Source organism: Dipodomys spectabilis, unplaced genomic scaffold, assembly GCF_019054845.1.
Source record: "Dipodomys spectabilis isolate Male_0828 unplaced genomic scaffold, ASM1905484v1 ptg000127l, whole genome shotgun sequence".
In the NCBI taxonomy this organism is placed as follows: domain Eukaryota; kingdom Metazoa; phylum Chordata; class Mammalia; order Rodentia; family Heteromyidae; genus Dipodomys; species Dipodomys spectabilis.
The window spans coordinates 2,170,646-2,234,465 of record NW_024870804.1 but is presented as its reverse complement, the minus strand read 5'-3'; the positions used below and the strand labels follow the sequence as shown (position 1 = coordinate 2,234,465).

The window sequence follows — 63,820 nt, the reverse complement described above, 5'->3', positions numbered from 1 at the left end:
GCCTTGAATGAAAAAGCTCGGGGACAGCGCCCAGGTCCTGGGTTCAAGCCCCGGGACACCAGGACCGCCTCCTCACCCCCCCCCCCCACTAATCTTTTTAGTGCTGAGCTGTAAAAGACATAGGGGTCAGAGGGGATAGACGATGGGGATACTCAGATGGTCTTGCGAAGAGTGCATGAAGGCCGCTGGTCTGAGCATCATGGTTTTGAGCATCTTGGTTGGAAGCCAGCCTGAGCAAGAAAGCCTGAGAGACTCTTACCTCCAAGTAACCAGCAAAAAAGCTGGAAGTGGAGCTGTGGCTCAAGTGGTGGAGCACTAGCTTTGAGCAAAAAAAAAAAAAAGCTAAGGCATAGAGCCCAGATCCTGAGTTCAAACCTCAGTATTTGCACAAAAAGAAGAAGAAGAAAGGCTGATGAAGAGCTGGTGCGACATTACCCCCAGACACTGGAAACAGCAAGTGCAGAGGCCATTAGGACAGGATGCAATGAAGAGATGAGTACATTCTAAGAACTACAATGGCTGGTTGCTGGTAGCTCAAGTCTGTAATCCTGACTACTCAGGAAGCTGAGATCTGAGAGTTGCTTTTCGAAGCCTAGGCAGGAAAGTCTGTGAGACTCTTAATCACAGAAAAAGCCGAAGTGGTACTGTGGCTCAAGTGGTAGAGTGCTATTCAAGAGCAAAAGGAGCTCAGGGACTGGGCCTAGGCCCAGAGTTCAAGCCCTAGGGACCAGGAAGGAGGTTGAGAGAGAGAGAGAGATAGAACCAGTGGGGCTAGATAGTGAAATGAGAAGAGACAGGCCTAGATCAGCTTCAGGGCCTTAAGAGCTATGCTAAGCCTTTGGCAAGGTTTTGTTCCTAGGGCCAGAACTAAAAAGTCATAAACAAGGTAGTGATGATTTTATTCAGTCTGTAAAAGCCCATAGTATAGATCAGAGCAGGAAGCAGTAAAAATGAACAGTTAAGAGGCTAAGTTGTCCATGACAAAGAATTGTGGAGAAAAAGAGTTGTGTGTACTCAGCAATGACTTATGTGTTAGGGCTTGAACAATACTGAGGCAGGGTGGATCAGAGAAAATGAGGCAGGAGAAAGAGCAGCCAGGAACTGAGAGACAAACACTGTATTAGTGAGTAGCTCTATTAGAAACACAGAAGCACTGATATTTGCTTTAAGCCTTATATTTCTCATAATACATGTTCATTTTAAAAAGAGAGATTTTTCCCTTTGACCTTGGTTGCTTGCCTAAAATAATTAGTGTGTTCTGGAAACTGAACAAGGATATCTTAAAGACAATCTGGACAAATTAACACTTAGGAAATTTATCTACTTGGCACAAAGTGTGCTTAAAAGTTTTACTCTTGGGGCTGGGAAGGTGGCTCAATGGTAGAGTGCTTCCCTTGCATGCATGAGGTCCTGGGTTTGATTTCTCAGCACCACATAAGCAGAAAAAAGCCAGAAGTGGCACTGTGGCTCAAGTGGTAGAGTGCTAGCCTTGAACTGAAGGACAGCACCCAGAGTTCACGCCCCAGGACTAGCAAAAAAAAAAAAAAAATACAAGTAAAGCAGCAAGAGTAAATGAACCTGGAGTGTGACCAAGAAGACATGGGTTGTGTAGTATTTTTTTTTTTTTGGGGGGGGGGGGAGGGTCCAGTCATGGGCCTGAACTCTGGGCCTGGGTGCTGTCCCTCAGCTCTTCAGCTCAAGGTTACCGCTCTACCACTTGAGCCACAGTGTAACTTCCGGCTTTTTTCTTTTTGCTTATGTGGAGCTGAGGAATCGAACCCAGGGCCTCAAGCATGCAAGGCAAGCGCTCTACCACTAAGCCACCTTCCCAGCCCCTATCTTTTTAAATTATGTGTGTGTGTGTGTGTGTGCGCGCGCGCGCGCGCACGCGTGTGCTGGTCCTGAGGCTTGAACTCAGGGCCTGTCCTCTGTCCTGAGCTTTTATTGCTCAAGGATATTGCCCTACCACTTTGAGCCACAGCACCATTTCTGATTTTCTGGGTGTTAATTGAAGATAAGAGTGTCAAGAACTTCCCTACCCAGGCTAGCTTTGAACCCTGATCCTCAGATCTCAACCTTCTGAGTAGCTGGCATTACAGGCGTGAGTCACCAGTGGACAGCTAGCTATCTTTCTTTTCTTTGCTTTACTAATGAAACTTTCCTGGTGTGTCTTCACATTCTTTTTTTTTTTTTGGGGGGGGGGTCCGGTTGTGGGGCCTGAACTCTGGGCCTGGGCACTGTCCCTCAGCTCTTCAGCTCAAGGCTAACGCTCTACCACTTGAGCCACAGCGCCACTTCCGGCTTTTTTCTTTTTGCTTATGTGGTGCTGAGGAATTGAACCCAGGGCCTCAAGTATGCAAGGCAAGTGCTCTACTACTGAGCCAGCTTCCCAGCCCCAGATTCTTTTATATGACATCAAGAACAAGAACTTGGTATTCAAGGACCAGGCAGAGACCTCTTCCTCTCCAGAGCATCACCAGTCACTTATCTGGTGACAGTACTATTCACTGAGTTAGGATGTATGGAGAGTGTTAGGGTGGAAGGATGAACAGGAGGAAATAAGGCACTTGCATAATTCCTTAGCAGTACAGATGATGCAGCCATCTACAATTTCACTATCTAGTGGAGACTTTCTTTTTTCCCCCCATAGCTTATGGACTAAGTCACCATTGATCTAACTTTAGATTCATTGCTCTTTTTCCTGAGTTAGTGTTCCATGCAGCAGATGGGAGATGAAATACTCATTTTCTCCATAAGTGCCATCCGATTCATCTCTAGAAAGACCTAAAAAGGTGACATCTGTCACTATTTTTGGGATTTCTTCATGTCTACAAAACTCAGCAGGTTTCAAATTCCACCAAATCCAACATCCTTGCAGAAATATAGAGGTATCTGTGGCATAGCATAGATGTGAGGAAAGATTTGATTGCTGGTCTAAAGATTTTTCTGTCCAAACATTGATCTCTTGGGAAAAGGATTTTTTTAATTATGTAATTTATTATTCCTCTACTACAGAAATTGACACAGGATAATACCAAGGACCCAAATGTATATTATGCTGCTGGCCTAGGGCCCAGCTCCTTTTAGCTAGCCCCAGGACAAGTACACATTTGCAAGTGCTTGCTGGCCTGGGGGCCAAACATGGGCTGGTTCACCCAGTGTGAGCTAGCCTGGGCCAAGCACAGGCCACACCCAGGCCACCACCTGTCAGGCGTGAGCAGGCTAAGCTTGGGCCATGGCTCTGACGATCCTTGAACCCAAATGGGTAAATCATGATGAAAGATTACAAGATTCATGAACAGTCAAGACAACAAATCCAAAGGTCTACAACAATTTAGGGAAGGACCCAGTGAGAGTGAAGAAGAGATGGGGACAAAAGCAACATTAAATGACAGAATTGGCCAATGAAATAAAAGGGCAGATGCAAAAACAATCTCAAGAGACAAAGGAATGACAAAGATGATCCAGGACTTCCAAAAAGATATGGAGAGGGGCTGGGAAGGTGGCTCAGTGGTAGAGCGCTTGTCTTGCATGCTTGAGGCCTTGGGTTCGATTCCTCAGCACCACATAAACAAGAAAAAAAAATGCCGGAAGTGGTGCTATGGCTCAAATGGTAGAGTGCTAGCCTTGAGCTGAAGAGCTGAGGGACAGCGCCCAGGCCCAGAGTTCAAGCCCCACGACCGACAAAAAAAAAAAAAAAAAGAAGGTAGGAGTAGCCATATTGATATCTAATAAAAGAGACTTTTCTTTAAAATCAGTAGGAAGAGCAAGGAAGGTCATTACATAATAATAAAGGGAATGATCCATGAACAGGAAATCACAGTTATCAATATCTATGTACCAAACAATGGAGCACCTAAATAAGTTAAACACTTTTGGACTTACAGAACAAGGTAAACCCAAACACAATAATAGTGGGAGATTTTAATACCCTGCTCTCACCAAAGGACAGGTCAACTAAACAAAAGATAAGCAAAGAAGCCTCTGAACTAAATGACACCATAACCTAAATGGACTAGCTGACCTCTACAGAGTATTCTACCCAACAATGACCCAATTCACATTCTTCTCAGCAGCCCCTGGAGCATTCTCCAAAATAGATCATATCACAGTACACACAAAGAACCTAAGCAAATACAAGAGGAGTGGCATAATTCCTTGCATCCTATCTGACCACAGTGAAATCAAACTAGTTCTCAACAACAAAACATACGCAGAAATAAAAAGGCTGAATTACACCTGGGTCACAGAAGAAATTAAGGAAGAAATTAGAAAGTTCTTACAATTCAGTGAAAATCAAAACATCACAACAGGAACCTCTGGGATATAACAAAAGCAGTGCAGAGGGGAAAGTTTGTCGCTCTAAGTGCACACAAAGAAAATAGAAACTGACCAAATGCATACTATATTGCAGCACTAGTCTTCACGTTTTCTTTTGAAAAGGACAAGTTTGATGGTTTCCTATGGGGGGAGGGGATGCACACCCATGAGCACTTGAAATCAGAGCCTAGGTACTGTCTCTTTTTGGCAAAGACTGGCACTCTACCATTTGACATATAGCTCCAACTTTTGGCTTTTTTGCTGGTTAATTAGAAATAAGAGTCTCACTTTCTTGCCAGAGCTGGCTTCAAACTTTAATCCTCAGATTTCAGCTTTCTGAGTAGCTAGGATTACTGGTATGAACCACTAGCACCCAGCTCTATTTTTGTCTTTTTGTCTGTTGTGTTGATTGTCCACAATAGAAGAAACTCCCAACTCTATAAAACTAAATTCCTGAAAAATATCTACTGATGTTCAGTACTGGCCATCTGGTGAAAATCCTGGGGTCAAATGTTAAAACAGTTCGGAATTCTACTGTTTCCAACTAAGTGGAATGGTGAGGACTTGATTCTTGTGTTTAAAAATTACAAGTACAGCTGGGCCCTGATGGCTCATGCCTATAATCCTAGCTACTCAGGAGGCTGAGATCTGAGGATCACAGTTCGAAGCCAGCCCAGGTAGGAAAGTCCGTGAGATTCTTATCTCCAATTATTCATCAGAGAACCGGAAGTGGTGATGTGGCTCAAGTGGTAGAGGGCTTGCCTTGAGCTGAAGAGCTCAGGGACAGCACCCAGGCCCATAGTTCAAGTCCCACAACCGACCAAAACAAAATTACAAATACAGGGCTGAGAATGAGGCTTAGTGATAGAGTGCTTGCCTAGCAGGCATGAAGCCCTGGGTTTGAGTCCTTAGTACCACATAAACAGGAAAGCTGAAAGTGGCACTGTGGCTCAAATGGTAGAGTGCTAGCCCTGAGCAAAAGAAGCTCAGACACAGTGCCCAGGCCCTGAGTTTGAGCCCCAGGACTGGCAAAAAAAAAATAATAAGAATAAGAATAATAAAATAAAAATTACAAGTACAAGCCAGGCGCTGGTGGCTCAGGCCTGTAATCCTAGCTAATCAGGAGACTGAGATCTGAGGATTGCAGGTTGAAGCCAGCTGGAGCAGGAAAGTCCATGCGATTCTTGTTTCCAGTTGATCACAGAAAAAGCTGGAAATGGGACTGTGGCTCAAGTGGTAAAGTGCTAGCCTTGAGCAAAAAAACAAAAGGAGCTCAGGGCAGCACCCTGGCCCAGAGTTCAAGCCCCATGACTGGCCAAAAGAAAAAAAAAATTACAGATAAAATTCTTTAAACTGTAGCAGCACTTGCCAGAGCCTCTCCTTCATCTGTCCCTCTATAATAGTTTGTAGATCTCATATTAAAGCACAGTAGGGGGGAGGGGGGGAAGGATTGGGTGGGGGGGAAGGGGGAGGCTGGGAAGGGAGGTGAAGGATAAACAAAGGAGGAGGCTGCAATGCTTGATAAGAAATGTACGCATTATCCTGCCCATGTAATTGTAACCCCTCTGTACAGTATGTTCTCAAATAAAATAAAATTAAAAAAAAAAATTAAAGCACAGTATAATCCTAGCTGCTCGGGAAGCTGAGATCTCAGGATTCAGGTTTGGATCTAGCCAGGACAGACAAATTCAGGAGACTTATCTCCAGTTAACCAGCCAAAAGCCAAAGCTGGAGATGTGGCTCCAGTGGTAGAATGCAAGCTATGAAGGAAATAAGGCAACTGAGTGTATGAGGCCCTGAGTTCAAGCCCCAGTGTTGACAAGAAAGAACAAAACAACTAGTACTGAGTTAAAAGAAGTTAAGACATTTTTAAAAATCAGCTTAATCGATTCGCATCATTATCAATAGTAGTTACTTCTTCTCTTTGTACCAATGGGTAGTGGGTAGAGTTAGTAGGAGCCTGGTCACTGTTAACAGATTTCCCCCAATTCCTGTTAGCCCTTCACATGGTATTCTTGCCTTCCAGTAGAACCGGTGATTCAGAGTCTCAAGCCTCTAAGATCCACAGGATGACGCTATTTTCCATTCTATCTCAGTCTAGATTTTAGTAGAGGGAAACCTCAGGGATTTAGGAGAGAAATATAGTGTAACAAAAAGGATATCGAATTCTGTTCTCTGGTCCTAACCCTGCTGTTGACTTGAACTTCAGAAAATTCAATTGGACACTGTAAGCCTAGCTACTCAGGAGACTGAGATCTGAGGATTGCTGTTCAAATCCAGACTCAGCAGACAAATCCAAAAGACTCATCTCCAAGTAACCAAAAACAAAAAACAAAAAAACCCCAAAAAACCTAGAAGTGGAGGTATAGTTCAAGTAATTGAGTGCCAGACTTGAGCAGAAAAGTCAAGTGATGGAAGCCATACTCCCCCCATCTCTCTCTCTCTCTCTCTCTCTCTCTCTCTCTCCCCCCCCCCCTCATCCTCCCCCCACAAATTCTTGTCAGGTGCTGGTGGTTCATGCTTGTAATCCCAACTACTCAGAAGACTGAGATCTACGGATTGTGCTTCAAAGCCAGCCTGGGCAGGAGAGTCCTTGAGACTCTTTTATCAAATACCATAAAACTGGAAGCAGACCTGTGTGTCTCAAATGGTAGAGCTGCAGACCTGTGTGTCTCAAATGGTAGAGCTCTTGATTTGAGCAGGAAAGCTTAGTGATGGTATCCAGGCCCCAGTTCAAGCACCAGAACAACACAAAAAAAAAAAAGAAAAAAGAAAATCACTATCATTTTCTGGGTCTCTTTCCCCAGCTGAGCAAATGGCCTCCCAGAGTCACTGGATCTTAAGTGACAAAAGCATCTCATCCCTTTACTCAAAGAAAACATCTGGAACTTTTCTGTCTAGAGATAAGCCACAAGACTCCTTACACAGAAAGTCCTGGGGGACCCAGGAGGGCGCTAGGCTGGCAGCCTGAAGACATAAATAGCCATACTGTGGCTGGTGGCGCGCCATAAGTACAGCGGGCTTTATTGTGATGGATTGCTAGGCCTTAGCCCAAACCAGATGGGTCCTCAGGGAAGGCTGTGGAAGGAGCTGCACCACTTTTCACTTAGACTATCTTTGTCTTGATAAGATCAAGAACACACTTCCTCTCTGGAGGCCAAGAATGTAGCAGATGCACCTGTGTGTACTTGGGGGTTCTAGAGAAGACAAAAGAGGTAGCCAGGCACCTGGTGGCTCACACCTGTAATGCTAGCTACTCAGGAGGCTGAGATCTGAGGATCATGGTTCAATTCAGCCTGGGAAGGGAAGTCCTTGAGACTCTCATCTCCAATTAACCACCAAAATGCTAAAAGTGGAAGTATGGCTCAAGAGGTAGTGTCAGCCTTGAGCAAAAAAGGGACAATGCCCAGGCCCTGAGTTCAAGCTCCAGTACTGATACATGAACAACAAAAAGAAGTAAATGGTTTGTACTCAAGGCTCCAGTCATGGTGTGTCCTATAGGTTATTGTCTGCAGCGGACTTGGAGATAAGAGCATATTGGTGAGCCTGCAGGAAGGGTCTCAGGGCTGCTCTGTGTGGGGAAGGGGAAGGAAGCATTGGGCAGAGGAAAAACTTCAGGAGCAGTCAAAGGCAACTCTGGAAGACTTGGAGGGAGCTTCCAACTCTCAAGCTGGGATGGCCAGTTTGAGTTATTCTGAATTGAGGTAAATTTGGGGCCAAGCCTTCACATTCCCAGCATGCGATGCTAGCTACCCCAGGAATGGGGTGTGCCTTGGGGGAGCGGGGGAGGTGTGAGGCAGTTCTGACAGCTGAGATCTGTGAACCTACAAAGCTCCCAGGAGCCAGGGGGCAGCCTTAAGCCCAGAAAGAGATCTAGGCTACAGTGCAGCATTTGTCATAGCACCCTGGGGAAAATAAGCCCTATTTATCCAGTGATTTGAATTACCTGTAACTTTACCCATACATAACCCATGGCCCACCCAGATCTGAAAAGCACTGGCCTACTCCAATGAAAAGCATATCGAAGGTTGGTATAGTGGGACATGCCTGTAATCCCAGCATTCAGGAGGCTGAGGCAGGAGAATTGAAACATCAAGTCCATTCTGTGCTACATAGTGAAAACCTGTATCAAAAAACCAAACCAGCTATGTGCTGATTGTTCATGCTTATAATCCTAGATACTCAGGAGACTGAGATCTGAGGATTGAGGCTCAAAGCCAGCCCAGGCAGAAAAGTTTGTGAGACTTATCCCCAGTTAAACACCAAAAAGCCAGAAGTGGTGCTGTGGCTCAAGTGGTAGAGTGCCAGCCTTTACCGGAAAAACTCAAGAGACATAACCCAGACCCTGAATTCAAGCTCCAGCACATACGCGTGCGTGTGACACACACACACACACACACACACACCCCTTAACAACAACAACATAAAAACAGAAGAGCATATCATCTTTAACTCTCTAGTTCTCAGTTTATATTTTTGTGTGTATTCAAGCCCTGGGGCTTGAACTCAGTGCTCTTGCTTAGCTTTTTTTGCTAATGCTATTGCAGTTCAAAGCCAGCCTCGGAAAAAAAAAAAAAAAAAAAGTCCATGAGCCCCTAGTCTCCAATTAACCAGCAAAAATCAGGAAGTGGAGGTGTGGTCCAAGTGGTAGAGTGCCAGCCTTGAACAAAAAAAGATAAGGAATGGTGCCCTGTCCCTGAGTTCAAGCCCCAGCAGCAACATAAAAAAACAGAAGTGCTGTTTATGTTAGGTTTTTAAAAAGAGGTAGCCGGGCCAGGCAGGTGTACAGGCCGGCATCACCCACCTGGGAGACAGAGCGGAGTGAGCAGCCCCTCCCCCTACCCCCTCCCAACCTGGTTTCCTTACCAGGTCAGGATTCGCACTCAAGACCCACAGAGGGGAGGAGAGTTCTCAAGATGGCGACGGGGCAGTAGGGAAACGCCACAGCTCTCTCCAACCAAAAAGAGAGTTCGAGTTCCAACCTTTAATCTCCCCAAGAGACCGACAACAACAAAAAGACGAACACTCAGAGAAAAACCAGAGGTGGAAAATAACAAAAAAAGAAAGAGAGGAAAAGAAGAATTTCAGAACAGAGAAGAGCGAAGACCCCTCCCCCAACCTTTACTGGCCGCGCGGCAGTGCGCCAAGCCGCCGGCCAGCCGGCCCGGCAGGGGCTGCCGGAGCCACAGAGACACAGGGGGCTGCTTGCAGATCACCAGGTACCGGATTGCAGAACAGCGGATCGCCAGGAACAGAGAAACCTACCAGCCGGGAGTCTCCAGGAGGATCCCACCCCACCCATCACTCTCCACCGGAGCGGAGAGGCTCCATCCCGCCAAAGCCGCCCGGCACCAGCAGCGCCACAAAGGGACCTGTCCGCAGACCACCCGCCCAATCGCGATCGCAACGACCCGGCGGGGGGCCACCCAACCCAGCCCGCAACCACCCCAACTGAACTCGGATTGCAACAACAACTGACGGACTGCAACAACAACTGACGACCTACAGGGTGAGTACCCATCAGGGGACAGGGAATCCATCAAGGGAGACCAGAGCTGGAGGGAATCCCCAGACCCTGACCTAGACTCCCTACCCCAACACCCGGACCACAGGACCCACTAAAACTGGGAACTGTTCGAGAGCCCCACCAGCCGGTGGAGCACACTCTGCTGGCCAGGCCAGAGCAAGAGCGCCCCGGGAAGGGAGCTTAAATGCTCAAGCCAGGAACAGTGCCCCTGGGTCAAGACCACCAACAGTAGAAGAAATTTGAACTGTGTCCTCCAGGCTGCATAACCAAGGTGGTATACACATTAGCACAGGCCTAACGAGCGCGCTCCAGGCTGGGGCCGGAACCAGGCCAGGGGACCGGCGCCTGAACAAAGCAAAAAGGGTCAGAAGTGGGGCTGTGGCTCAAATGGTAGGGTGCCAGCCCTGAGCTGAAGAGCTGAGGGACAGCACCCAAACCTAGAGTTCAAGCCCACAACCAGCCCAAAACAAACAAACAAAAACACATCAGGAGCCCATAGCAGACTCCAGTATTTGGGAGAGTGCATCCAGAGCATCTGATCTTCCCAAGAGCACCCGCAGGAGCAAACACAAGCAGTCTAGGCTGCTCAACCCTTCCAAAGGCGGGAATTGCTACAGCAGAGAGCTGAGAATCCTAAGTGAATAGCAGCTGGAAATAGGCTCCCAACAGAATCCAGATCAGACACAGACTCTCTCTACCAATAGAGAATCAGCAACCAAGCAAAGACAGACACACCAAAACAAGATTGAAGAGCAGTCTCCTGAACCCCCATGCGAAAATCACAGAGAAAAATCACAAGGTTTACCACTACCCAGGACAGCAAGCTCACCTCAAAAGCCAGCAGCCACGCAGGGGAGAGCCCCAGTGGGAGCAAAGCAGGAATGGAAGACAAAAACTACATCCAAGGGTTGCTGGAGGCAATGACTCAAGAAATAAAGCGAGAAATGGATCAGAAATTGAAAGAGCACAAGGATGAACTATCAAAAGATATACAGGATATCAAACAAAAATTGGATGCAAAAATAGAAGCTGCACAAACCTCAGTAAGAAGTGAGATAAACGCCAAATTAGAGGTAATGCATACTGATATCACCTCATTGAGAGGTGAGATCAGTACTCTGAGAACCAACATTGAATCCATAAAGGGATCCATTTCCACCATGCAAACCACAATAGAAGCCACGGTCAACAGAGTGAATGAAATGGAAGGTAGAGTGTCAGATACAGAAGACAGAATACACCAACTGGACCAAAAAGTGACAGATATGGAAAAATCACTCAAATTAAACCAAAGGGAAATTCAAGAGCAAGCAGATAATGCTAAAAAATTTAACCTTCGCATAATCGGAGTGGACGAAGGTGAGGAATTCCAGAGCAAGGGAATGCAACACCTATTTAACAAGATAGTCAATGAAAATTTTCCCCACCTCAAAAACGACCATCTTAACTACATCACAAAAGCTTATCGAACACCCAACAAGCAAGATCCCAGGAGAAACACTTCTAGGCACATAATAGTAACAATGATGGATCTGAATAATAAGGAAACAATCCTGCATGCAGCAAAAATGAAGAAGGAGCTATACTACAACGGGAAAAAAATTAGAATCACTGCAGATCTCTCCACACAAACAATGAATGCAAGAAAAGCCTGGGAAAGCACCATACGAGCCCTGAGAGCCAATAACTGCCAACCCAGACTGATATACCCGGCAAAGCTAGCATTCACATTCGATGGAGAACTGAAAACTTTTAATAGCAAAGAAAAACTAAATGAATACATAAACATTAAGCCAGCATTACAAAGAATTCTAAGAGGGGGGACACAACCTGAAGAAAGCAACCAGGAACTGGGACCTGCCCCAAACAGGCATTACTCAAAGTCTAACTGAGCAAGCACAGGAGGAAAGGAAAGAAGAAAAACTTAGGAAAACGGAATGGCAGGGACAACAATGCATCTCTCTATACTTTCTCTTAATATAAATGGGCTGAATTCGCCAATTAAAAGAAAACGAACTGAGGACTGGATCAGAAAACAAGACCCATCCATCTGTTGCCTTCAGGAGACCCACCTCTCAGCCAAACATACAAACAAACTCAGAGTGAAGGGGTGGAAAAGGATCTACCAATCAAATTCCCCCAATAAGAAAGCAGGTGTAGCTATCCTGATATCTGACAAAATAAACTTTTCATTAAAATCAGTACAGAAAGACAAGGACGGACATTACATATTAATAAAGGGAACAATCCAAGAGGAGGATATAACCATCATCAACTTATATGCCCCAAATATCGGTGCACCCAGATATGTTAAACAAATGCTCTCAAACTTACAGAATAAAATAGATCCCAATACGATAATACTAGGAGACTTTAACACGCCACTCTCACCAAAGGACAGGTCTACCAACCAGAGGATTGGCAAAGAAGCTACCGAATTAAGTGAGGCCATACTTCAAGCGGAATTAACTGACATCTACCGAGTATTTCACCCTAAAACAACACAGTACACATTCTTCTCAGCAGCTCATGGAACTTTCTCCAAAATAGACCATATCATAGTTCATTCAAGGAACTTAAGCAAATACAAAGGGATCGACATAATCCCCTGTATCCTATCTGACCACAGTGGAATCAAGCTAGCTCTCAATAACAAAGCATACCGCAGAAATTTCTCTAATACATGGAAATTGAACAGCACACTCCTTAACAAGGCCTGGGTAACAGAAGAGATCAGAGAAGAAATAAAGCATTTCCTAGAACTCAATGAAAATGAAAACACCTCACAAAGAAACTTGTGGGACACAGCAAAAGCAGTCCTGAGGGGCAAATTTATTGCCCTCAGTGCCCACATCAAGAGAATGGAGACAGACCAAGTAAATAATCTCATGTTGCAACTAAAACAGCTAGAAAAACAAGAAAAAATGGGACCTAAAGCTACTAGACGAAGCCAGATAACCAAATTGAGAGCAGAGATTAACCAATTAGAAAATCAGAAAACCATAACCAAAATAAACCAAACAAAAAGCTGGTTCTTTGAAAAAATAAACAAAATTGATGGCCCGTTGGCAAGATTAATTAAAAAAAGAAGAGAGGAAACCCATATTAATAGGATTAGGGATGCCACGGGAAACATCACAACACGTACCCAAGATATCCAAACAATTCTAACAGACTACTTTCAAAAGCTATACTCTCTAAAGGAAGAAAATCTGGCGGAAATGGATGCATTTTTAGAGAAATACAAGTTACCCAAACTGAGCAAAGAAGAAGTTAACCAATTAAATAAGCCAATATCCTATAATGAGATACAGGAAGCTATCAAAAGTCTTCCAACAAAAAAAAGCCCAGGACCAGATGGATTCACAGCAGAATTCTATAAGACCTTTAAAGAAGAACTAATACCCATACTCCTCAAGCTCTTCAGAGAAACAGAGAAGGAGGGAGCTATCCCAAACTCATTCTACGAAGCCAATATCACACTCATCCCCAAACCAGGCAAAGACCCAACCAAAAAGGAGAATTACAGGCCAATCTCCTTGATGAACACAGATGCAAAGATCCTTAACAAGATTCTAGCTAACAGAATCCAGAAACACATAAAAAAAATAATACACTATGATCAGGTAGGCTTCATCCCAGAGACACAGGGATGGTTTAACATACGTAAGTCAATAAATGTAATCCAGCATATCAACAGAGCCAAGGTCAAGAACCACATGATTATCGCCACAGATGCAGAAAAGGCCTTTGATAAAATTCAACATTCATTCATGCTAAAAGCTCTGGAGAAAATAGGAATAGAAGGAACATTTCTAAAAACAATAAAAGCCATTTATGACAGACCAATAGCCAATATTATACTTAATGGGGAAAAGCTACAACCAATCCTCCTAAAAACAGGAACAAGGCAAGGATGTCCACTGTCTCCACTCCTCTTCAACATAGTCCTAGAACCCTTAGCCAGGGCAATAAGGCAAGAAAAAGACATTAAAGGGATCCGCATAGGGAAAGAAGAAGTGAAACTATCCCTTTTTGCAGACGACATGATACTATACCTCCACGATCCCAAAAACTCCATCCCCAAACTTTTAGAAATCATAAGTCACTTCGGCAAAATAGCAGGATACAAAATAAACCCACAAAAATCAGTTGCCTTCCTATACACTGATAACGCACAGGAAGAGAGGGAAATAAAGGGAGCAACCCCATTCACAATAACCTCCCAAAAAATAAAATATTTAGGAATTAACCTAACCAAAGATGTAAAAGAACTATTTAATGAGAACTATAAAAAGTTAAAGAAAGAAATTGCAGAAGACACTAGGAAATGGAAAGACCTCCCATGCTCCTGGATAGGCCGACTTAATATAGTAAAGATGGTGATACTTCCAAAATTAATATACAAATTCAATGCAATTCCTATTAAAATCCCAATGACGTACATCACTGAAATACAGAAAACAGTCCAAAAATTTATATGGAACAACAAAAGACCTAGAATAGCCAAAACAATTCTAGGGGATAAAGACAATATGGGAGGGCTATCCATGCCGAACTTCAAACTCTACTACAGAGCTATAATCACAAAGACAGCATGGTACTGGCACAAAAACAGACCCGAAGACCAATGGAACAGAATAGAAGATCCAGATATAAATCCACAGGCCTACAGCCAGCTGATATTCGACAAAGGAGCCAAAGACATACAATGGAAGAAACACAGCCTCTTCAACCGCTGGTGCTGGGAAAACTGGGCAGCCACATGCAGAAAACTAAAAGTGGACCCCAGCCTATCACCATGCACCAACATCAACTCAAAATGGATTAAAGACCTTAACATTAAACCTGAATCTCTGAAACTACTGCAGGACAGAGTAGGAGAGACACTTGAACTAATAGGCACAGGAAGGAACTTCCTGAACAGAGTCCCAGGGTCACAACAAGTTGGAGAGAGACTCGACAAATGGGACTACCTTAAAATAAAAAGCTTCTGCACAGCTAAATCTATCGCAACTAAGCTAGAAAGACAACCAACTAATTGGGAAAAAATATTTACCAGCAATATATCAGACAAGGGGTTAACATCCTGTATATACAGGGAACTCAAGAAACTAATCCCTCCCAAACCTAACAAACCAATTACTAAATGGGCAAGGGAACTAAAGAGGGACTTCTCAAATGAAGAAATAAAAATGGCAAAGAAACACATGAGGAAATGTTCATCATCCCTGGTGGTGAAGGAAATGCAAATAAAGACAACCCTGAGATACCACCTTACCCCAGTCAGAATGTCCCACATCCACAAATCAGCCAACGACAAATGCTGGAGGGGATGTGGAGAAAGAGGAACCCTATTACACTGCTGGTGGGAATGTACACTTATACAACCACTTTGGAAAGCAGTCTGGAGGGTCCTTAGAAAGCTAAAGATTGACCTCCCTTACGACCCAGTCATACCACTTCTAGGCATCTACCCTGAACAACAGGAACCAATATACAAGGACACGTGCACCTCCATGTTTATTGCAGCACTGTTCGCAATAGCTAGGATATGGAAACAACCTAGGTGCCCCACCACAGATGAATGGATCCAAAAATTGTGGTATCTATACACAATGGAATATTATGCAGCCATTAGAAATGACAAAATAATGGCATTTGCAGGGAAATGGATGGAGCTAGAAGGAATCATGTTGAGCGAGGTAAGCCAAGAACGAAGAGACAAACGGTACATGGTCTCCCTCATAAGTGGATGCTAAATCCAAAAGGTTAGTGATACGACAAAACTAACAGGACTTAAGAAACAAAGAACTCCCGCTCATCTGGTTGAACCACTACTAAATATCCTCATGCTGCTGATCACAAATATGGTATATAACATGTGAACACTGTTATATATTACAGACTGTGGTAGACAATTTGCTCCAGGGAAGTTAGAATGAACTTGTGACTTTGAAATTATGTAATCATTTAATCACAATCAAAAAAAAAAAAAAAAAAAGAACCTCGGGGAAGGGAGGGAGGGAGGGGATGGTAGGGGGAAAACAATGGAGGGGGTAACAATGTTCAAGAGGAAGTGTACTCATAACCTCACTCATGTAACTGTGACCCTCTGTATAGTAGCTTTACAATAAAAAAATAAAATAAAAAAAAAAAAAAAAAAAATAAAAAGAGGTAGCCGAGTAAGAACAGCACCACACACGTGGTATTCAGGTAAGGGGTAGGTTTATTCATCGTTCTGGCTGGCACCAGGCCATGTTGGCCCTCCACTAGACTGGGAAAGGCCTGGGAAACACCTGAGAAAGACCTAGGAAAGAGGCTGGGAAAGAGGGCGTCTGGGCCTGTGTTAGGCCTTATCTAGGGTATGAGCGGAGAAAGGTGTGGGCACATCAAATTCAGATGTGACCTCAGCAGATGCAGATGTGACCTCTTCCAGGTGTGTCAGTTGCCTAGGTAACGCAGGTACTGGGCGGAGACTTTGCTGTGAGGAGGGTGGAGTCTGCTAGCCATCCAGGAGCGGACCTTACAGGAAGGTGGCTAAATGCTTGCCTTGCATGTGTGAGGCCCTGGGTTCGATTCCTCAGACCACATGAACAGAAAAAAGCGATAAATGGCGCTGTGGCTCAAGTGGTAGAGTGCTCACCTTGAGCTGAAGAGCTCAGGAACAGTGCCCAGGCCCAGAATTCAAGCCCCATGACTGCCCAAAAAAACCCCCCAAAACCAAAAACCAGAAAACAAATGAAGCAGTGGTACTAACTGGACACTATGTTGAAAATGAACTATAAAACTTGAGGGTGCAGGGGGCTGGGAAGGTGGCTCAGTGGTAGAGCGCTTGCCTTGCATGCCTGAGGCCCTGGGTTCAATTCCTCAGCACCACATAAGCAAAAAGAAAAAAGCCGGGAGTGGCGCTGTGGCTCAAGTGGTAGAGCGCTAGCCTTGAGCTGAAGAGCTGAGGGACAGCGCCCAGGCCCAGAGTTCAGGCCCCACGACCGGACCCCCCCCAAAAAATAATAACTCTCTGGATAGTGCCTGATACATTGAATGGGTATTTAGCAACTATGTTGACAGGCTGAATGCCCTTGGACAAGGGATTAACCTTTTTCTGTTTCATCATGGGAATAAATAAGTACATCATTTCCTCTTTCTTCCATAATTTATATTTTCATCTATGTAGTAAATATAAGTTCCAAGAGGATAGAGTCCTGTCTTGTCTACTATCTCCTTCACATTCCCACAAACCACAGAGCAGCTTCCCGTGAATATTTGTTGTATGAGCGAGTCTGTATGGGAGGGAGGATTATTATTTTGGAAAGAAAAAAGAAGATCTAGCAAGAAGGAAGCATTCATTCCTTGCCTAATAGTGACTCATTGTTTTCAGCCAACCCTTGGCCTTTTCTCATTCAAGGTATCCATAAGTAAAGCACAGTGGAAAAGCAGTTGGAGCTGTTGATACAACTGTATTGCAAATACCATCACCAGGAGCTCGGCTTTGTGTGTGTGTGTGTGTGTGTGTGTGTGTGTTTAGGATCTTCTGTGTGTGTGTGTGTGTGAGTGTGTGTGTGTCTAGGATCTTTTAAGTTTGTGTGTGTGTGTGTGTGTGTCTCTAGGATCTTTTAAGTGTGTGTGTGCGTGTGTGTGTGTGTCTAGGATATTCTCTGTGTGTGTATGTGTGTAGGATCTTCTGTGTATGTGTGTGAGTGTGTGCGTCTAGGATCTTCTGTGTGTGTGTGTGTGTGTGTGTGTGTGTGTGTGTGTGTGTGTGTGTGTGTGTCTAGGATCTTCTAAGTATTCTGAGATCTCCTGTGATCTTCTTCTCCCAGTCTCCATTTCAGGGTTTCACCATAAACGAAGAACTCAAGTGTGTGAGCCTTGCACTCCGATTGGTCCAGCAGAAGTTTCCTTGTCACTGAAAGTTTTCACACGTGGCCTTTGCTTGGCAGCTCTGGTGATTTCCCTTGCGGTATACAAAGCAGCCCAAATCCTGGGCTGCGGCCTCGCAGCGCCGCCTGGCGGCCGTCTCAGGACGGCGCCCCAAGTCGGCCCTCTGCCCGCGGTTGGGGCCCCTGGTTGACCGCGGTTGACCGGCGCCGGGCGCGGGCTTCGGGATTCCAAACTGTTGGGAGTTGGAACGACTCCAGCCTCGCCCCCGGGAGGCGATCCCGAGCCGCCCGCCCCCCGGGGTCATGGAGAGGGCCTCCCAGAAAAGCAAAACTGGTAATGGGGGGTAGGGAGAGGGTGGTGATGTGGGTGGCTGGCCTTCTTGCCTCTTGTGCCCCATGCAGAATAGGGTCGGAGGCACCATGGGCTTGGTAGATGACCTCTAGCCAATTGTTATCAAGGTGTAATCTCCAGATGGTAAGGACCTTGCTTCTTAGTGGACAGATCTATGAGCTTTGACTCACGTAGACCCACGTTGAACCATCACCACGACAGTCAAGGTCAGGAGCAGGCCCACCACCCCCAGAATTACCCAGCGTCTGGCCTTGGCAGCCTACCCCTTCCTCCACACACACTCATTTTCTGTGGAGAAGGTCATTTTAAAAAAGGGAGTCAAGCTGGGCGCCAGTGGCTCACACCTGTAATCCTAGCTACTCAGGAGGCTGAGATCTGAGGATCACTGTTCAAAGCCAGCCAGGGCAAGAAAGTCTGTGAGACTCTTCTCTCCAATTAACCAGAAAACCGGAAGTGGTGCTGTGGCTCAAGTGGTAGAGTGCTTGCCTTGAGCTGAAGAGCTAAGGGACAGCACCCAAGCCCAGAGTTCAAACCCCATGACTGACCAAAAAATAAAATAAAAAATAAAATGGAATTGTCAGGTGTCAGTTGCTGACACCTGTAGCCCTAGCTACTCAGAAGGCTGAGATCTGAGGATCACAGTTCAAAGCCAGCCTGGGCAGGAAACTTTGTGCGACCAAAAACCTGGAAGTAGAGATGTGACCCAAGTGGTAGAGCACTAGGCAAAAAAAAACTTAGGAACAGCATCCAGTCCCTGAGTTCAAGCCCCTGGACATGAAAAAGGAAATGACAATGAAAAAAAAATGGGAGTCATCAATGAAGCTTCTTGAGTCTGGCTTCTCTTAACTCTGTTGTCTTTTGAAACTAGATTCCATGATAAGCACATGTAATTTGCAAACTGGAGTTGGAGATGGGCTTTGAGGAAAGGGTTCAGATTACCCATGAGCTCCCAAAAACTGTGGGAGCCCTGAAAAACATCACATGAACTCAGCAAAGGCAAGCTGGAGCATGTTGCTAGTCTTTGTGACAGGAATTGGGGGTGTAATGTTGGTAAGGGTTATTGAAAACAGCTCTGTCCAGAAATCTGTGCACAAAAAAGGAGGAGCCTTCTAAAAGCTTCTTGGGGTGGGCCGAGGGGAGGCCCTTGTTTTAAATAATATTTGCTTGTGAGATGTGGTTCTGGAGAAAATAAGTTTCAGTTCCTCCCACACACAACCAGTTTTCCCTAAGATCTTTGGATTTTCTTCCCAAAGGTCTTTGAATCCATCTTCTAACCATTTCCTGGGTCACAATGATGACATACTTCAGTGACTGTAATACCTTTTATATTTTTTCAATCTACTCTGGGCCTCAACCCACAAAACACACAGCAGCCACTATTATTACTAATAGTAGTAGTAGTAGTAGTTTATATTTATGGTGCCAATCCTGGAGCTTGAACTAAAAACCAGGACAATTTTACTTGACTTTTTTTTTCCCCTCAAGGCTGGCACACTACCACTGTAGTCACAGCTCCATCTCTGGCTTTTTTGCTGAAAAATTGGAAATCATGGATTTTTTTTTTTCCTGTCTGGGCTGGCTTCAAACTGAGATCTTCAGATTTCAGCTTCCTAAGTAGCTAAGATTATAGGCATGAACCACCATGCCCAAAACAGTGATTCTTTTTTTTTTTTTTTTTAATGCAAATCTAAGCTAGGCACTGCTACTCAGGAGGCTGAGATCTGAGGATCATGGTTTGAAGCCAGCCCAGGCAGAAAAGTCCCCATGAGACTCTTAGCTCCAATTAACCAGTCAAAAACTGAAGTGGCGCTGTGGCTCAAGTTGTAGAGTGCTCTCTTTGAGCCACAAAGAGGTTCAGGGACACCACCCAGGCTTTGAGATCAAGCCCATCAACCAAGGGAAAAAAAAAAAGCAAATCTGGTCACATCCAGCTTCAATGACATCTGTTTTTTCCTTGGAATCAACCTGAGCACCAGCTGCCCTCCCCCCACTTTTACTAATCTTCTCATATTTCAACAGGACTCATCCTGTCCTGTCTAGAACCTTGAGGAGGTTTGCTCTTTCCCATCTTCCTTTGCCAAAATATTTCCTGTTGGTTCTTTTTTCTTTCTTTCTTTGTTTTGTCGGTCATGGGCTTGAACTCTGAGCCTGGGTGCTCTTCAGGCTCAAGGCGAGCACTCTACCACTTGAGCCACAGTGCCACTTCTGGGTTTTCTGGTGGTTAATTGGAGATAAAGGTCTCCCAGATTGTTGCTGCCCGGGCTAGCGTTGAACTCTGATCATCAGATCTCAGCCTCCTGAGTAGTAGGATTACAGGCGTGAGCCACTGGTGCCTGGCTTTCTATTGGTTCTTTGACTCTTGATTCATTTTTTGTTTTGTTTTTTTCCCAGAAGCCTAATCCACTGTCCCAAGGTGAGATGGGACCTTGGCTCCTTGTTACCACCCTGGCACTCTCTTGCCTTTTCCTTTCATTGCACAGGTTACAGCTGCTCAATTTACATTTGCATAAATGCCTGGCAGTTGTCTACTCCACTAAGCTGTAATATGTTATATCCTTACAGATAAGAAACATGCAATCAGTCACCAGTGGCTCACACCTATAATCCTAGCTACTCAGGAGGCTGAGATCGTAAGATTGAGGCTCAAAGCCAACCCAGGCAGGAAATCTCCAATGAATCACCAAAACCTGGAAGTGGAATTGTGGCTCCAGTGATAGAATGCTAGTCTTGAGAAAAAAAAAGTCAGAGACAGCACCAAGGTCCTAAGTTCAAGCCCCAGGTCCTGTGCGCACACACACACACACACACACACACACACACACACACACACAGAAATATGCATTGGCTTACCACAGTAAAACCAGGGCCTACCCACACTGCCTAGAATCAATAAATATATGTTAAGTGAATAGATAACACCAGTTAAGCACCGTCGGTGGACGAGGCTTTGTGCAATGACCCTTTAATGGTCTTATTTAATTCCTATAACATTGCTGGGTGCCAGTAGCTCATGCCTGTAATCCTAACTGCCCAGGAGCCTGAGATTTGAGGGTCATGGTTCAAAGCCAGCTCTGGCAGACAAATCCAGGAGATTTTTTTTTTTTTTTTTTTTGGGGTCCGGTCGTGGGCCTGAACTCTGGGCCTGGGTGCTGTCCCTCAGCTCTTCAGCTCAAGGCTAGCGCGCTACCACTTGAGCCACAGCGCCACTTCCGGCTTTTTTTTTCCTGCTTATGTGGTGCTGAGGAATCGAACTCAGGGCCTCATGCATGCAAGGCAAGTGCTCTACCACTGAGCCACCTTCCCAGCCCCAGGAGATTTTTTTTATTTCTAGTTAACCAGCAAAAAGCCAGGAGTGGAGCCGTGGCTTCAGTGGTAGAGTGCCAGCCTTGAGTAAAACACTAAAAGACATAGCCCAGGTCCTGAAGTTCAAGATGTGATTGTGCACACACACGTGTATGTCCCATAACACTTTCACAGTAGCTGTGGCAGGAGTTTAGCTTCAGAACCCTAGGGCCAATTTGCCACGGTGCTGTTTTTTTTTTAGTTTAATAATTTTTAAAAAAATTTTTATTGTAAAGATACTATACAGAGGGTTACAGTTGCATGAGTGAGGTAATGAGTACACTTCCTATTGAGCATTGTTACCCCCTCCATTGTTTTCTTCCTACCATCCCTTCCCTCCCTACCTTCCCCGAGGTTCTTTTTTGTTTTTTAATTGTGATTAAGTGATTACATAATTTCCCAAATTTCACAGTATTGTGGAATAATGATGCTCATTTAAAGTCACAAATTCATTCTAACTTTCCTGGAGCAAATTGTCTATCACAGTCTATAACATATAACGGTGTACACATATACACCATGCATGTGATCAGCAGCATGGGGATATTTAGTAGTGGTTCGACCAGATGAGTGGGAGTTCTTTGTTTCTTAAGTCCTGTTAGTTTTGTCGTATCACCTAACATTTTGGATTTAGCATCCATTTATCAGGGAGACCATGTACCGTTTGTCTCTTTGCTCTTGGCTTACCTCACTCAACATGATTCCTTCTAGCTCCATCCATTTCCCTGCAAATGCCATTATTTTGTCATTTCTAATGGCTGCATAATATTCCATTGTGTATAGATACCACAGTTTTTGGATCCATTCATCTGTGGTGGGGCATCCATGGTGCTGTTTTAATCAGTGATTGAAACATGTCCCCTGCTCTCTGTCAGAAAGACGAGTCAGCTTCAAGGCCAAAGCCTCTGTACACAACTTGAGCAGAACTCAGAAGACCAAACTCACTGTGAGCAGCCTGGGGCTGGGTCTCGTCATCATCCAACACGGGCCCTACCTTCAGATCACGCACCTCATCAAGAAGGGTGCTGCCGCCAAGGATGGGAAACTCAAGCCAGGTGAGTGGTCTCCCCAAGCCTCCCAACCATGCCTTCCCCCGGCCTCCCTCCCGCCTGCCTCCAGGGAGTCAGGAGCTTTCAAAAGGGCAGCCAGTTGCTAACATTTATATAGCTCTCATTGTTGATGTGCTATTAAGATTTTTGTTGTTGTTGTTTCCTACCAGTACTGGGGCTTGAACTCAAGGACTGGGTGCTGTCCCTGAGCTTCTTCATACTCAAGGCTAGCACTCTACCACTTGAGCCATAGCGCCACTTGTGGCTTTTAGGTGGTTTATTGGAGAGAAGAGTCTCACAGACTCTGTTGCTTGGCTGGCTTTGAAATGTGGTCCTCAGATCTCAGCCTCCTAAACAGCCACCCATGCCTAGCACGCTTTTTGAACCATGAACCTCAAATATCAACCCCCGAGTAGTTAGGATTGTGGCACGCACCACCGGTGGCCAGTTTTCATTTAATTTTTATGATAACCCTACGTGGGAACTGTAAACCACCTCCCCTCCCCAACTTTTACAGGTGAAGAAACTGAAGCCAATGAGAATGAGTTCCTTGTCCAGGTCTACCTTTATCTCGTAAGCATAGTGTCATTCCAAAGCCTGACTCTGTGCACAATAATTTTTCCTTTTCTTAGGCCCTACCATTCATTGCGAGCATCTGTGTGCATGTCTTCACGTTGCCCTACCGAAAACCTCAGAGGTAGATTCTGCACCACCCACCTTACAGACAAAGGAAGAATGTTTGTTTGTTTGTTTTTTGCCTGTCCTACGGCTGGAACTCAGGGTCTGCGCACTATCCCTGAGCTTCATTTACTCAAGGCTTAGCACTCTACCACTTGAGCTACAGCGCCCCTTCCAGCTTTTTCTGTTTACGTGGTACTGAGGAATCGAACCCAGGGCTTCATACATGCTAGGCAAGCACTCTACCGCTAGGCCACATTCCCAGCCCCAGGAAGTATGTATTTAGTAACTTGATTGCAGTCATTCCAAGGAGCTGGGATTTGAAACCCCCTCTAGGACTGCAGTGGTCAAGGGCCTTGCCAAGAATAGCACCCTACTTCTCAGGTCTTTGAGTGACTGTGTTTTGTATCTGTGTTTTCCCAGGGCCTGCCCTGGGCCTGGTGCTGTGCCCAGAAATAGGGGATGCTCAGGGATGCAGAAGTGGGGGAGTGGAAGACTTTTCAGGGCATCTGCTCAGAACTCAGGCCCAGTTGCTACCAATTTTGGCACTGAAGGGAAAAAAGAGAAAAAGGAAGGAAGGAAGGAAGGAAGGAAAGGAGAAAATAGTGTTGGCACATTTATTGGTCTGTGCTTAATAAATGAACAGTGAATGATTATTTGTCCCAGGCATTGTATGAGGTATTTCTGCATCTATTATTATTTTTTTTCCAGTCCTGGGACTTGAACTCTGGGCCTGGGCACTGTCCTTGAGCTTCTTTTGCCCAAGGCCAGAACTCTACCACTTGAACCACAGCACCACTTCTGGCCTTTTCTGTTTCTGAGGTACTGAGGAATCGAACCCGGGGCCTCAAGCATGCAAAACAAGCACCCTACCACTGAGCCACCTTCCCAGCCCTGCATCTATTATTGAATTTAATCTTTGTGACACTCCTGGAATGTAGATCATGAAATTTAATCACCCATGTAGATGAAGTAATTTGTTCACTTATACACAGCCACGTCTGTGGCCAGAGCTGGGGATCCAAACTGGTATATTCCTAGAAACATAGCTCCCTAGTCAATTACTACTTAAGAACTAAAAGTGAGCCTTTACTGAAGAGGGAGTTCAACCAAGTTTCCAAGACCCAGTAATTCAGACTTTTTGTTTATGCTAGTTCTGAGGCTTGAAATCAGGGCCCAAGTACTGTCAAGCTTGTTTGCTCAAGTCTGGTGCTCTACCACTTGAGCCACAGTTCTACTTTCAGCTTTTTGGAGATGAGTCTCTTCCATTTGTCTGCCTGGGCTGGCTTTGAACTTTATCCTGAGAGCTCAGCCTCCTAAAGAGTTAGGATTACAGGTGTGAGCTACTGGTGCCTGTCATTCCTACAGCTTGTTAAAAACAGAAAAGAGATATAATGAGAGGTGGTTGTTCATAAATACTAAACTGAAGCCTCTTCATGAAGGGCAATATTAATATTTGCCATCAGAGCAATCACATTCACAACCTGACATGCTTACTTCACAGCCAAAATGGTCAGGGAATTAAGCTGTTTGTGTTCTGCTCTTTTAATAAAAGTCACCCTCTTACAACACAATTAAGCAAAATGACAAGCCATTACCTTTTGACTATAAATAATCCTTTTCTTCCCTTCCTTCCTTCCTTCCTTCCTTCCTTCCTTCCTTCCTTCCTTCCTTCCTTCCTTCCTTCCTTCCTTCCTTCCTTCCTTCCTTCCTCCTTTTTTCCTTCTCCTTTCCCTTCCCTTCCCTTCCCTTTCCTTCCCTTTCCCTTCCCCTTTCCTGTCCTCTCCTCTCCTTTCCCAGGGCTTTTTTGCTCTGTACCATTTGAACCACAGCTCCACATCGGATCTTCTGGTGGTTAATTGGAGATAAAAGTCTCATGGACTCCCCTGCCCAGACTACCTTCAAACTTTGATCCTCAGATCTCAGCCTTCTGAGTAGCTAGGATTACAGGCTTGATTCACTAGTGCCCAGTGAAGACAAAAATTTTACCCAATGTGAAAAATCTGTTCTCTCTCTCTCTCGCTCTCTCTCTCTCTCTCTCTCGCTCTCTCTCTCTCTCGCTCTCTCGCTCTGTCTCTCTCTCTTATGTATGTATTGGAACTGAGACTTGAACTCAGGGCCTTGGACTTTCATTTGGATTTTTCCATCAAGGCTGGTGTTCTACCACTTCTGTTTTTTTTTTGTTTTTGTGGTTAATTGGAGATGAGTCACATAGGCTTTCTTGCCTAGGCTGGCTTTGAACCAGGATCCTCAGATCTCAGCCTCCTGAGTAGTTAGGATTACAGGTGTGAGCCACCAGTACTCTGCTGAGTTTGTCCTTAAGAAGCAAATCTTTTTTTTTTTGGGGGGGGGGGATGGGTCCGGTTGTGGGCCTGAACTCTGGGCCTGGGTGCTGTCCCTCAGCTCTTCAGCTCAAGGCTAGCGCTCTACCACTTGAGCCACAGTGCCACTTCTGGCTTTTTTTTCTGCTTATGTGGTGCTGAGGAATCGAACCCAGGGCTTCATGCATGCAAGGCAAGCACTGTACCACTGAGCCACCTTCCCAGCTCCAAGAAGCAAATCTTTTGGGAGCTGGCAATGTGGCTTAGTGGTAGAGTGCTTGCCTTGCAGCACCACATAAACAGAAAAAACCAGAAGTGGCACTGTGGCTCAAGTGGTAGAGTGCTAGCCTTGAGCAAAAGCAGCTCAGGGACAGTACCTGGGCCAGGACTGGCAAAAAAGATGAAGCAGCAGCAGCAGCAGCAAATCTTTTGCATTCCTTCCCCAAAGCCTTTGCTGATTGCAAGTGGCCTTCAGAATTCTTCACTGCAGGGGCTGGGAAGGTGGCTTAGTGGTAGAGTGCTTGCCTTGCATGCCTGAGGCCCTGGGTTCGATTCCTCAGCTCCACATAAGCAAAAAGAAAAAAGCCGGAAGTGGCTCTGTGGCTCAAGTGGTAGAGTGCTAGCCTTGAGCTGAAGAGCTGAGGGACAGTGCCCAGGCCCAGAGTTCAGGCCTCACGACCGGACCAAAAAAAAAAAAAAAAGAATTCTTCACTGCAGGCATTAGAAAATGGTTCTGTTATTCTGTAAGGTACTGAATTTAGGATACAAGCCTTTGATAGATTTGCCAGAAAGGCTGGAGAGCAAGGCTTGGAGAAGGTGGTGAGAGAAGAGGGCCACATGGAGCTAGTCCTAGGAACACTTCCTGCCCTCCGGCTCTAAGTTCACTGGCCCAGATAGGAGCACCTGGTGGCTGGGTGGTGCTGTTCCTGTCAGTGTCTTTGCTGCTAGGGTGGGGGAGATGAGTAGACAGGATTCACTGTTTTTAGTTTTATTTAAAAAAAATTACTAAAGTTTTCTCCCTTTTGGGGGTCAGGGCTTTGTTGCCAAGCTGCAATAAAAGCTCCAGGGCTGCCATGCCTCTGTCTTTCTGTTCAACATTGCCCTAAAATAGAAGACCTGTTGGGTGCTGGGACCCACACCTGTAATCCTGGCTGCTAAGGAGGCTGAAATCTAAGGGTCAAGGTTCAAAGCCAGCCCAGGCAGGAAAGTCAGTGAGACTCTTATCTCCAATTAACCACTAGAAATCTGGAAGTGGCATCATGGCTCAAGTGGTAGAGTGCTCGCCTTGAGCAAAGAAGTCAAGAGAGAGTGAGAGGTACTGGGTTCAAGTCTCAGTACACAGCAAGATTTCCTAAAGTAGGTCTAGCTATAAAATTGCTTTGAACCAAGATATGTTCTGCCTCCACATCTTATGTACAATTAAGGCAAGCTAACTTACAATCTTTCATCCAGAATGGTTTTCCCAACTATAATTCTGCACGGGAGCAGAGAATTACAACCAATGTCACTCTACCACTGAGCCACATTCCCAGCCCAACATTTAAAAAATTATTATTATTTTTTAATTGTCAGCTAGCGCCGGTGGCTCATGCTTATAATCCTAGCTACTCAGGAGGCTAAGATCTGAGGATCACGGTTCAAAGCTAGTATGGGCAGAAAAGTTGCCATGAGACTCTTATCTCCAATTAACCCCTCAAAAGCCAGAAGGGGTGCTGTGACTCAAGTGGTAGAGAACTAGCCTTGAACACAAAGTGGCTCAGGGACAGTACCCAGGCCCTGAGTTCAAGCCCCACAACCACCACACCCAACAACAACACAAAATTAATTGTTATTATAAAGATGATATACGGGGGGGTTATAGTTATGTAAGTCAGGTAGAAAGTACATTTCTCTTTTGGACAAAGTCACCTCCTCCTTCACTCTCTCCCAGTTTTTCCCTCCTATCTCCCACCCACAAGTTGTGTAGTTCATTTTCCACATAGTGGCTAGTGAGTAGCACTGCTGCATTTGTTCACCCTTCAAGACATTCCTCATTATCCAAAGAACAGTTGTGTTGGCAGGGTGCTGGTGTTCATCCCTATAATCCTTGCTACTCAAGAGGCTGAGATTTGAGGATAGAAGCTAGCCAACAAGCAGAGAAGCTCATGAGAGCAAAAAGCTGAAAGCTGAAAGTGGAGGTGTGGCTTAAGTGGAAGAGCACCAGCCTCCAGTGAAAAAGCAGGGGGATAGTACCCAATATCTGAGTGCAAGCTCACATGTGCACAACCACGTATGTGTGTGTGCATGCGCACGTGCATGTACACACACACACATATAAGCAAAGGGACAGCATACAGACCCGGGACAGCATACAGACCCTAAGTTCAAGCCCTGTGCACACACAGAGAGAAAATAATTGTCAAAAAAGTAAGTGGTGTTGTGTGTGTGTGTGTGTGTGTGTGTGCTGGTACTGATGCTTGAACTCAGGGACTGCACAGTGTCCCTTAGGCTTTTCACTCAAAGCTGGCATTTTAGCCAGGTGCCAGTGGCTCATGCCTGTAATCCTAGCTATACAGGAGGCTGAGATCTGAGGATGGCGGTTCAAAGCCAGCCCGGGCAGGAAAGTCCATGAAACTCTTATTTCCAATAAACCACCAGAAAACCAGAAGTGGCGCTGTAGCTTAAGTGGTAGAGCGCTAGCCATGACCGACAAAAAAAAAAAAAAGCGGCATTCTACTACTTGAGCCATACCTCCACTTTTAGTTTCTGGTGGTTAATTGGAGATATGAGTCTCATAGCATTTCTTGCCAGGCTGGCTTCAAACCATGATCCTCAGATCTCAGTCTCTTGAGTAACTCGGATTACAGGCCTGAGTCACGGGTGCCTGGCTGCTATAAACGTTTTTTAATAACTAGAGCCTAAAGCCTGGCCTTGATCCAAAACAACCCAACAATATGAACCCATAAAATTAAGTTGTTTTCAAGAAAGCCAGCAACTAGTATGGCCCTCTTCAACCCATTCTCTTCATTTTATTCATACTATTTTTCCTTCTCCAGGGGATGTTCTGATTAGTGTTGGCTACGCCAATGTATTAGGATATACTCTTCGAGAATTTTTAAAGCTTTTGCAACATATCACCATAGGAACAGTGCTACAAATCAAAGTTTATCGAGATTTTATCGACATACCCCAAGAATGGCAAGAAATATACAATTTGATCCCAGAAGCCAAATCTCCAGAACAACAGTAAGTAATTCAATTTAGGAACTCTGTTACAGTACAGAATCCCCGGGTCTGGGGAGCACAGGGTCTTGGTTTAATGCAGATTCATCAGATGTTAAAGAGCTGTAGAAAAGGAAATTAATGACACTGCCAGAATAATTCTGTGACTTTCTAGACCCTTTTGGAAAGGATTCTGCAGACCCTTACATGAAGAAACAGGATAAAGGTAATTTGGAGTTCAAAAACAACCAGCAGGTATTGCTAAGAACTCTGTCCCCAAACCTACCTGCAATGTATCCATCTGATCAGCCCTTAAAACATACGCTGACGGTGCTTGGCGCTCACACCTGTAATCCTAGCTACTCAAGAGGCTGGGATCTGAGGATTATGGTTCAAAGTTAGCTTTGAACAAAAAAGCTCAGGGACAGTGCCCAGGCTCTAGAGCAGCTATACCCACACCCATATACAACCCCTGCCCCAATACAAAAAACTTAGATGCTGGCAATTATACTCTCCTTTCTCTTTGCATTGCCAATTTATTACTCTCTGTTATTTTTCCCAGTGGCATGTAAGTCCCTCTCCCCACACCCGCTTTTTTTGGTGCTAGTTCTGGGGTTTGTATTCAGGGATTTTGCTTGTCTTTTTCTTCTCAAGGCTGGCACTCTACCACTTGAGGCACACTTCTACTTCTGGCTTTTCTTTTTCTTTTTTTCTGTTTTGGCTGGTTAATTTTTCTCCAGCCATGGAGCATCTCCTGAAGTTTCTAGAGCCACAGAAAACAGCGACGTTTAGCTAGGAGCAAGTATTCACCACATGAAACTTCTGCAGAAAGTTTGTACTCAAATCATACAACAGTGATCTTCCAGTGGCCCGATCTTGGGGGAGGAGGTGTTTGCCTAGTTGAATAAGCTAGAAATTTAGGGCTGTGTTTGACTTTTCCATTGTCCCCTATTTGTTCTAAATCAATCACTAAGCTTTTTCACAACTTCCAGTCTTCTCACACTGTGCTTCTTCCTGCCTCTAATCATCCCAAATCCTCCATTTGGTCTACCTGCATCTATTCTCGCCTCTTATTTAGTTTTGTTTGTTTTGGTGCTAGTCCTGGGGCTCGAACTCAGGGCCTGATCAGTCTCCCTGCTTGTGTTCTCAAGACTGGTGCTCTACCACCAGAGCTAGATCTCTGCTTCTGGCTTTTTCTGGTGTTTAATTGTAGACAAAAGTCTCATGAACTTTCTGCCTGGGCTGGCTTTGAACTATGATCCTCAGATCTCAGCCTCCTGAGTAGCTAGGATGACAGGCGTGAGCCACCAGCACTTGGCTTCCTATTCAGTTTTTATATGGGATGACTGCTCTATACTCCAAATTGGATCATGGTATGTTCTGTCTTAAATTTTTAGTATATTCTCTTAGCCTATGTGATCTATAGTCTAGCTTTATCTCAGACTCTTTTCTCCATTCGGCTTTTAGTTTTCTGCTTTGTATTTATTTGTCTTTTTTTGTTTCTGGTGATCCTGGGGCTTGAAATCAGAGGATAGCACTTGCTAGGCAGGGCCTCTACTGTGGAGTCCTGCTTCCATCCCATGTGTTGCTTTTTTGTCTATAACATGTGTAGAGGCCTGCTGTCAAAACCCAAAACGGGCTGGGAAGGTGGCTCAGTGGTAGAGTGCTTGCCTTGCATGCCTGAGGCCCTGGGTTCGATTCCTCAGCACCACATAAGCAAAAAGAAAAAAGCCGAAGTGGCACTGTGGCTCAAGTGGTAGAGCGCTAGCCTTGAGCTGAAGAGCTGAGGGACAGCGCCCAGGCCCAGAGTTCAGGTCCCACGACCGACAAAAACAAAACAAAACAAAACAAAGCCCAAAACTGTCATTCACTCTTATCACATTGTGTGTGTGTGTGTGTGTGTGTGTGTGTGTGTGTGTGTGTGTGTGTGTGTGTGTACTGGAGCTTGAACTCAGGGCGTGGTTACTGTCCTTTAGCTTTTTTTTTTTTTTCCTTTCTCAAGGCTGATGCTCTACCACTTGAGCCACAGCTCCACTTCTGGCCTTTTTGTGGTTAATTGGAGACAAGAGTCTCCTGGACTTCCTGCCTGGGCTGGCTTCAAACCTTGATCCTCAGATCACAGCCCCTTTAGTAGCTAGGATTCAGTTGTAAGCCACTGGCATTAGGCTGATACCAACTCTAACTAGTTACAACCAGTTGTTTACTCTGTCTCCCTGGGAATATGTCAACTTCATGAAATCAGGGACCAAATCTGTTTTGTTCTAAATCTACTATTGTTGTTCTAAGCCTTCCATACGGTGAAAGGCTCATTTATTGAATGGATGAATGAGAACTTGAAATCTAGCTTTGAATCTTGACAAATCCCCTACATAATCTCTGAGAGTTTTCTTCTTTAACAGGAGAAACAAGAACTCTTCTAAGGATCAGCTGTACCTGTTCTATAGGACAGGAGGAAATGTAGAATATGAGATCCTTTTTTTTTTTTTGTCAGTCATGGGGCTTGAACTCTGGGCCTGGGCACTGTCGCTGCTCTCTTCAGCTCAAGGTGAGCACTCTACCTCTTGAGCCGGAGCGCCACTTCCGGTTTTCTACTGGTTTATTGGAAATCAGAGTCTCATGGACTTTTCTGCCTGGGCTGGCTTTGAACTATGATCCTCAAATCTCAGTCTCTTGAGTAGCTAGGATGCCAGGCGTGAGCCACAGGCACCCAGCAGATCCTTTCTTTAGTAACAAATTCAGAGCTCTCGTGCAAGAGTAGCCCTCAATTCTCCCAGGACTTCTGAACACTGGTAGCTGTAGCTATGCAGCCTTGCTTGTGGGGATATGACTCAGGGCTTTGTGAAGGGTAAAAAAAGACCCATCTTATATATCAGCTATATTTCAGAGACTCAAACTTGTGGCCCAAGCATCTAATGTGTCTCACAGATGTGCTTTGCTTAACTCCCACAGCATAAAAAAACTCCCACCAACAACAAACCAAACCAAGCCAACAAACAACCCCTCCCCACCAAGTACTGGTGGTTCATGCCTGTAATCCTAGCTACTCAGGAGGATGAGATCTGAGAATTGTGGCTCGAATCCAGCCTGCAAGGAACTCTATGAGACTCTTATCTCCAACTAACTACTCAAAAGCCGGAAGTGGAGCTGTGGCTCAAGTGGTAGAGGGCTAGCCATGAGCACAGAGAAGCTCAGGGACTGTGCCCAAGCTCTAAACTCAAGCCCCACAACCAACAAAAAACAAAACAATAAACAAAACCCCTTATACCAAAAGTGCAGTGAGCTATGTAGAGAAAAACAGAAACAAGGTGGCCTTATCCAGAGGTCAGTAACACTCCCCCTTTTTTTTTTAAATTTTGTCAGTCTTGAGGCTTGAACTCTTGGCCTGGGCACTGTCCCTGTGCTCTTCAGCTCAAGGTGGGCGCTCTACCGCCTGAGCCACAGCACCACTTCCCACTCCTATTTTTTTGACCTGGGTTTTTATAATAAATTTGAGTTTTCTACTGCAAACTTTTTGTTGTTGTGACGCTTTAACTTAGGACCTTGGTGCTATCTCTGAGGCCTTTTGCTCAAGGCTAGTGCTCTACCACTTTGAGCCACAGCTGTATTCTCTGCAAACATTTTAAAATGAAAACTATTGGAACTAGTTACTAAATTTGCAGAACTAGGATTTCATGGAAAGAACCTGTACTTCTGGTTTCTCTTAAAAACCACAAGATAGGTCATTTTTGCTCAAGGCTAATGTTTTACCACTTGAGCCACAAAGCTCACACTGGCTTTGAACTGGGATCCTCAGGTCTCAGACTCCTGAGTAGCTAGGATTACATTTGTGAGTCAACAGGTCTAGGAAGGAAACAAGTGAAATTTTTTTGGTGTTATGTTCTGGGGCTTGAACTCAGGGCCTGGGTACTGTCGCTGGGCCTTTTTTTTCCTCCTCAAGGGTATGGCTCTACTACTTGAGCCACAGCTCCACTTTTTAAATACCTCTTGCTGCTGGAAAAACAAAAAAGCACCCTGGGTTTTCCTCCTCCCCTCCCCCACTTATGTATTCAGGAAGACCGAGTGTCAGAACAACTATTGTAGTTCTGAGACTATTTGAATCTCCTTTACAACCCTAAATCAAGGATTAGAAAAAAAAAAGTCACACCACTTAAGATTAGTGGCTTTCAGTAGAAATGGCTCATTTTCGGCTGCATGTTTCTGGAACAGATACATTTTAGGAAGCAAAACAGGTTAAAGAGCTGGTGGCTGGTGGCAAATGCCATCAGATCTATCTGATGATCATGATTGAAAGCCAGCCCAGGTAGGGAAATCCAAGATTCTTTTTTTTTTTTTTTAAACTTTTTTTTTTGGGTCCGGTCATGGGGCCTGAACTCTGGGCCTGGGCGCTGTCCCTCAGCTCTTCAGCTCAAGGTTAGCGCTCTACCACTTGAGCCACAGCGCCACTTCCGCCTTTTTTTTTCTTTTTGCTTATGTGGTGCTGAAGAATCGAAACCAGGACCTCATGCATGCAAGGCAAGCACTCTACCACTGAGCCACCTTCCCAGTCCTCCCTTCCCCCCCTCAAGATTCTTGTCTCCAATTAATCATCCAAAAAAAAAAAAAAAGCTGCAAGAGGAGCTGTGGCTCAAGTGAAAGAATGAAAAAGCTAAGAAACAGTGCCCAGGCCGTCCTGGCACCCTGCACCCCGCCCCACTCCACGACAGGCTAAGGAATATAGAAGTAACACTAGTAAGCCTGACAGGACGGCAGTGGTCTCAGGGAAGAAACTTTCTTCACATTAGCAGGACAGAATAGGTCAGAGGATTTTAATCATGAACGATTTAGTGAGGATGAGGAAGAGCAGGTGACAGCATTTGCTATGGGAACTGGTAAGCACATAGGGTTGTATAGTTGCCATCTGGCACTCAGCATATTTCAATAATTAAGCCAACAACGGAGGCAAGTTACAGAAAAACAAAGCCAAACCCCAAACAAACAAAAACCCCAGAGAAAACCATTAATGCTTTTGAGGAGTGGCTGACATGTGGTTGAAGTATAAGAATGCTCTACACATCTGGATCTGGGAACCAATGAGAGACTAAGAAATGATGCCCCATGTGGCAGGAATTAAAGACTCTCACTGGGCAGTGATGCTGATAACCCTAGCTACTCAGGAGGCTGATATCTGAGGATTGCAGTTCAGAGCCAGCCTGGACAGGAAAGTTTGTGAGACTCTAATCTCCAAATAACCACCAAAAACAGCTAGAAGTAGAGCTGTGGCTCAAGTGGTAGAGCACTAGCCTTGAACAAAAAAGCTCAGGTACAGTGCCCAGGCCCTGAATTCCGACTGGCACAGAAAACAAAACTCCAGTATTCACTAATGACTCTCCTGAATTCCTGACTCCCAGTGGTAGGTGATCCTTCTTTTTTTCCTCAGTCATGGGACTTGAACTCTGGGCCTGGGCACTGTCCTTGAGCTCTTCAGCTCAAGACCAGCGCTCTACTACTTGAACCATAGTGCCACTTCTGGTTTTCTGGTGGTTAATTGGAGATGAGTCTCATGGACTTTCCTGCCTGGGCTGGCTTTGAACCACATCCTCATATCTCAGCCTCCTGAGTAGCTAGGATTACAGGCGTGAGTCACTGGCACCGAGTGGGTGATCCTTCTTATATTCTTGTCATATGATTCATGAGAACAGTTCTCAGATGGCCTCATTGCCCTTGCCACTCTAGCTTGAGTGAAATTAATGCATCCTTAAGGCCTGTTCATATTCTGGTCAGTTATCTAGCACAAAGTGGTATTAAATAACTTAGGATCTTAGACATACTTAAGATGAGAAGAAAAAGGTACTTTTAGAGGAAAGGAGAAAAGATTGGTAGGGACGGGGGGGGGGGGGGGGGGGAGAATGATAAAAGATCAAGAGGCACTGTATTCACAAACGGCTTTGTTAAATGCCAACTCTTTTGTACAACTACGAAAGATAATTTTTTTATAAAAGGTTCTTTTTGGTCAGTCATGAGGCTTGAACTCAGTGCCTGGGCATTGTCCTGAGCTCTTCAGCTCACGGTGAGCACTTGAGCCACAGTGCCACGTTATTTCCTGGTGGTTCATTGAAGGTAAGAGTCTTGTAGCCTTTCTTGCTTGGGCTGGCTTTGAACCACGAACCTCAGATCTCAACCTCCTGAGTAGCTAGGATTATAGGTATGTACTACCAGTGCCCAGCTTAGTGTCTTTAAAAAAAAAAAATCAAAGTAAGACAATAAATGTTGAGACATTAATAATCATTTTTTTTCTTTTTTTTCCCCATTTCAGCACACCAAAGAAACCTGAGCAGGAAAAACACAATTCTTCCGCAAGTAGTGATGACAATGAAGATGTAGTTTTAGATAAGAGATTTAGGTACTATAGATATCCATGGTCAGTTTGGCATCACGCTGCAAGGAGGCCACTATCTATCTCCAGAGAATGGCACGGATATAAAAAGAAGAGTCAAGCGATTAGTGTTGGGAAAGATATCAACAGTGACGTGATGGTTCACAGAGATCCACAGAGGGAAGCTAGAGCTCCATCTCCATACTGGACAATGGTAAAGCATGACAGAGAGAGCTCTTCCTCAGCCTCCTCTACCTCAGACGCCTTTTGGTTGGAGGACTATGCCCAAGTGGAGAAGGGCAAGGGGTAACCAGTACCAAAGGTTGGTCAGGAGACAGTTTGCGAGGATGCTCTTAAGAGCATCTGTTCTGGAAATCCTCTTGCTTTGTGTCTTGTAACAGGTTTGCAAAAATTTTTATAGGTATGTGTCTAGACTGACCAAGTCCCTCCCTTGACTGCACTTTGGAGGCCTTCTTTAATATGACAGTTAAAAGATGGCCTGAAGTTTCATAGGCTTCACAAATCAAACAGCAACACCAAGAGGGTCGTCAAGACCCTCTTTTCTAGGAAGAATTTACCATCATCTTTTAGAAAATATAGCAGAGGAACCCAGTATCACAAGGTCTGAACATAGTAGAGAACTTCCAACTTTTTAAGGTAAATACCTTATTTTTCTTAAAAATTTGTTGGCAAGTTGTTCACATTAGAAATTCCCTTAATCCTCTTGCAACCCTACTATTTAAGTTTTGCCACTAATAATTATTTGAAAGAGATGAGGGAGAACTAGAGAAAGCATTGCCACAGTGACAAATAAAATTAAGTAATAGTATAACAGGTTTGATTCATTAGGAATTTGTTTTTCAGAAGTAGTCTTATTGCAAAAAAGGTAGTAAAAACCAGATCAGTTAACTGCTGTGACTCTCAAATGGCAGATTTTCAACTTGTTTAGAATCTTATAAACGCACCAATGATAACCTGATAGCCACTTAGCTTTAATTTTAATAGTTTCTGGTAATTCTTCACTAATACTAGTTGATGTAATCACTCTATTACTGTGAACTTTACAGAATATAAAACAAACATATAATAAATATTTAACTAGAAAAAATGCAAGAAAAACACTTAAGCAGACTGTTTTATTGTCTCCAGGTCATTGAGATAATGACCTGTATTTATGCTTTAGGTATTTCACTTCACTGAGAAAAAGATACATGTTAAGAGACTTTTGATGCTGAAGGGTTTCTCTGAAAATGTTTCTCTGCCCTGCCATGAGAGCTTCCAGGTTACAACTCATCAACAAAAGGGGTAGTGGCCAAATTTCCACTTGCTGACATTGACTTCTTGCCAGAAATAAACTTCTTTGCAGCCTTTGAATAAACAAACAAAAAAAGACAAAATTAAAAGAAATACGTTTACATCATCAAGCAGATAAAATGTCATTTCAACCAGTTTAAGGCTAGGACATTCTAATGTAGCAATTCTGTAAGAGCCTCTTATAAAATTACTATGAGATGGCTAGTACATGATTTTATTTAAATATGATCATATGTGAAACTGATCAAGTGAGATAAAAATCTCATATTCCAAGTCAGGGCAGAATGGTTTAGGCAAGACTGCACTTGATTCTGTATTATAATGGCAATTAGTCTGCATGAATCAAAAATACACTGACTGTTAACAAATTTTATGTCTTTTTTGGGGGGAGGGGTGGGTGAGGTTTTGCTATAGACTGGCCTTAAATTCATGATCCTCCTGCCTAGGCCTTCCAAGTGCTGGGATTCTAGGTGAGTGCCATCATGTCTACAAGTCTTGGTCCTTTTTTTTTGCCAGTCCTGGGGCTTGAACTCAGGCCCTGGGCACTGTCCCTGAGCTTCTTTTGCTCAAGGCTAGCATTCTACCACTTGAGCCACAGCACTACTTCTGGCCTTTGCTGTTTGTGATACTGAGGAATTGAACCCAGGGTTTCATGCTAGACAAGAACTCTAAGCCAGTCCTAGCCCTTGTCCATTTTTTTTTGGATGGGAGAGTGGTATTAGGGTTCAAACTCAGAACTTTTTATGTGGCAGGCATTTTTGAGCCAGGCCCTCAGAAGGCGCATATATATGTGTATATATATATATATATATATATATATATATATATATATATACACATACATACACACATATATACACATATATATATACACACACACACACACACATATGTGTGTGTATATATACATACATACATACACACACACATATATATATATATATAGTGGCACCATGGTTTGAACTCAGTACCTCTTACTTGGTAAGGTATCCTCTAGGTTATGTGAGATACACTCCCACCCCAGTTCCAATATTCTTTATGCCACCTTTAAATTCAAAAGCCAGTTAAGCATCATATAGCAAGGCAGGTCTAGGCAGAGAGAACTTTGACTGACATCTGTGGTAGAAAAGGAGTGTTTTAAATGTGGGAATGACTGTGGAAAACGCACTGATTTCTCTTTATTCTGTAGTCCCCATGCTTAGTAGGCAGAGCAAAAAGACAAGGGAAGTCCTAGCCTCTGAAACAACTTGTTCTTATAGGGTAGAATAGCAGATGTGGAAAAAAAAAAACCCAAAACACTAACAAAAGAGCCTGCAGGAGATTATCTAATGCTGAAAAGCTGGATGGTGAAGGATTGGCAAAATGATTATTTGGGGTAAAGAGAAAAGGCAGCAATTTATTTAAGTTGAATCATATGAAATTGTCAGTGTTTAGATCTTATTGACTACTTAGTTTACATTGCTTTAATCTAATGGTCATTTCTTTAAAGAGAAAGCTACATGCAAGTTAGCAAGGAAGCTATTTCTTTTTTTTTGGGTCCGGTCGTGGGGCCTGAACTCTGGGCCTGGGCGCTGTCCCTCAGCTCTTCAGCTCAAGGCTAGCACTCTACCACTTGAACCACAGTGCCACTTCCGGCTTTTTTCTTTTTGCTTATGTGGTGCTGAGGAATCGAACCCAGGGCCTCAGGCATGCAAGGCAAGCACTCTACCACTGAGCCACCTTTCCAGCCAGGAGGCTATTTCTTGATGGGCCTCCTGCCTCTACTCTGGCCAGAGGCAGATGGAGCCTAAGGAAACTTAGGAACTAGATCATTAAGGTCAGATTCTCTATACTTAAGATTTCATCTTGCTTACATTTATGACATCAGAATCAGTGACAGTGTCAATTTGCTGAAGGGTGGCAGGGGGTGGCACATAGGAACCGGCAATGAGAGACTGGGACCCAACTTCATCTAGGAAACCCTCAGAAGATTCCACTGACATTAGGTATCCAGCTTTCAGCTTCTTCCTGGCAGATAAAAGGCAGAAGTCAGTCTTATGCAGCAAAGCAGTTATAAAACATGTACCTCAAATTCTGCAACAATGTTATAGTATATAAGCTGCAGGCCTCTGTTCTCAATTTCTTCTGTTCACAAAACATTTTTTTTTTCCTGTCCTGGGGCTTGAATTCAGGACCTGGGCACTGTCCCCAAGCTTCTTTGTGCTCAAGGCTAGCGGATCTACCGTTTTGAGCTACAGTCCCACTTCCAGCTTTTTCTGAGTCATTTGCTGGAAATGAGAAGCTCATGGGCTTTATTGCCCAAGATGGCTTCAAACCATGATGCTCAGATGTCAGCCTCTTGAGTCACTAGGATTACATGTGTGAACCACTGGTGCCTAGTTCAAAGAATTCTTTTGATTTTGGACTAGAACTTGATCTAGGTACAAACAGGTTTATATGTGTATATGTCTGTGCTAGTCCTGAGGCTTGAACTCAGGGCCTTGGTGCTGTACCTTAGTTTTTCCTCTCAAGGCTGGTGCTCTACCCCTTGAGCCATAGCTCCTGGTCCATCTTTTTTTTGGTGGTTAATTGGATTTTCCTGTCTGGGTTGGCTTTGAACCATGATCCTCAGATCTCAACCTCCTGAGTAGCTAGGATTACAGGTATGAGGCACTAGTGCCTGGGTTAGGAGCAACTATTTTAACAAGAGATTTTGTTTCATGGAGCAATTCCTGCTTTATGATATATTGAGAGATAACTGTAGGCTTCTTTCTCTATTGAAGCGATTCCCAACCTCTATGGGCTGTCACTTTCCACTGAGACTGTTGCCTGTCCATTACATATATACATAGATACACACACACACACACACACACACACACACACACACACACACACACACACACACACACACACACACATGCACACAGATACATTATCTAACATACATACGTATCCCCCACCGAATGCTATTTCTCTGCTGAGTTTATCTTAATGAGGGTAGGACTTGATGTGGAAATATTGATAATACAAGTCTTCTGCTAAACCTCAGAGCTTAAATATGGGCACAGAAGCATTAATTTGTAATAAAATATGACAAGGGTCTGGGAATGTGGCTTAGTGGCAGAGTGCTTGTCTAGCATGCATGAAGCCCTGGGTTCAATTCTTCAGTACAACATAAATGGAACAGTTCCTCAGTACAGAAAAGGCTGGAAGGGCTGGGAAGGTGGCTCAGTGGTAGAGCGCTTGCCTTGCATGCCTGAGGCCCTGGGTTTGATTCCTCAGCACCACATAAGCAAAAAGAAAAAAGCCGGAAGTGGCGCTGTGGCTCAAGTAGTAGAGTGCTAGTCTTGAGCTGAAGAGCTGAGGGACAGTGCCCAGGCCCAGAGTTCAGGCCCCATGACTGGATTCCCCCCCCGCCCCCCCAAAAAAAGAAAAGGCTGGAAATGGTGATGTGGCTCAAATGGTAGAGTGCTAGCCTTGAGCAAAAGAAGTTCAAGGACAGTGCCCAGGCCTTGAGTTCAAGTCCCAGGACTGACAAAAAAACAAACAAAACAACCCCCAATTCACAGTTCTCCCACACAGGAACTATTCTGTATAAACATGGTACTTGAAGGTCCTTATTTAAATATCTAAACCTCAAATGTAGCAATCTCATAAAAACCCATCAATTCTATTGAAATAGCAGAAAGGAAACATCTTGACATTTTTAAACTAAATTTAAATTTCTATATATTGCCCTATTTAAGAAACAAATTAGATTTGAATTTACATATATAATTTTGTCGGCCGTGGGGCTTGAACTCTGGGCCTGGATGCTGTCCCTGAGCCTGTCTTCAGATCAAGGTGAGTGCTGTTTCTGAGCTCTTTTTGCTTAAGGCTAGCACTCTACCACTTTGAGCTACAGCACCACTTCTGGTTTTCTGAACTTTCCTGCCTGGGCTGACTTTCAACTGTGATCCTCCAACCTCAGCCTCCTGAATAGCCAGGATTACAGATGTGAGTCACCAGTGCCCATCCAGCCCTGCCTTTTGCTACTTATTTTGGAGATGGAATCTTGTAGACTTTTCTTCTCAGACTGGCTTCCAACTGTGATCCTCTGGATCTTAGCCTCTTGAGTTGGTAGGATTACAGGCATGAGCTACCAGTGTCTAGCTTGTTTATTATTTTTAAATATTTTTTATTGTGAAGCTACTGTACAGAGGGGTTACAGTTACATGAGTAAGGTAATGAGTACATTTTCTATCAAACATTGTTACCCCCTCCTCTGTTTTTCCCCTACCATCCCATCTCGTTTATTTTTTACCTACTTTTGTGATGCTGGGCATCAAGCTCAAGACCTTGCTAGGCAAGCACTCTATCAGAGCCCTAGCTTTCTCTTTCCTTTTTCATACTTTGCTGTACACAATCCTTATGAACATGTACGAAAACAACTTCCAAATAACTAAAACATGAAATACATAGCTGCTATGGACACTTACTTGGCATTTTGGACATCTGTACTGGTAAGTGTGCCTTGAGAAATTGCTTTTACTTGGTTGTAGGCAGTTTTGATAACCTAGGACAGACAGTAAAAGTTGGTTATCTTTGCTTGGTACCAGAGTCTCCTGTGGTATCACTCTTTTACTAAAGCAAAATACAGCATGGAAGGTTACTTTCAGAAACACCAGTGTCTATTTGGAAAAAAAACCCCCAAAACCCAGTATTAACCATTTCTTTCTGGGCCTCCACATATACCTACTTCTCTGCTTTTCAAAGCCATTTCCCTTAGTCATTTGCCAGATAAATGGTGGTGTTTCCCAGCACCTGTCAAAACAGTTATCTATCTATCTGTCTGTCTGTCTGTCTAGCTTTTTGGTGCTGGTCCTAGGGCTTGAACTCAGGGCCTAGGTGTTGTCTCTTAGCTTTTTTGCTCAAGGCTAGAGCTCTGTTGCTGGCTTTTTTTGCTGGTTAATTGGCGGTAAGTCTCATGGACTTTTCCTGCCCAGGCTGGCTCTGAACTAGAATCCTTAGATCTCAGCCTCCTGAGTACCTAGGATTATAGGCATGAGCCATTAGAACTCAGCTTGGGATCTGAAATTTAGATATGCCACTTATCTGACTAGAATACACTCCTTGCTTTCCTAAAGTATAAATACATTCTTTAAAATTTTCCCATAGCAGATGTACTTCAAATGACATCATGCCCAGAGGGCATTAACAAATCATTGCATTCAAACATTTCATACATCTGCAGTAGTGAGATATGAACTCAGTACACTTGCTGGGTTACATGCTCTACCACTTGAACTATGCCCCAAGTAGTTTTGCTTTTAGTACTTTTTTTTTTTTTTTGATATAGGGTCTTAAGTGTCTGCCTGGACTGGCCTCAGATTGCATTCCAAGTAGTTGAGATCACAGGTGTGTGCCACTGAGTCTGCCCTTTACTGACTTTTTGCTTAACCAGCCTTGAACTGTGATCTTTTTGTCTCTGCCTGCCCAGTAACTGGGATGACAGATATGTACCATGGTGCCATATTTAATTACAAACATGTTAATAGGAGGAAAACTTGAGAGCTGAGTTTGCCAACTTACATCCCCAGCAGCTGCAGCCTGGGAGATAGTGTAAATCCCAAAGAGTCCAGAATCCGAGTAACTGGCATTAAAAGCAGAAACCTGCAATATAATATAACATGATTGTATGACGTTCTGCCATGTAAAACTGCACAATTTCCCTGAGGCTATCTATACATAATTCCTGTTCCTTCACAGTTTAAGAGAGACAATTCATTACCTTTTAAAGGAACACTGATGAAAGTTATATAGTTTACCCTGGACAACAAGGCCTACTCATTAAGAAACACTTTGTTGATTTATAATCATAACACTTTGTTGCTTTATGTAACACTTTACATTCTCTGATTTCTAAGCATTTAATTCTACTTTCGATAAAAGAATTTAAAAATCAATACTTTTCTTCCCCTTTTTTTGTGCCAGTCCTGGGGTTTTAACTCAGGGCCTGGGCACTGTCCCTGAGCTTCTTTTGTTCAAGGGTAGCACTACACCACTTGAGCCACAGCTCTACTTCCAGCTTTTTGGGGGTTAACTCAGGCTGGCTTTGAACTAGATCTTAGCCTCCTGAGTAGCTAGGATTACAGGACTGAGCCACCAAGGTCTAGCTAATGACAATGTATTTTTAATAGATCCATGAAGGGAGGAGAATCAAACCTGGCTGTCTTTTCAATTGTGTACTTTTTTTGTTGTTGTTGTTGGCTGTGGGGCTTGAATTTTGGGCCTGGGCACTGTTCCTTAGCTCTTCAGCTCAAAGCTAACACTCTAACACTTGAGCCACAGTGGCATTCTGGTGGTTTATTAGAGATAAGAATCTCATAGAGTTTCCTGCCCGGGCTAGCTTTGAATCATGATCCTCAGATCTCATCCCCGAGTAGCTAGGATTACAGGCGTGAGTCACCAGTGCCCAGTGTATACATATTTTTTATTTATCTTAAAATTTAAGAGCAGGCTAGCATTAGGAGAAGCTGAAGAGGATTCCATCATAAATACTGAGAACAAAAGATGAACTGCCAACTGCTTACACTCACATCAAAGGGCTGCTGACTTCCCTTGGCGACGGCCTGGTGGAGGAGGCCAGTGCTGCTGCTGCCCCTCTTGACATGAGGCCCAGCGCCCAGAACATGCTGAAGAACACTGAAAGCATTTGCTTCCGTACTTCCTATGGCTGCACTTTCTGCTACAAGAGCAGCGTGGACAAGGCTGTCTCCATTCTGCTCTCGAATTTCACCTGGAGCCAGGTAAGGAAAGGGGAAGGAAGGAGGTGGTAGGTTACCATTGGTTTTACTCCATTGTATTCCCTATGACACAGATAAGGCTTTCCTGTTGCCCTGAGCTTTCCCCAGGCTATCCTACCCTCATACATCACAGAACATGTGCAACACCACAGGCATTTAATTATCTTCTTCTGTAACGACAGTAAATTAATCAAACCACCCAGCATACTATTCTAGCCAGGAAATGCTTACCTCCATGGTATTTAGCTTTGGCCAGGAAATGCTTACCTCCAAGGTATTTAGCTTTGGGAATAGATAAGCCAAGCCCCCCTCGCATGTTCAGAAATTGTTCAGCCACTTGCTTTAGAATGGGATGGCTCACACCTATGTGACAAGAAACAGAAAAAAAGCTAGAGCCAGATTTTCTAAAACACACATATGCTCTGATTGATTCAATTTGGGCACTAGTAGTGCATGCTTGTAATTCTTGATAATCAGGAGGCTGAGATGTGAGGATCATGGTTTGAAGCCAGGCTAGGCAGACAAATTCAAGAGATTCATCTCTCCAACTAACCAACATAAAGCTGGAAGTGGAGGAGTGGCTCACGTGGTAGAATACCAGTTTTGAGTGAAAGAGCTGCATGAGAACACAAGGCCCTGAGCTCGGGCCTCATTACTGGCACAAAACAAAACCAAAACCTCAAACTCAAAAGACGTATGACTATAAAATTCAAATATGAAGCCAGGCACTGGTGGCTAATGCTTGTAATCCTAGCTACTCAGGAGGCTGAGATCTGAAGATCCTGGTTCAAAGCCAGTCTGGGCAGGAACATCCATGAGAGTCTTATTTCCAATTATTCACCAGAAAACCGGAAGTGGCACTGGCTCAAGCGGTAGAGCACTTGCCTTGAGCTGAAGAGCTCAGGGACAGCACCCAGGCCGAGTTCAAGCCCCATGACTGACAAAAAAGAAAGAAAGAAAGAAAGATAGATCTCCCACTGTGACCTCACTTTTTTTGGTCGGATGTGGGGTCTGAACTCTGGGCCAGGGCACTATCACTCGGCTATTCAGCTCAAGGCTAGCGTTTTACCACTTGGGCCACAGTGCCACTTCTGGCTTTTTTCTGCTTTTGTGGTGCTGAAGAATTGAACCCAGGGCCTCATGCGTACAAGGCAAGCACTACCATTGAGACACCTTTTCAAGCCCTGCAACCTCATTTTTACAGATATAACACACAGTCTACTATTGCCACACTCTTTATGATTATTTTTATTTGGACCTTTTTTCCTATGCAGTTAAGATTATTCCTTTTCTTTTTGACAGCACTGGGGTATGAACTTAGGGCCTTCTACCTGCCAGGCAAGCACTTAGCCATTTGAGTTACACCTCCAGCCTCTTTTGCTTTATTTTTTCTGATACAGTTTTGCTTTTGCTGGTGGCCAGCCTCATCTACTTATGCCTCTAGTGTAGCTGAGATTATAGAAGATATATATATTAATATGCTTGGCTTTTTGTTGTTGTTAAGACAGGGATCTTACTAATTTTTTGATCTGGTTGGCCTTGAACTCCAATCTCATTCTGTAGTAACTGGATTACAGGAGGGTGCCAGTCCATCCAGCCTCACATTTTTTTGGTACTATGGGTGTTCAATCTAGGGCCTTGAGCAGGCTAAACACATGCTAGGCCACTGAACTACACCTGCAGTCCTTAAAATGGCATTTTATTGGTGTTTTTAACTTGTCTTTCTTAGTTTGCATCCAAGTGATAGGTCAATATTGAACAGTGAATGATCTTCATTGGGGCTTGAACTCAGGGCTTGGGCACTCTCCCTAGCTTTTGTATTCAAGGCTAGTACTCTCTTGTTTGAGCTGCAGTTCCACTTCTAGCTTTGTGGTGGTTAAGTGGAGATAAGAGTATCATAGACTTTCCTGTCTGGGCTGGCTTCAAACTGTGATTCTGATTTAGTCTCCTGAGTAGCTAAGATTATAGGTGTGAGGTACCACCAGCACAGTTCCAGATTTTTCTGTCCTGGTGTACCTCAAACCTTAATCTTCAGATCTCAGCCTCCTGAATAGCTAGCATTATGGACAACTACCAAATCGTTTTGTTTTTTTAAATGTTTTTTTTTTCTTTTAATTTTACTATTTCTTTTCTTTTTTTTAATGTGGTACCAAGAATTGAACCCAGGGCTTTATGCATGGTGGGTAAGCACTCTACCATTAAGCCACATTCCCAGGCTTCCAAACCTGTTTTTTGATGGTTACTTTTAGAACAGGGTCTTGCTTTCCACCTGAGCGTGTTTCTGAGCCTATTTTAGGTTTCCTGTTATTGCTGGCATCAAACGTGTGCAGCTTCCCTCCAGAGAGATGGGAGTCTCTCAAGAGTTTCCTTTCCTTAACTGGCCTGGAATCACAATCTTCCCAAACTCAATATCCCACGTAGCTTAAGATAATGGCATGCATCATTGTGCCCAGCTATAGGTTGAGAATGGGGTCTTGTAATCTTCTCTGCCTGAGTTGGCCTCAACCACAATCCTTTCAATCTCAGCCTCCCAAAAGCTAGGATTCCACCGATGTATAACTCATCAATAACTTCCTGATGAACATTTGCATGTTTCAAATAGTTGGCTATTAAAATAATATTGTACTAAACACCAAAGGACACTGCCAATAGTGAGTAGACTGTACTGGAGGGATGGCTCAGGGGTAAAGTGCCTTCCTATCAAGTACAAAGTCCTGATTTAAAGCCTAGTACCACCCAAAAAAGAAAAAAACCAAAAACTGAATAAACCACCATGAAATGAAAAAAAAAAAAGAAAAAGAAAAAAGTAAGTCACATATCTGATAAGGGTCTAGTTAGCTTCAAAAACACATAAAGGATCCTTACAACTACAAATTTAAGAAAACCTAGTTGAAAATACTGGGCAAAGGACTTTGTACAGATATTTCTACAAGGAAGCTATAGAGATGGCCAAAGCAACACAAGAAAAGCTGATCACTGTTATCTGTCATTAGGCCCCTCTGACACTTCTTACCACTATGATGGGCATACTCAGGAAGATGGTTGCCCATGTTTGTTCTGCAATTCTACTCATAAGAATTAAAAGAGGTGTACCAAGAAAAACTTAAAAATGTCTGATTCCTCTAGGCAAAATGCCCAGAATAGTCCAATCTAGACAGAAAAACATTCTGAAATTAGATAATAGATAATCTGAAATTATTTTTTAAAAGTCCCATAGACTGTATACTAAAAGGGTTAATTTTACAGAAACTATAAGCTAATGAATTGTATTTTCAACTAACGACTATCATATTGCAGTGATATTCTCTTGCTAGCCTTAAATTGTGATCTTCCCAATTTCTGCCTCCTAAGTAGTTGAGATGATGGGCACACCCGACAAGACAAATTATACTCCTTTTTTGTTTTCTTTTCAGTGCTGGAGATCAAATCTATGGCCTCATACATGTTAGGCAAGTATTCTACCACAGAGCTGTATTCCTACCCTGGGACTTGAATTCAGGGCCTGGGCACTGTACCTGAGCTTCTTTTGCTCAAGGCTACCATGTGAACCACAATGCTACTTTCAGCTTTTTCTCTTTATATGGTACTGAGGAATCGAACCCAGGGTTTCATGCATGCTAGGCAAGCACTCTACCACTAAGCTACATTCCCAGCCTGTACATTCCTGTGTAAGTTGTACTTCTTTTTAAAAGATAGGTCTACAAAAACGCTTTGCTTAGAAAAATCCACCCTTGTTACATGCTTTGCAAATGCTATAGACTGTAGGGGAGCAAGTGGTTTACGTATTTATTACATATTGTTGGTCTGACATAAGAACTTCCAAATTCTGTTCAATCTCATGCTCACACAGTCAACATTTTAAGGGACTGCTCTTTGGGAAGCAAACTGATAGGCAAGCATTTCCCAACTTACCAATTCCAATCAAAGCCATTCTTGCACTGGTAAAATGGTTCTGAACAAAGAAATGCAACTGAGGAAGTAAAGAACACTCATTAGGATATAGTATAAAAATGAAAAGCTATAAAAGATACAAGTGCAGTATGGCAGAAATTAATCTCCAGGCTTAAATGTTGCTCCTATAGGGGCTGGGATGGTGGTTTAGTGGTAGAGTGCTCATCTTGAGCTGAAGAGCTGAGAGACAGCACCCAGGCCCAGAGTTCAGGCCCAAGACAAACCAAAAAAAAAAAAAAGTTGCTTAGGAAGCCAAGACTGAAGAATCATGAGTTTGAGGCCAGTCTATACTATGTAATAAAAACCCTTTTCTCCCTTCCACTCTACAAAAAAAACTCTAATACTCAATTGTAGTCATGGTTTCACAACTTTGTACCATGTACGGTATGTGAGTTGCATGTAAATAAGGCTGTTACTAAAAAAAAAAAAAAAAAGACTAGAAAGAAATTAAGAGTATACTAGCTTGAATCTGAAACCACAGAACCAAGTTCTGGGTTTTCATTATTATGTGGTTGAAGGAGTACACACAGTTTTGTTTGTTGTTTAGTATAGGGATTGATGAAGCACAGTCCACATTCCATGGGGATCTAATGTAACTGTGTCATAACACCTGTCTCATGTTTTTGGTTGGTCATGGGGCTTGAACTTGAACTCTGGGCCTGGGGCACTGTCCCTGAGTGCTTCAGCTTAAGGCTAGCGCCCTACCACTTAAACCGCATAGCACCGCTTCTGATTTTTCTGGTGGCTAATTGGAGGTAAGAGTCTCACAGTTTCCTGCTCGGGCTGGCTTTGAACTGTGACCCTCAGATCTCAGCCTCCTGAGTAGCTACAATTTACAGGTGTGAGCTACTGGCACCTGGCGTGTCTTTCATTTTGTTGTTGTTGTTGGTTGTGGGGCTTGACCTCTAGGCCTGGGCTCTGTCTCTCAGCTCTTCGGCTCAAGGCTAGCACTCTACCACTTGAGCCACAGTGCCATTTCTGGTTTTCTGGTGGTTAATTGGAGATAAGAGTCTCATAGACTTTCTTGCCTGGGTTGGCCTTGACCTGGGATCCTCAGATCTCAGCCTCCTGAGTAGCTAGGATTACAGGTGTGAGCCACCGGTGCCCGGCCTGTCTTTCATCTTTTGAAGCCCGTCTTTTTGAAGATTTTGTTGCTAGAATTTTCAACATGAATTATTAAATAATTACCTAGGGAACTTAAAAGTCAAGCCAAAGACTATTACTGTTTCTCGTGCCTCTATCTTGTTTCAGAGTTCCATATCTGAGGATCAGTGAGATTTGGGAATTATGGATTATGCTTTTTACTTTAGGCTTGATATACAAAAGTAAAACATTCTCAACAAGAGTGGCATTGCCTCTAAGGGGCTGAAAATTGTTTCACTCATTCTAAACATAGAGTACAAATATGCATCTAGTACATGAGTAGATTTATAGTACTCTAATGTTAAACAAATTCACAGGAGAGGTTTAGAGAAAGGCTACCTGGAAAAGGAAGTAACTGATAAGAAACTCTGACTCAGGCTTTAATCAACTTATCAGAAGCTATGCTCTGAAACGGTGGATATCTATGAAGCCATATTCTTTCTATTGATGTTGTTCTGCCAAAGCTGCCATTTTTCTACGTAGTCTACCAAGTTCTTTAGTATTCCCTTTAGGTTAGGGGCACATTTAATAAAAACACTAACTTCGAAATAACCAAATCATCTGTATTTGTAACTTTTATTTATTTTTCTTGGTTTTGGTACTCGGGTTTGAACTCAGCGTCTAGGCACTGTTCCTGAGTATTTTGCTCATGCTACACTATTTGAGCCACAGCTTACTTCCAAAGTTTCGTTGGATAATTGGAGATAAGAATCTCACAAACTTCCCTGCCTGGGTTGGCTTTGAACAAGATTCTCAGATTTTAGCCTCCTTAGTAGTCTGATTACAGGCATATACCTCTAGCACCAGCTTTACCTATGTATTATTATATTTACATGGAGAGACTAAATGTATCTAGTCAAGTAAATTATTGTGATATTTAATCACTTAATTGCTTACAAAAGATGCATACACATAGAAAAGGGTATAAAAAGATACAAAGGCTTAAAAACTTTTAAAATGATTATACAAAAAAATCTGACAGAATTTTAGTTAAAAACCATATTCATGAGGGAAAAAAAAGCAAGCAAGCTGAAATTTGTTCAAATTAGGAAGTAAAATGAGAAATCAGCAAACACCTTGAAATGCTGGTTGAATGTCCAATTTACGGTGAAAACAAGCCCATTTTCAAATACTCCATGTTTTATTCATTACCTCCTCTGATGTCACTTTTCCAATCCGATAGTCAGGACAGTACAAGGAGTTACCCAAGGCATTCTTGTAAGCAATAGCATGCAAATTCTCAATGACACCTATGAGACAGAAAAGCAGAGTATTTCTACATAAATTTGGGACTTAAATATTAGGAGGACTTGGCATTTATTAACAGTCTATCCCCAGCAACTGTTAAAATTCTGCCATTTGAATGTACCAAGGAGAATTACAAGCACCTATGGTAGCAGCTTTGATGTACTAATCTATTTGAACACTTTTTTGGGGGGTAGTAGTCCTGGGACTTGAACTCAGGGCCTTGGCACTGTCCCTGAGCAATTTTCTCAAGGCTAGTGCTCTACCACTTTTCTGCAGCTAACTGGAGATAAAAAAATCTCACAGGCAAATAAAATAAAATAAAATTAAAAAAAAAAAAAATCTCAAAGGCTTTCCTGCCCAGGATAGCTTCAAACTGTGATCTTCAAATCTCAGCTTCCTGAGTAGCTAGGATTACAGGCATGAGCCACTGGTGCTCAGCTTACCTAAACACTTTCTAACTTGAACATACTAGTATCACCAGCAAAGTGTAAAAGCTTGGTTTCAGGAGTTCTGAATCTAGTTATGATTTTGCTACCACCTTGCCATATATCTTTTTTTTTTTTTCTGCCAGTCCTGAGGCTTGAACTCAGGATCTGGGCACTGTCCCTAAGCTTCTTTTTGCTCAAGGCTAGCTCTCTATCACTACTTCCAGCCTTTTCTGTTTATGTGGTACTGAGGAATCAAACCCAGGGTTTCATGCATGAAGCACTGTACCACTAAGCCCTAATATGAACTTCTTATTTTTCTTTTTGGTCAGTCATGGGGCTTGAACTCAGGGCCTGGCCACTGTTCCTGAGCTCTTTTTTGCTCAAGACTAGTGCTCTACCACTTTGAGCCACAGTGCCACTTCCACCTTGCTGTATGTCTTTGGGCAACTTGTTCAACCTGAATTCTAATTCCTTCCAGGTTCCCTCTCTAGGTAATACAGGCACTGCCAGAGTACTGGGAGCTATAGGTTAGCTATACATTAAAGGCTACTGTCAACCTAGACTTACTCTTCATTGGTACCCTGGCACCATGCTTGTATTCCTGCTTCCTTTCTCTGCTGGAGTTTTATTTCCTAATCTTCTCATTAGCTAGGCAATCCTCCTGATTCCAGGCACTGTACTAGGTGCTGGAAATACCGACAAGTAGTTACAATGCCAACTGACCTTCAAGGCAATGGGACTATTAAAGAATAAACAGGGGCCTATGTGCTTTTCCTGAGCTTTTGTGCTCAAGGCTAGTGCTCTACCACTTGAGCCACAGCTCCACCTTTCACCCCAACAGGGTGTTTAATTGGAGATAAGAGTCTACCCAGGCTTGGTTTTGAACTTTGATCCTCAGATTTAAGCCTTTTGAGTAGCTAGGATTACAGATGTGAATTACTGGCACCTGTCTCTGTACACTTTCTGTATCACTTTAAATGAAGAACAAGGGCCGGGTGCTAGTAGCTCATGCTTGTAATCCTAGCTACTCAGGAGGCTGAGATCTGAGGATTACGGTTCAAAGCCAGCCTGGGCAGGAAAGTCTGTGAGACTCTGATCTCTAATCAACCACTCGAAAACCAGAAGTGGCGCTGTGGCTCAAGTGGTAGAGCACTTGCCTTGAGCTGAAGAGCTGAGGGACAGCACCCAAGCCCAGAGTTCAAGCCCCACGAACGACAAAAATAAAGAACAAGGATTTTCTCTGGGTTTTCATGTCAAAACCATCATTGCCAAGGAATGTGGAAGACAATTATAGTTGCACAACTGGAGGTGGACCCTCCAGCCTCCAGGAGACCACATGGTAACTGTCAGAAAATAGGAGGGTTGGGGGGGGGGGAGGGGAGAGGAGGATTGGGCGGGTGGGGAGGATGGGAAGGGATAACAAAGGAGGAGGCTACAATGCTTGATAAGAAATGTACTCATTATCTTGCCCATGTAATTGTAACCCCTCTGTACAGTATTTTCACAATAAAAAAAAAGAATCAACATAAAAAAAAGAAAAGAAAATAGGAGGATTAGAACCTCTAGGATGACAACTACGTAGGTGCTTCTGTGACAGTAAGCATCACCATGAGTTACTATTAGCAATGTGAACCAAACACTTGCTGTGTTCTAGACATTCACAGGATTGTGACAGGCCTGTGTGTTCAGGTGAGCTCTGCAGCTGATATACTGACATTCTGCCCCAACCAGAAGTCATTTACTTCTAAAAACTAGCAGTGCTTTACCTTAGTTAGGAAGATGTACCTGTCAAAATTACATAATTAAACATTCAGTATGAATACAAAGAAGTTCTCATTAAAAAAAAAAATCAAGTAGCTAGTCTCTGAAATACAACCATTCAAAGGTAAAAAAAAAAAAGTCTTTAGTACATTTTCCCAGCAAGTAAAAATGTTTAAAAACAGGTAATTATTTTAATATAAACACAATCACACTTTTTAAAAACAAGCTGGATACTAGTAGCTTCTCAAGAGGCTGAGATCTAAGGTCACAGTTTGAAGCAAGCTTGGGTAGGAAAGCTCATGAGACTCATCTCTAATTAACCACCAAAAAACTGGAAGTGGAGCCTTGACTCAAGTGGTAGAGTGCTAGCCTTGAGCAATAAAAAGGCTCAGAGACAGTGTCCAGGCCTTGAGTTTAAACCCCAGGACATGGGCTGGGAAGGTAGCTCAGTGGTAGAGTGCTAGCCTCGCATGCATGAGGCCCTGGATTCGATTCCTCAGCACCACATAAGCAGAAAAAGCCAGAAGTGGCCGCTGTGGCTCAAGTGGTAGAGCACTAGCCTTGAGGCCCAGAGTTCAGGCCACAAGGCCGACCAAAAAAACAAACCCCAGGACAGGTAAAAATCAACCACCCTCCCCTTGCAAAAAAGCCAACACCACCCTCCTAAACATGGAATGAAAATTATCTAGTATTCTATAATCAATTTGTTTATGAATGAAAACTAGTATTCTATAATCAACTTATTTACTACTAAAAAGCAAATAAGAAATAAAAGAACACAGAATGTACTTATACAGCTTACCAAATATTTGGAAAAGATCATTTCAAGCCTAAGTAGGAAAAAAGTTTCAATAGCAATGTTTTTTTACCCCTCTACAAACTGATCTTCACAAAAGCTAGCATCTAGAAACAAGTGAACATTTCAAAAACAAAAACAAAAACTTACGAGCCTGTGGATTCTGAAAAGCCGCAGCTTTGTCTATCTTTAACTGAGACTGAAGGGCTGCTACTTCCCAACGACGGAACTCAGGTGCAGTGGTGACATTGAGCAGGAACTCCATTAGAATCTCACTGTAGAAGACATCCAGGCAAGAGTCCTAGGTTAAAATTTTAAAACCGATATACAAGATGCTACCTCACTAGAATCTTCTCTGTATTACCTTTTAGTATTTGTGGTTAGCAGTGCTATGAGGACAAGGTTTGTGAATAATAACCCAAATCAAAGTCAGACTTTAAAAATCTTTAAAGTCAGACTTCTGACTTTAAAAGCAGGTGTATTGAACACATAAGGTACTTACATATCATCCCGCAAGCACTCCACACGGTATGCCAGATTTTCTCTGGTTGCAGTCACACTGAATTGGAAATAAATTATAGTCAATTATCTGAATCAGAATAAAATTTTCCTTGGATCTTCTTTATTCTATTAACCAACTTCTTTGCCAAGTTTGGAATATTATAAAGAAGTACAAATAAGGGTAGGTACTGGTGGCTCATGCCTGTAATCCTAGCTACTGAGGAGGCTAAGATCTGAGGATTACGGTTTGAAGCCAGCCTGGGCAGGAAACTCTGTGAGACTCCAACAAACTACCCAAAAAAGCCAGAAGTGGCATTGTGGCTCAGGTGGTAGAGTGCTTGCCTTGAGCAAAAGAAGCTCAGGGACAGTGCCTAGGCCTAGAGTTCAAGTCCTAGGACTGGTTAAAAAAAAAAAAAAAAGGCTGGAGGTATAACTTAAGTGGTAGAATGCCAGCTTAGCAACCATTAGGCCTCTGAGGTCAAACCCTGGTAACCCCCCCCCCCCCCCCACGCACACAAAGAGGATTGTGGTCCAAGCCAGTCTGGGCAAAAGTGAGATTCCTCCGTCTCAAAAATAACCATAGCAAAAAGGCTGGAGGCATAGCTTAAGCAGAAGAGCATTGTTGTGGCAAGCACAAAGCCCTGAGTTCAAAACTCAGTACCACTAAAAAAAAATATGCTGCATTAAAAATGGCTAACATATCAACCTTAACTAGGAATACAATTCTGACCATGCTACAACCTGGATAAGCCCTGTAAACCTTATACTAAATAATTTACAAAATTGCATGATTTCACTTATTCAAGGAACCCTAAAATAATCAAAATTATAGACAGAAAACAAAGACTGGTAGTTGTCAGGGGTTCAGGCACAAATGGGAATTAGCCAGACACTTAATTTACAAAAAGGTTTTTTTTTAGCCAGTGCTGGTGCTTGAACACAGCCTTCTGCTGGTTAATTGGAGTCTTTCAGATTTATCTGCTTGTGCTGGCTTTGAACTCTGATCTTCAGATCTCAGCCTCTGAGTCACGTGTCCAGTTTAAAAAAAAACTGGTAAAAATTTATGCGATCCATACTTTGCAATAATAAAAAAGAGGCAAAGAAAGTTGAAGATCTCTGTATCTCTCCCAGGCTCATTCTCCTCTACTCCAGAAATAAGTCTGTGTTCAAATTCTTCCATGCAAACTCACAGATCTAGCTCACTTCCAGCTATGGAGAAGTCCTATCATATGACTATTTCATGTTATCCATTTCCCTGAAATGGATACTTAAATAGTTTCTAATCTTTACAAAGATAAATAACTTTGTACACATAGATGAAGAATGGTTGGATCTGAACAGTACGAGACATTTCCTGATTATTTTCTAAGCAGTTTTGCCAATTTACATTTCCACAACACAAGATTCTCTACTTCTCTGATTTCTATCAAATTAAAAGAAAGAATCTGATGGGTATGAAGTTATACTTCACTGTTACTATAATGACAAAGACTTGTTTCGGGCTTTCATTTCTAGAAATAGCCTTTTCTTTTTCTCCATTCTTTTTCTTTCATTGTTTTCTCACACAATCATTTTTCCAAATAGAAATTCTTTGCATGTTACATAAATTGCTAATATCTACTCTGAATTTTTTCCCCCCTCGGTTGTGGGGATTGAACTCTGGGCCTGGGCGCTGTCCCTGTGCTCTTCAGCTCAAGGTGATTGCTCTACCGCTTGAACCATAGCGCCACTTCAGGTTTTCTTTTCTTCTTCTTTTCTTTTTTTTGTCGGTTGTGGGGCCTGAACTCTGGGCCCGGGCGCTGACCCCCCAGCTCTTCAGCTGTAGACCAGCACTCTACCACTTGAGCCTCAGCCCTACTTCCAGTTTTTTCTGCTTATGTGGTGCTGAGGAATTGAACTGAGGGCTTCATGCATGCAAGGCAAGCACTCTACCACTGAGCCACCTTCCCAGTGCCCACTTCCTGTTTTCTAGTTATTTAATGGAGATAAGAGTCTCACGGACTTTCCTGCCCAGGCTGGCTTTGAACCGTGATCCTCAGATCTCAGCCTTCTGAGAATCTAGGATTACAGGCATGAGCCACTGGTGCCCGAACTTAATTACCACCTTGGTAATAGAAACGTTTCCTTAAAACTGAGCACCTTCAGGTGTTTTTATTACTTATTTCTTATTTAACTAACCTTAATTTACCACCAACTGCTTCAATTCCACGCGTTATCTTGAAAGATGAAGCTCCTTTTGTAGTCTTGAAAAAGAAAGAATATATTCTCAGTAGTTCTTCAATGTTATGTTTGCCATATATCATTCTTTATTATTATATTAAAATCTATTGTCTGTTATTAGCAATTTTAGCTAACAATGACCAAAGTTCATCAAAAAGCACAAGTGGGCCAGGTGCTGGTGGCTCATGCTTGTAATTCTAGCAACTCAGAAGGCTGAGATCTGAGGATAGTGGTTTGAAGCTAGCCCTGGCAGGAAAGTCAGAGACTCTTACAGATTCTAATTAATTATAAAAAAGCCAGAAGTGGAGATGTGGCTTAAGTGATAGAGTGCTAGCCTTGAGCACAGTAACTCAGGGACAATGCCCAGGCCTTGAGGTTAAGCCCCAGGATTGGAAAACACACACAAACACACACACACACACACACACACACACACACACACACACACACCCTTGTTTCTCTGTGATAGGGTCTTGCGGTTAAGCCCCAGGATTGGAAAACACAACACACACACACACACACACACACACACACACACACACACACACACACACACACACACACACAGGCCTTGAGGTTAAGCCCCAGGATTGGAACACACACACCCTTGTTTCTCTGTGATAGGGTACACACACACACACACACACACACACACACACACACACACACACACACACACACACACACCCTTGTTTCTCTGTGATAGGGCACACACACACATACGCACGCACGCGCGCGCGCATACACACACACACACACACACACACACACTCACACCCTTGTTTCTCTGTGATAGGGTCTTGCTATATAGCCCAGGGTGGCCTACAATTTGCTAGGTAGCTCTGGCTCACCTGGTACTTTAGGTCCTCCTGCCTCTCCCTCCTGGCTACCAGGACTATAGACCTGGTTTAGGTTTGTTTGTTTGTTGTTTGTTATTTGTTGGTTGTGGGGCTTGGGCACTGACCCCGAGGCTCCTTTTACTCAAGGCTTACACTCTACCACTTGAGCCACAGTGTCACTTCCAGCTTTTTCTGTGATTAATTGGAGGTAAGAGTCTCACTAACTTCTCTGCCCAGGGTGTCAACAAAAGGCAATCCTCTGATCTCAGCCTTCTGAGTAGCTAGGATTAAAGGTGTGAGCCACCAGAGCTCAGCGTTTTACATAAAGTATGTAAGCTTACTAGAACGTTTAATTTATTCTGAAAGAATTGTATATGGGAAAGGAAATTATTTTCAATTTTTGACTTTCTTTAAATTTTTCATTTTATTTTTTCTGATTGCTTATGTTCTAACACTAGCATTTAGAAGGACATTAATTTACTGGTTCTCTAGCAAATAAGAGTTTTAACGCAGGGGTTTCCCATTTTATATTAGAGGATGTTATTGAGTTGAAGTGTCCCTCCAAAATTCCTGTCCATTCAGAATCTGGGAAGGCATCTTTTTTTTAAAAAAAATTTACTTTATTGTTATTATAAAGGTAATATATAGAGAGATTACACTTACATGAATCAAGTAATGACTTGTACAGTGTCTGGGAAGACAGCTTTATCTAAACAGGGTCAGTGCAGATCATTTAAGATGAAGTTTACACTAGATTAGGGTTGACCTTAAATCTAACAGGACATATGTCCTCATATAGACACTCCTGAACTCTGGGCCTGGCGCTGTCCCTCAGCTCTTCAGCTCAAGGCTAGTGCTCTACCACTTGAGCCATAGCGCCACTTCCAGCTTTTTTTCTTTTTGCTTATGTGGTGCTGGGGAATCGAATCCAGGGCCTCATGCATGCAAGGCAAGCGCTCTACCACCGAGCCACCTTCCCAGCCCCAGGATACATTTCTTTTGTTTAAGCCTCTCCAGTTTGTGGCAATTTCAACAGGCAGCTCTAGGAAGCCAACATAAAGCTTTAATTTTCCTTTCTCATAGGGCCACCCTAGGGCAGCATTTCCAAACACTGAAATAAGGTTACTTACCAAATTAGATGCAAGACGAAGCAAATGAGAGGTTCCGAGGTTGCTGAAGTCCTCATTTCTACTGCTGGCTTTAATGAACAAACCAATTCTTGAGACAGGAGCATAGTTTTCCAAAGAAGCGATCACCAAACCATTTGGTAATTTGGTGAACTGCAGTCAAGATAAAGCAGAGATAGTATAGATATCTCTATTATCATGGAGAATAAAGTCTAAAGGGGTCCAAAGCAAAACAATGGGACTTACCTCAAGGTCTTGAGGCCGTAGGGGTGTTCCTGTAGGGCCAGCTGCGGCTTTAACTTTGGGGGCAACTTTGAGGGAATAAAATCTCTAAACACACAAAAAAAGAGACGTTACATGTTTTAGACAATAATAGTGCTTTACATAAAGGCACTGTTTCTTAGTTTGCCAATGACACTGTGTTCATCAGTAAAAAAGGGCAAGAACCACCTTCTTGAGGGTAACTACTGCCAAGGAACTGATAACACATGGATTTATTAACCCACTGGTTTAATGGCTTGGTTTTAATATAAGCCATTTTGGGGCTGGAGGTTCAGTACTGGGGTTTGAGTTCTATGTCTTGTGCTTGCTAGACAAGTACTGTACTTGAGTCAAGTCTCCAGCCTTGGTTTTTTTTTGAGTCTATGTAGCCCAGGCTGAACTCAAACCTGCAATCGTCCTAACTCAGCTGCCGATATATTGGATTTACAGATTATGCTACCGTGCCCAGCATAAGCCACTCTAAAACCTCTACTTACTTGTGATTTATTCTCTATGTTCACCATTTTTGGGGAGAGGGGTCTTTTCTCTTTAGGTACTGGAGATTAAACCCAGGGTGTTGGCAAGCACTTTGCCACTGAACTACATTTTATTGAAGAATCTGTATTTCCTTTATTTTTGGGTTTATTTTTTTGCTGCCAGTCCTAGGGCTTGAATTCAGGACCTGAGCTTTTGTGCTCAAGGCTAGTGTTCTACCACTTGAGGAACAGCTCCACTTCTGGCGGTTTAGTGGTTAACTGGAGATAAAAGTTGCTCAGACTTTCCTTCTGGCTTTGAACTGCGGTACTCTGACTTGAGCCTCCTGAGTATCCTAGAACTATAGGTGTGAGCCAATCCCAGCAAACAACTTTTTTTTTTTTTTTTGGTGTTGGTGTTTGAACTCAGCCTGGGCATTGTCCCTTAGCTTTCTCACTTAAGGCTAGTGCCCTGCCACTTAGTCACAGTTCCACTTTTTCCTTTACCTTTGAACCATTTCTTATTCAAGTTTCAAGTGATTCTGGAATTTTTGAAAATATGTCTGATTGCTATGTCAACATCCTTCTGGTGATGTCAGTACCTCTGTTTCCCTAAACTGCCCCATCAATCTTGCCTTGTAAGTTTTTTCCAATTGAAATGACTTCGTCGCCTTAATTAGGTTGGCAACTTTTAAAGGACAAGTATACCAACTTCCTCAGAATATTTCCACAGCAAGACCACATAACCAAGGGTCTTACCTTCTTTGACTAAATGACTCTGTCATCTGAGATCAACAATAGATTTACCCACAGAAGATTCTGAATATAAAATATGCAGTCAATGGTATGCTACAAAGTTTCTATTAAATATCAGATAATGTGTTTGCTTTGGGCCTCTGATTTTTCAAATAGCACATGAGCACAGAAATTGAAATAAACTGATTCTCGTGTAAAATTAGAAACATAAATAATTGCTTTAAAGTTTACTGCAATTTTCTCCCTTTGGCCCTCAACAATTGTTAACTTTGAGCTCTTTGTTTTTTAATAGAATGGAATGGAGGCAAGAGGGGTGGAGGTAGACTTTTGCCAGTGTTGTTGGGCTGCCTAGGAAGCTGTCTTTTTTTTTGTCCACGACTAGGATTCAAACTCAGTATCTGAGGCTTTCCTTCACTGGTTGGCACTCTACCACCTGAGCCACACCTCCAATTCTCAGAAAGGGTTAATTTAGACAAGCCAGGTAGACAATAGCCAAAATTTGCATAATTATAATACATACACTTAACCACAAAGCACACACTATTCCCGGATTTGGTCTTCTGCATTCCCCACTAGCGGGGTTTCTCAACCCAGAAGTTTTGGCATTAGGGCTGCATAATTCTTGGGGCCTTTTTTTTTGGTGCCAGTATTGGCACTGTCTCTTAGCTTTTTTCTCAAAATTGTTGCTCTATACTTTGAGCCACATCTTCCCGCTCAGCTTTTTGGTGGTTTGTGACAGCAAGAGTTTCATGGACTTTTGCGCTCAGGCTGGCTTGGGACTGTGATTCTCAGCCTCCTGAGTAGCTAGAATTACAGGAGCGTGCGGTGGGAGCTGTTTTTGTGCATTGCCCTTTTCCCTAAGAAGTTGTTGCTCATAAAACTGCCTCTAGGTAACTGTTCATTGGAGACCAATTATCCTTTGCCCAAGGTTAAGCGGTGTTCATCTCCTGATAACCACAGCTTCACAGTGATAAACCACTGTTGTTATTGTTTTTTCCTAAGGGGCAGCTTTAATTTAATTTGGTTTTCAAGGGGGGGAGACATAGTTACGTACCTCTGAGACAGACCAAAAGTATTCCTATAATAGCACACGTCATATCGACACAATTAGGTTCCAAGCACTGTGATAAGGCTCTGTAATGTGTGTGTGTGTGTATGTGTGCACGCGCGTGCCCGTCCTGAGTCCGGGAGCTCAAGGCTGGCGCTCTCCCACTTGAACCACAGCTCCACTTGGGCTTTTTGGTGGCTAACTGGAGATGAAGGTCTCAAGGCTTTCCTAGCCCGGGGCTGGCTTCGAACTGCTATCCTCAGATCTCGGCCTCCGGAGTAGCTAAGCACGGCAGTGGTGAGCCGCCAGGACCAGGAGCGTTTACCCGGGAGGACAGAGCGTGGTCGGCGACGAAGCGAGGGCAGCGAGGGCCGAGGCGGCCTCCCGCCGCCCCGGCCTCCCGCCGCCCCGGCCTCCGCCGCCCCGCCGCCCCGGCCTCCGCCGCCCCGCCGCCCCGGCCTCCGCCGCCCCGGCCTCCCGCCGCCCCGGCCTCCGCCGCCCCGCCGCCCCGGCCTCCGCCGCCCCGGCCTCCGCCGCCCCGGCCTCCGCCGCCCCGCCGCCCCGGCCTCCGCCGCCCCGCCGCCCCGGCCTCCGCCGCCCCGGCCTCCGCCGCCCCGCCGCCCCGGCCTCCGCCGCCCCGGCCTCCGCCGCCCCGCCGCCCCGGCCTCCGCCGCCCCGGCCTCCCGCCGCCCCGGCCTCCCGCCGCCCCGGCCTCCGCCGCCCCGGCCTCCGCCGCCCTCCCCGTGACCTTCAGAGGTCTCCCCGCCCTGTCACCTCTCCTCCGCTCTCCAGCCCCCTCCCGCCCTTCGGGTCTTCCCATCCGGGTCTCCGGTGCCCTCAGGCCCAGCCGAAGTTCGCACCCGAGCCCCGCCTCGGCCCCTCGGCCCGCGGGGGGCGGCGGAAGGGCACGCCACGACCCACAGCCCCGGAACCCGGCCCGGGCCAGGCACCCTCCGTCTTTACCATCTCGCTGACATTCTGCTTCCCAACCTTCCCCCAAGCCTGCCGGCTGTGCTCACCGAGAAGGAGCCGGCTCTGGTTATCAGCTTCATGGCTCAGCTCGCAGCGACCCGCTGTCACCGCCGCTCATAGAGAGGAAGATGGTGGCCAACGACCCGGATTTCCCGGCCTCCCTTGCGAACCATCTTTCCCACGCCCCCTTGCAGGAGCGGGGGTCCCGGCGCAGCTCCCTCGACGGCTCCCCGCGGAGGTTGGACCGGTCCAACTCCTCGGAGGCGCCGGGCAGAGGCACGCGGGATTTCACGGGTTAAATGCACACGGGGTTATCGAAGCGACCTCCTTCAGGCATTCTTGTTCGGAGTCCCTAGTCTTCAGCCCTTGTCGAGATCCGTGACAGTTTAGCGTAACTCCCCCGTCCGCTTTGGACTCTTCCGAGCTGGATTGTCCAATGAAAACAGCGCCTTTCCCGAGGCTCCGCCCTCTCGGGCTCAGGGCTGGCACTCCGCGGCCTTTCGGTCCCCGGGAAGCGCGTGGCTTCGCCCGCAGCGCGGCGTCCTTCGCGGGCGTCTTTGGCTCCGAAGTCCGGGGGTTGCTTCTTGTTCTGTAAAGTTCTTATGATATCCTTAGCTTCTTGAGAGCGGAGGCCTTGCAAACCCCCCTGTCTCCCAGAGCTGGCTGGGGTCACAGGTGGGTCTACGATCCCAGAGTATCATGTAGAATGTGCATCTTACGCTGGGCCTCTGGGCACAGCATTGAAAGCCCCTAGGGTGTGTGAGTGTGTGTGTGTGTGTGTGTGTGTGTGTGTGTTGTTGTTGTTTTGTTGCTTTTGTGCACAACATTGAAAGCCTCTAGAGGTGTGTGTGTGTTGTTGTTGTTGCTATGTGTGTGTTGTTATTGTTGTTGTTGTTGCTATGTTTTGTGCTGGTCCCGGGGCTTGAACTCCCGGCCTGGCCCTGTCACTGAGTTTTGTTTTATTTTCTTCTCAAGACTTGAGCCGCACCTCCACTTCTGGATTTTTGGTGGTTAGAGAGAAAAGCCTCACAGACTTTCCTGCTCAGGCTGCTTCGAACCGTGATCCTCAGACCTCAGCCTCCAGTAGCTAGGATTACAGGTGTGAGCCACAGGTGCCCAGCTAACTCCTACAGTCTTTGTGTGGAAAAAAAAATAATTCTTTGAATAGTGCGAGTGTGTAAGGAAGATAACCTGAAGAAGGAAAGTTTTAGGCAGGAAAGTGTCTTGTGCCAGGCACTGTATTACAGGTGAAGGATTTGGGCTCCCTTCCCATTTCAGGATTAGAAGACTCTGTCTTGCTTTTATTTAGGAAAGTAACAATCTATCTGCACCAGTATCTTTTGGAAATTTGCTAGAAATGCAAAACATTGGGCTGGAGATGTGGCTCAAGTGTTAGGGTACTCTGTTTAGCAAGTGTGAGGTACAGTTTAAAAAAAAATAAACAGCTGGACACTGGTGGCTCATGCCTGTCATTCTAGCTACTCAGGACAGATGAGATCTGAGGATTGCAGTTCAAAGCCGGCTTGGTCAGTAAAGTCTGTGAGACTTTTTACCTGCAATTAACTAGAAAAGAGCTGGAAGTTGAAGATGTGGCAGAAAAACTGAGGGACAGCACTGAGGTCCCAAGTTCAAACCCCAGTATTGGCAACACGCACACATAAAAGTTGAGTAACTATATGTTATGCCTGATCAAGTCATCTGCTTGCTTAAAATTCTTCAGTGAATTATGTTCCTCAGGATAAAGTTCAAATTCATTAGCATGGAATACAAAACTCTGACTCCAGTTTTGTTTGTTTTTCATACTGATTCTGAGGCTTGAATTCAAGACCTTAGTGTTGTGCCTTAGCTTTTTTGTTCAAGGCTGGTAGTCCACAATTTAAAGCCATACTACTTCTGGCTTTTTGGTGATTAATTGAAAATAAGAGCCTCTTTGATTTATCTGCCTGGGCTGGTTGGTAACTGTAATCCTCAGATTTTAGGATTATAGGTGTGAGCCACTGATGCCCAGATTCCAGTATTTTTATTTATTTTTTTAGACACATCTCCCAAATTAGCTTCATCTGGAAGTCACTTGACCTTCATCCAGCAGTTAGGTTGGATGGGTGTGACATGTACACACCTGTTTATAATGTCCCCTTTAAGGAACACCAAAATTCTTAGGTTAAATCAAAATGTAACTCTGACTCATATATCCTAGAGGGAATTTTTGTTGTGATTTTTAGTAATGTGGCAGGATTTGCAACATAATGCTTGAGCAGTGTTTTGGAACAATAGGAAACCTGTTTAAACTTTAACCTGCAAAGCAGTAGTGCCATCTTATGGATGAACTGATCTTACAACTATGTCACTTTTTACCCTAATTCATACACATCGCTAGCAGTGTGTGTGTGTGTATGTGTGTGTGTATTGGGGCTTGAGTTCCAAGCTTAGGTGCTGTCTCTTAGCTTTTTTTGCTCAAAGCTAGTGCTTACCACTTGAGCTACAGCTCCAATTCTGGCTTTTTTGGTAGTTAATGAGAGATAAAGAGTCTCATGGACTTTACTCCCGGGGCTGACTTTGAACTATGATTCTCAGATTACAGCCTCCTGAGTAGCTAGGATTACAGGGGGTGAGCTAGCAGCACCCAGCTTCAACTGTAGCATTTTAGTGCAGGAAAAACCAAAGTCTGTGGACTGGAGGTGTGCTTCATTGCACTTTGCCCAGCCAAGCCAGAGGACCTGAGTTCTACACTGGAGGTTACTGAAATCCCTGAGAGGAAACAAGTAAACCCTGAGAACAGACATACTGGGAAGACCAGATGAGTGAATTTGTTAAAACTTAAATTTTATTAATATGAAAAAAAATTTATTAATATGGAGTCCAATCTGATATCATGGCTCCCCAAACTGGGGTGGGATGAGTGTGTATGTGTGTGTGCGTGTGTGTGCATGTGCTTGTGAATAGACCATAGGGCCTAGGTGTCGTGACACAGATCTGTAATCTCACCATTTTGAATGCTGAGGCAGAAGGATCATGACTTCCAGACAAGCCTGAGCTGTCTGGAAAACAAACAAAAAAAACAAAAACAAAAACAAACAAAACCCCCCAAAAGAAAGTGGCTCAAATCTAATACTTGAGAACAACATTACTTTGGCAGATTAGTATCAGAGGCATTAGTCTTGGTTAGTTTGGATGCATTTTTCTTTATGAA

General features: G+C 44.0%; 2 protein-coding genes across 2 annotated transcripts; one reads left to right on the top strand and one right to left on the bottom strand.

The window, feature by feature from the left end:
- Positions 1-18,033: 18,033 nt before the first annotated feature.
- On the top strand, positions 18,034-35,773 carry Pdzd9 (PDZ domain containing 9). The gene is made up of 4 exons (XM_042689809.1): positions 18,034-18,064; positions 22,300-22,479; positions 28,508-28,697; positions 34,966-35,773. Exons 1-4 carry the CDS (start codon positions 18,034-18,036, stop codon positions 35,333-35,335), a joined length of 771 nt encoding a protein of 256 aa, XP_042545743.1. The 3' UTR covers positions 35,336-35,773.
- Positions 35,774-36,150: 377 nt separating this feature from the next.
- Positions 36,151-60,808, bottom strand: LOC122116160 (cytochrome b-c1 complex subunit 2, mitochondrial). Its single transcript, XM_042689808.1, has 14 exons — positions 60,678-60,808; positions 57,367-57,450; positions 57,124-57,273; positions 55,113-55,177; positions 52,936-52,992; positions 52,584-52,708; positions 49,353-49,450; positions 47,019-47,076; positions 43,374-43,469; positions 42,900-43,099; positions 41,893-41,973; positions 40,800-40,876; positions 38,193-38,346; positions 36,151-36,392 (listed from the first exon to the last, which is right to left on the bottom strand). The coding sequence occupies exons 1-14, from the start codon at positions 60,708-60,710 to the stop codon at positions 36,309-36,311; spliced, it is 1,362 nt and encodes a 453-aa protein (XP_042545742.1). The 5' UTR covers positions 60,711-60,808; the 3' UTR covers positions 36,151-36,308.
- Positions 60,809-63,820: the final 3,012 nt, after the last annotated feature.

Coding starts and splice junctions, on each gene's coding strand:
- Pdzd9 (XM_042689809.1), top strand. CDS start 18,034: ATGGAGAGGGCCTCCCAGAAAAGCAAAACTG. Junction 18,065..22,299: donor CTCCCAGAAAAGCAAAACTG/GTAATGGGGGGT, acceptor GCTCTCTGTCAG/AAAGACGAGTCAGCTTCAAG. Junction 22,480..28,507: donor GGATGGGAAACTCAAGCCAG/GTGAGTGGTCTC, acceptor TTCCTTCTCCAG/GGGATGTTCTGATTAGTGTT.
- LOC122116160 (XM_042689808.1), bottom strand. CDS start 60,710: ATGAAGCTGATAACCAGAGCCGGCTCCTTCTCG. Junction 41,974..42,899: donor GAAGTCAGCAGCCCTTTGAT/GTGAGTGTAAGC, acceptor ATTATATTGCAG/GTTTCTGCTTTTAATGCCAG. Junction 36,393..38,192: donor CTGATTCTGATGTCATAAAT/GTAAGCAAGATG, acceptor GTTTATTCAAAG/GCTGCAAAGAAGTTTATTTC.